Source organism: Suncus etruscus, chromosome 16 (assembly GCF_024139225.1).
Source record: "Suncus etruscus isolate mSunEtr1 chromosome 16, mSunEtr1.pri.cur, whole genome shotgun sequence".
Lineage (NCBI taxonomy): Eukaryota > Metazoa > Chordata > Mammalia > Eulipotyphla > Soricidae > Suncus > Suncus etruscus.
This window is the reverse complement of record NC_064863.1, coordinates 3,552,882-3,624,970: the sequence shown is the minus strand read 5'-3', so window position 1 is coordinate 3,624,970 and position 72,089 is coordinate 3,552,882.

Here is a 72,089-nt window from a genome sequence, read left to right as displayed (position 1 = left end):
TTTGAAAAGTAATTAGCTCCTATTTATAATGAAGAAGGCCTTTTTTGTTTTTTTTTTTCTTCCAATTTTTAATGGGAGTTCAGCTAAAAATCTACCTGTATTCAAACTTGATTTTTCTTCTTCTGATACTCCAATCAACTCACAGCTTGGTGAGACCACATCTGTCAAATTTATGAGCTATATTTTTATATCAATTTATATATAAATACATATGAATGTTTAACTAGTTCTATATATTATTAAACAAATAATATTTTATATATGAAGAGAATGAATTTGGAGAAAAGATAGAGGTATGAGACAGTGGAGAATAATCTAGAATTTCCTAATATTTAAATTGTTCTTTGTTCTATAGTTTACAGCATCTAGAAAGGTATAAATATCCCTTCTTTTATGGAATTGAACTACCTCAGAGGCAGGAGTATGCCTGAGTACAACTGGATGTGTCTTTACTCCAACCAAGTTAATACTTATATAAATTTATAATACATGTTTTGCTGTGGTTTGACAAAACTACAAATTATGAATTAGAAAAAAATTTAGAATATGTTTAGAAGAATTATTAGCCATAAGAATCCTTCTAATCTTTCTGATTTATATTCTTTATTGCTTTTCATTCAGACTGCAGCTCTGAAGACAAGTATTACTGCTACAGCTTTGCTAAAAATAAGGAAATGCAGCTAAAGGGATGACACAGGGGTTTAGGTACTTGTGGTATATGCTAGCTCTGGTTCCATCCCTTGGACTGTGTATGGTCCCCAAACATCGTCGGAGGAATTCCTTGATCAGGAGTAAACCCTGAACACTCTGGGTTCAAAGACAAAACAAAACAGGAAGTTGGGGACTGATGCATAGCTCAATGAGCTGGAGAGAATGTTCTGCATTTAAGAGGCCTAAGTTTGAGCCAGTGTAACAGCAGAGGCAGCAACATCTATTTGGAGCACACTGAGCAGTGCTACTGAATTCCACAGGGTGAGGCCCCTCCCAAAGAAACCTTTAAAAAAAAAAAGCCACAAATTGAAGCAGAAGCAGTGGCGCAAGTGGTAGGGCATTTGCCTTGCATGCGCTGACCTAGGATGGACTGTGGTTCGATCCCTCAGCATTCCATATGGCCCCTAGAACCATGAACAATTTCTGAGCACATAATTAGGAGTAACCCCTGAGCGTCACCAGGTGTGGCCCCAAAACAAAAACAAAACAAAAAAGCCACAAATTTTACTAACTAAATTGATTTTAAAGCTAATGGAAAGTTGGTTGAGAGATGTTAAAGGAGTTTATTATAAGGGGGGGATATACTTCCTAATATTTAATAGATGATAGAACATTTTGTAAAGCTAGATCTCCTGCTGGACACCTTTTGCTTTTTATTACAGGTGTATTGTAATAACAAACAACTTATTTAATTAATAAAGTATTCTACCAGTTTTGGTGAAGGGAAACGTGTTTACATCAGTGAATATGTACATTTCAAATCAGTTCAAACATGCTCAACCAACTTTTTAAAAGAAAGATAGAATTAAAATTTATCCTATTGGAATATTTGGACTATAAAAGGAATGACAATATAATTGTATTTTTCTAAAAAAAAGTTCTTTCTTTTTTATTTTTTTTGCCTTTTTGTCCACATCTAGTCACACTCAGGAATAATTCCTGGATCTGCACTCAGAAATACTCCTGACAGGCTTGGGGGACCACACGGGATGGTGGGGAATTGAACCTAGGTCAGCACATGCAAAGCAAATGCCTTACCCACTCTGCTATGGTTCCAGCCCCAAGAAGTTATTTTCTAACTTGAGTCCCATGAGAAAGCAGAATTAAGTGGCTAGAAAGACTCATACATATAGTGAGTAGCATGTTTGTTATGTACACAGACAAACTGGGTTCAATGGCTGCCATCCTATATATGGTCTCCTGAGCATGCCAGGAATAATTCCTGAACTGAAAGCCAGGTGTGGGCCAAAAACCAAGCCAACTAATCAAAAAAGCAATAAATAAATAAATAAATAAATAAAAGAAGTAGAATTGTGAAAATTAATTTTTGAGTTATAGTCTGTGGCCTTGGGGTTGTTCTTGTTATGACTGAAACCCAACTACAACCATGTTTGTAATCATTGTTGCTTACAACAAGCTGTGATTGCATTCAGGACAATAATGCTGTAATAAATACTATATCATTTTAAGAGAAAGTTTAAATGACTGACAAGTTAGTATTTAGAAAGTAGGTATAGACATTCACAAGATACGATGTTATTTTCTAAGTTCATAATCTTATTATAGAGTGAATTAATATATGAACTTATAATTGATAGATAAGACGATTCAATAACTAGTTTATTTGATGCCTGATTGGGCAGATTCTATGTTGAACTTAGAATCTTAGAGATTAGCTAATACCTTTCACACATTTAATATGAAGAAAGAGAATCAGGTTATTTGCTGAAGATTCTATTTTTGATTAATACTCGCTACTTCTGATATTCAGACTGCAATTCACTTAATCAATAACTCAATTTTCATCAGATTATCATTATCAAAACCTTGCTTACACACAATCTAATATTTTAGTACAATCTCTGATGGAATGTTCTTTAACAGGTAAAACATTTAAGAGCAGGTAGGCCCAGAATTGTAAACATGATTGCAAAGAGAATCCTAAGTCCTAAGCTGACAGAAAGAGAAAATAATAAATGACACCTTTTTCATCTCTAAACTCTCTAATACCACGAAAACACCTTAAAGCCCTCGCCTTGGGTAAAAAATATTTGAAATGCCAAATCCTGTTATCAATTCATCTCTATGTGTGTCGGGAAGGATTACCACAGTTAAGTATATTCTAAGCCTGTTTATACCCAGCATTACTCCCCAAGTTCCAATAAGAGTGCCTATTTTTATTTTTATTTTTGAAGTGACACTAACTTAAGTAGAAAAGAGAGTACGTTTAAGCCATTCTTCAAAGCTCATCTCCAAGAAGCTGTTTTGATGGGGTTTTTTGAAAAGGAAGCAAGCTGCAGCTAAATTAGATAGTCTTACTCGCACGTTCTCTGAATACAGAGAACAACTGAACGTGATGTATTTACAAAGCCTGATCATCAAATTCGCAATTCTGCTTATTTACTGTTACTGTGTCCTAGAGTTGAAACAGAGACGGTCACAGAGGAACACTTTTCTTTGTTTTTATTAATTGTTTTATTTAAATGCCATGGATACAAGGTTGTTCATAATACAGTTGTTTTTTTTTAATTCCACAGACACAAAGTTATTAATGATTGAGTTCCAGTCTTACAATGTAAAACATCCTTCACAAGTGCACATTTCTTACCAATAATGTCCCCAGTTTTCTCCTACCTGCCTAAGGGGCAGATCGTTTTCTTTCCCATTCTCTCTCTCACTCTCACTTCCTCCCCCTTTTAAACATGATGATTTGTAATATTTTTAGTGAGGAGTATCGTGCATATCATATTATCTCCTTTTATCACCCAATTCTTGTCCAGAGTGGATCATTTCCATCTGCCATTGTCATGGTGGTCCCCTCTCCGCTCTAATTGCACTCTTCCCCTATTTCTGGGAAGCTTTGTACCATGAACTGGTCCTCCTGGCCCTTAACTCTATTGTCTTTGATATTATCACCATACTGGCTCCACATCATTAAGGAGCAGAGAGATGCAAATCAAAACAACAACCAGATATCATCTCACACCACAGAGACTGGCACACATCACAAAGAGCAAAAACAAACAGTGCTGGGGCAGGGGAAAAGAGATTCTCATTCACTCCTGGTGGGCATGTAGAATGGTTCCACCTTTGAGAAAACAATATGGATATTCGTCAAAAAATTAAGCTGCCATATGATTCAGCAATACTCTTAGAGATAATCTCGGGACCAAAAAGCACTATGTAAAAAGCCCTCTGCATTCATATGTTCGTTGCAGCACTATTTAGAACAGACAGAATCTGCAAACAACCCAAGTGCCCAAGACCAAATGAGTGGCCAAAGAATCTGTGGTTCATCTACACAATGGAATACTGCAGAGCTGTTAGGAAAAATGAAGTCATGAATTTGCTTATACTTGATTGCATGTAGAGAATTATGTTGATCAAAATGAGTCAGAGGGAAAGGAATAGACATAGAATGAATGATCTCATTCAGTTCTGGGATATAAGGACAGAGGAACATTTTTAATCACCTAATAGCAAATGGGGAAGACTCCTATATTGTATATCATGGTGCATGCAATAAAGTATTTTCACATGGCCAACTCAATAGCACTGCAGAGATAGACTAATGTGCTTTTATGAAGTACTTAATAATAATTTCTAAATAAATAAATAAGTAACTTGAGTTATAGTAACAAATCTCTGAGTCAGACAATATGCTTTTTATTACTTATGGTGGCGCTCCATTTTTAAATATCTTCATTTGGTACAAACTGACTCTTCTAGGATAATGTCTCCAAATAATTGTCAGTAGCATTCCTTACACTCATATGGCGTGCAATATCACCAAATAAAAAACAATGACTATAGTCTTCAGAAGTACCTAAAAAAGAACTGTGGTATATGCCTTTTTTGAGCAAGGACCTAAGTTCAATTCTTGTTAGGCAAAGGTTTGAACACTACTAAGTGGCCACCATACTGCTGGAGAGGATTCCCTCCTCCCCTCAAAAATATAACAAAAACAATATTTTTTGAGAGGTAAAGGGAGGGATTAAGTGAGAAAGATCCTAGGGGCAGTGGTGAAGGAGATATTGGCATTTTGATGGTGGATATGGGTTCTAATAGTATTTGTCTAAAGTATAAATAGTAATACTACTGTAAACCATGTCATAGAAATAATAAATAAGTAAACAATGACTACAGTCTTAAAGAATGTATAAATAACATTTGTGACTTTTTTCTGTAATGTTTGGGCCATATCAAGTTGTGTTCAGAACTAATTCTTTGCTTTGTGCTCAGGTCACACTCTTAGAGATAGTAGGGGAAGGTTGTGCTGGGTATTGAATTGGAATAGGCCATGTACAAGGCAAGAAACTTAACCCCTGGACTGTCTCTTTGGCTTTCGTTTAATGACATTACTTGTAGCATTCTCTGAAACATAAAATTTATATTTTCCAACAATTTTATTTTCAGTTCCTGATTAGTCCTATGATTCAAGCTATTTACATTTTAACGTTTATAACACTTTTTTACATTCCAATATCATATCAAAAGGGTCCTAATTAACTTGAGATCTATCATTTATGATTTCTTGTGGGAGAACATTTTTAGTGCTCTGCTTACTCCTGGCTCTGCATTCAATAATCAATCTTGGAGAACGTAGGGACCCATATGGGGTACCAGGAATTGAAACCAAGTTGACCAAGTGCAAGGCAAATGTCTTACTTGCTATACTATTGCTCGACTCCTGATCATTTTGGGGGGCTGTCCACACCTGGTAGTGCTCAGAGCTTATGCCTGGATTAATGTGCAAGACAAGTGCCGTAAATGCTATACCATGCAATATTTACTTCTGGCCTACCATACTGCTGGAGAAGTTTCCCTCCTCCCCTCAAAAATATAACAAAAACAATATACGTGTCCTATCACTCCAGATCTCTAATGTACCACAAATACATAAAACATTTTTGATGGATGCATTTTGGAGATTCCGCACAGTGTTCAGAGCTTATCCCTGGCTCTGAATTCAGAGATCACTTCCAGGCAGTGCTCAGGGGACCATTTATGGCACTGGGGACTGAAATGAATCAAATTTGTGCAACACAAGAACCTTATCTGCTATACTATCTCTTGAACTATCATCTTTGTACTTGGCCCCAAACTACCTGTGTTTGATGAAGAACTTTGATGAAAACAAAGTCAAAATATTTATATTATGGGGGCCAGAAAGATAGCACATCTGTAGGGCATTTGCCTTGCATGCAGCCTATCCAGGGTGGATGGTGGTTCGAATCCCGGGATCCCATATGGTTCCCCAAGTAAGGAGCAATTTCCGAGTACAGAGTCAGGAGTAACTCCTGAATGCTATCAGGTGTGCCCCCCAAATTTCAATGTATATGTATATATATATATTATTGATTATGCATAGATTGATAAAAAATCTATTGAGTATCATATCAACAAAATTTATACATATTTTTTTTGCTTTGCTTTTTGGGCCACACCCTGTGATGCTTAGGGGTTTCTCATGGCTATGTGCGCAGAAATCGCTCCTGTATCGGCCACATGCAAGGCAAATGCCCTACCTCTGTGCTATAGCGCTGGTCCTCATTTATACATATTTCTAAGAAAAATAAGTTACATTTTACTCTCAACTAATATAAGATAGTTTTTTCTTGCAAAATTCCACCAAAACATTACAAAAATACATTAACAAGAAAATGACAAATGAGCATGATGGAAAAGAACACAATAATCAGCTCTTAAATGTCAATGTGGTAAATAAAGTTTTATAATTTGTCTGAAAAGATAATCTTGTATTTTCATATTTGGTAATGGTATTGTTGGAACAATAAGCTTTAATATGTGCACTTTGGATCACCTTAAGGCAGCTGGTTATTTTCAAAATTGCACATCTTTTGTTCTGACTCTTTTCTGACCTGGGCAGTTAGCCTTAAGACAACTATGTGCTTTCTGGAGCCAGGATATCCTCTTCAGGACTGTCAGACAATTTCGAGTGATTGATGTGCTAGTCTGGTGCTCTGGTATTTTTGCCTTTAGTAAGTCTCCAGAAATTTTACAGCTCATAACGTAAGAATGATAATTAGATATTCTTTTAACTTCATGCACATTTTCTTTGCTTCTTACATACTTCAGGTGAGTTTGATGCTTTTAGCACAGTGAGTTTCTAAAATATTTTATAATGTTTAATATAAATAAAACATATCTTCCTAGAGCAACAATTTAAATAGCGAACTCAGCTAATTGGCTCTTCTATTCAGAAAAGACCTTGCCATGAACTCACTCTACAAGTCATTCATTCCTAGGTCCAGTCCAAAAATTAGAAATAGTCATCCAGCTTGCCTTTACTCCCCACCCCCTGACATTCATTCATTCATTTTCTTTTTGAATATTCCAGCTCTAGATGGATTCTTGGTGAGAACTCTTAATTAACTCAAGATATGCCCCCAATTTTATCATATATTTTGTCTTTCAAAGTCCACACAAGGCAGACTTTACTCTTAAGTTGTCAAGTTTGCTTTATACCCAGAGATTGGTTTTCACATTAAGATAGAGCTCATTGGGGCCAGAGGGATAGCAAGGAGGTAGGTTATTTTCCTTGCATGCAGAAGGATGGTGGTTCAAATCCTGGCATCCCATATGGTCCCCCGAGCCTGCCAGGAGTTATTTCTGAGTATAGAGCCAGGAGTAACCCCTGAGCACAGCTGAGTGTGAACCCCCCCCCAAAAAAAAAGACAGAGCTCATCAACTTCAAGATGCTAATTCTGAACCTCTTGCTTTAGTTCATACTGCACCATGTTTCCAGAATTTCTGACCTTGATTTTTAACCTCATGTATATAATTTTCAGAATTTACATGACCTTCATTTTCAAAATTAGAACTGAGATGTGGAATTCTATATTTTGCTTTCATGCTTGTCCTTATTTGGATTTTTACTCTTTCTCTCTATCTCTATGTCTCTTTCTCCCTCTGTAAACTGCTGAGCCATTATGGTTCCCAGAATCTTATAAGTACCTCAGAATAGTTCCCCTCCTGTGAACACATGTAGCTTGTTTAAACCTAATTTCAAAAGTAAGATCCAGCCCCCAAAATAATAGAATTAGACCCACTAACAAAACTGAAATATAGACAAAAAATTAAAAAAAAAACTTGTCAATTTTAAATTTGTATGCAGGGGCCAGAGCGGTGGCACAGAGTGGTAAGATGTCTGCCTTGCTGGTGCTAGCCTAGGATGGACCATGGTTTGATCCCCCAGCATCCCATATGATCCCCCAAGCCAGGAGCGATTTCTCAGCGCAGAGCTGGGAGTAACCCCTGAGGGTCACCAATGTGGCCTTTTCCCCCAAAACAATAAATAAATAAAAATAACTTTGTATGCCATGAAGTCAGAGTGATACTGCAGCAGCTACGATGTCTGCTTCACATACTTTTGAACCTATTGGATTTCTGGTTCCACTTATTATCCCTTGAACCTCTCAGGAGAGAACCCTGAGCACAGAGATAGGAGCAAGCATTCAGCACTACTGGATGTGGTCCCAATACAAAAACAACTTTCAATTTTTTTCAAGACAAAACTAATTTTAGAAGTTCATACTGAAGTATGAGGTGCAACTACTTTTCAAAAGATAAAAATGTGTATATTCTTACACAAAACTTCAATATAAACAATATATTCTCAGTATACATGTGTAAACATACAGAATAACAAGCTTATCTGATTAAAAAGAATGGGTTAATAATGGTAAACTGAATAGAAAACATACGAGTGTTATATAGCTATCTGTATTCTTTTTTGTTTGTTTGGTTGGTTGGTTTTGGGGCCACACCCGGCAGCACTTAGGGTTTACTACTGTCTCTGTTCTCAGAAATTGCTCTTGGCAGGCTCCGGGGACCCTATGGGATGCTGGAGATCAAACCCGGGTTTGTCGCAGGTAGGCCATGTACAAGGCAAACACCCTACCACTGTGGGATCGCTATGGCCCATCTATCTTATTCTTAAAACTTATTTGTAAGTTTAGATTTTAAAATGAGACTAATAAAATGACCAAAATGTTGTGTTCTCATAACATCATACACTTTTAAAATCACTTCACTTTTTCTGAGTTAATCAGCCCAGGTACCTTAATTATGTCCATCTTAATTATTTGTGTTAAACTCTGGCTGATTAAAGTGGCAGGAGAGCTGCAGAGAAAGAAGCTTGGCAGACTCAGAAAGACCCAAGAAGATGCTCAACAACCCCTGGCCAAAGTGAACCTTTCCCCATGATCTGTCTGGTTTCTTGTGCAAAACTACAAGCTGAGACCTTACACTGAAATAAAATAGTCCCCCCATTTCAATATGCAGTCTGTTATAGTGTGAATGTAGGGGAATTTGTGCAGTAGACAATAATCTCTTTAAGTGTCTGATGGACAGAAGCAGAAAAACTTGGAAAACCGATCATTGAAAAAGCAATTATTTTATAGATCTGCATGCATCCATGCGCTCAGAAAATATTTTATTTCTCTTTACATATCATTAACATTCTGAGTTGAATATTGGCATTTTGTGGAGATGTGTAAAAGTAACTATGTGCTAAACTATATTTTTGTATTCACATACATTAAATGTAAGTATAACAAATGTGATAGTAAGAGCATCAAAGCTTTAAATAGAGTTCATGTGAGCTTATTTGAAGTTTTCGCAGGTAGTGACACGACCAAAATAAACAAACCAAAAGTCGGAAGGGACATCCAAAGAACGTGATGGCGACACTGAAACATCTGGCACTAAGACTGTCAAGTTTGCATATGATCTCAAATGCTTTTTATGGAACAATCAAACGCTAAGCATTCCAGCTGCACTTGTAAACTTTTTACGAACTGAAGTCATATGCATAAACTCAGCTAAATATACTTGACAGAAGGAGGAGCGTGAGGAAACGATGAACTCTTAAATCTGAAGTTTGATTGTACTCCAGCCTTCTGGCAGAGTTATGAACCAGTGTCTGATAAAAGAGCTGAGTAAGCTGCTGGGTCATGTGAGATTTATTTCATTCAAGGAGGTCGAATCGGAAATATGCAGCACTAGCTTAAAGTCATGATTCTGTAGCTATCCTTTGAACCATAGTTTATTCAGGAAAGACAGTTAGATATCATACAACGTCTACATATTTTCGGCTTAGTTTTGGGTCAAGCCTGGCTATGCTCACGGCTTACTCGAGCTGCCATAAGACCCAGAAATTCCACTTTTGGATATCTATCCCTAGGAAAGAAAACATTCATTCAAAAGGATATATGCATGCCACTATTCATTGAAGCACTCAGTACAAGAGTTAGCGGTTGGAATCAATCTAGATGTCCAAAACTAAATGAGAGGATCATGAAGATGTGGTACATAATATAGAAGGGAACACTAGTTGCAAGGAATGGTGTAATCATGCAATTTACTGCAACGTGGATGGAACTGGAAGATACCGTGTTAAATAAAGTAAGCAAAAGAAGAAGGATATAGAGTAGTATCATTTATGTAGTATTTAGAATAACTTCATGAAAGATTGTAGTGGTTTAAATGGGGGTTGTCTAGAATATTCTCAGCTCCAGAGTTTAGTGAGGAAAGGAAAAAATATTGAGTGAAGAAGGAGGAAGACAGACATGTGAAATAACAAGGGACAGGGGACAAGGGAACTCAGCTGCATTGGTAGTGTTAAGAAATGGTAGATCTAAATATGCAAACTATGGAGTTCACAAAAGTGAAACCATAAGACCCAAACTTAAATAACCAAATTAAAAACATGTCTGGTACTGGAAGTGGTGGCATAGGATGGACTCTGGGAATTTTGGTGGAAGGAGGTTAACACTGGTGGTGAATTGGTGCTGAAAAATTGTATGTCTAAAACTCAACTATAAATAATCTTGTATATCACAATGCTTTAAAAGCTAAGAAATGGTAGAGTTAGGCTAGCAAAACTATACTTTTAGAAATTAATTGAACCTTTAAGAACTTCCCATGTTTTGTCTTTTTACCAGTTACAGAACTTTCAGGTTATAACTACAACTATGGTTCTTTAAACTGCACCTCTTCTCACATGTGAAGGATGCCTTAAAGAAGAAAAAGATGAACAGTCTAGATTTCCACATTTTCTGCTTCCTTAATTACTGCAGGAAGGGCTAATTAAAGAAATGCTATATTAAACATTTTAATAGGTTTCAAATAAAGTAGTGATCATTGCTACAATGTGTAATCATGAATGCAAGGAAAAGGTGCAATGAAATAGGATATTAAATCTTAAATCAGACAGAGCAAAATAAAAGTTCTTAAGGAACCAGGGATGTGGCTCAGCAGTAGGATGCATCCTTCATATGTGTGAAGTTCTGGGCTTGATCTTAGTTTAAATAAATTGATAATTAAAAATAAAAATGTTAACGTCTTTCTGCTCTGTGAATCAAGATTATAATTGTATATACATAACTTGTCAGGTATTAGTATTTATATATTATCATAGTATATAATGCAATAGTACTTTTTGTTATTGTGTTTATTTATTGTTATTGTAATAACAGTGGAACTCGGTTTTAAGAAGAGTGACTAGTCGCCAGAGCGATAGTGCAAGTAAGGCAATTGCTTTGCATGTTTGATTGTCAGGTTTCATCGTCAGCATCCCATATTGTCTCCCAAAGCACCCCAAGGAGTAATGTCTGTGAAATTACTCAGAAGAAGAAATAATATCTAAGCAATGCTAGTTGTTTGAGTAATTCCTGAAAGAAGAACCAGAAGTAATCACTGATTCTCACTGGTTGTGGTTCAAACACACACACACACACACACACACACACACACACACACACACACTGATTATAAATCCCCAATCTAGTTGACAATTTTTTTCAGTATTGTTTCCGTATCAGCATCACTATTAATATTACTTCTTTCACCCTCAAAATAACCTGTGCATGTTATAAGTGAAACCATAAGGATTACAGAGTGCTTAAAAACACAGAGATTTCAGACAAAAATAAGGAAAAGGATATATGAACTACACACGATAAGTATGCAATAATGTTACTGTACATGATCATTACTATAATGTTTGATTCACAAACTGATTTTAGAACAGTTCTATAGATATTAAAGGGAAAGAAAAATTCATGCCTTGAAATTTCAAGCACATCTCTGCAAGGATAGATTATCTCTCTCTAGTCCACAAGTAGTGATGTAGTGCCACTTTTGAAAATAAATGCAGTCTTTCCTCTTTCTTTAGTTTTAAACAAAATATAATTTATGACAATTACAAAGGATTTTTTGTCTTCAAAGTATCAGAGGGGTTTTGTAGCATGCAAAGATAGTTTACAAACCGTTGCCAAATAGATAGTTTTCCTTCTGATTATAATATACATTTAACATTTTACTCTAAATGTTTTATGACAGAAAAGCAAAAATGTAAATTAAAAATTAAAGACAAAATAGCATGATATTTGTCTGAGTGCAGCTATCTCATATAAAATGTTATCTTGTTTTGACTTGCTCCTGAAGGAAGACTTGAAACAATGAGTAAATGAGTATAAGTTCTAAAAAGGCATATTTTAGCTTAGCATAAAGGATTTTTTAAATAGAATTGTCCAACAGAATGGATTGTTTCAGGAAGCGATGATTTACTTTACTGGAGATAGTCAAATTGAGACCGATGAACATATGCCAAGGATGCTGCAAAAACATTTCTGCACTGTGTGGAAGGCTAGCCAACAGTGATGATGTCTGGGGCCGAAGTGATAGCACAAGAGTAGGGCATTTGCCTTTTGCGCAACCATCCCAGGATGCACCCGGACCTGGGTTCGATCCCCGGCATCCCATATAGACCCCCAAGCTTGCCAGAAGTGACTTCTGAGTGCAGTGAGCCAGGAGTAACCACTGACAGCAGCCAGGTGTGTCCCCAAAATGTGAAAAGAATGTAAGAAAGGAAGCAGAAAGGAAAAAAAGAAGAAAGAAAGAAAGAGAGAAAGAGAGAGAGAAAGAAGAAAGGAAGGAAGGAAGGAAGGAAGGAAGGAAGGAAGGAAGGAAGAAAGAAAGAAAGAAAGAAAGAAAGAAGAAGAAAGAAAGAAAGAAAGAAAGAAAGAAAGAAAGAAAGAAAGAAAGAAAAGAAAGAAAGAAAGAAAGAAAGAAAGAAAGAAAGAAAGAAAGAAAGAAAGAAAGAAAGAAAGAAAGAAAGAAAGAAAGAAAGGAAGAAAGGAAGGAGAGGAAAGGAAGGAAGGAAGGGAAGGAAGAAGGAAGGAAGGAAGGAAGGAAGGAAGGAAGGAAGGAAGGAAGGAAGGAAGGAAGGAAGGAAGGAAGGAAGGAAAAGAAGAATGAAGGAAGGAAGGAAGGGAGAGAAAGAAAGAAAGAAAGAAAGAAAGAAAGAAAGAAAGAAAGAAAGAAAGAAAGAAAGAAAGAAAGAAAGAGAGAGAGAGAAAGAAGACGATGTCTTAGGTTCTTTCCAATGCTAAATTTTATAATCTTAAGACATTATAAATATGAATAGCTACTTTAATGATATCAAGTAAGAGACCTTTGGGAAAATACAATAGAATAAAGTACACTTAATAACTTATTTGAATTCTCAGAAAAGCAGATGGTATGAAGCAGCTTTAAAATGAGATAGGAAGGGTCCAGAGTGGTGGCGCAGCAATAGGGCATTTGCCTTGCACGCACTAACCTAGGACTGATCGTGGTTTGATCCCCGGCATCCCATATGGTCCCCCAAGCCAGGAGCAATTTCTGAGTACAGAGCCAGGAGTAACTCCTGTGTATCACTGGGTGTGGCTCAAAACAAACAAAAAATAGATAAGAAAGTCACCATGTTCTAGAAGTATGTGTTTTAATATGCATGTAACTTTTAAAAATTTAAGTCAAATACAACAGTAAAGAAATATTCCCTAATGATTAATTAAGAAAATAATCCATTTGAGGAATTACTAAATTTCTCAAATCAAGAGGCTAAGAAATTTGGGAGAAAGTCAGTACAATAAACAAGGTTTCCCACTGTTATACAGTCTGATGAATAAAAAAATAGAGTTCAGAAACTTTCAGAGGAGGTTGATAGACATCCTTATTAAAAGTTCCAGGATCATTACTTTTTCTTTAAATTACTGTTCTAAAACTTTTATCAACATCGATTTGTTTTGTCTGTGTTTGGACCATGTACAAATAAATCATATAGTATGTACTAAAATAAATCAGAATCTCAAATGGTAACTTGGTTGTCCAAAGCAATGTAAAATGAGAGGTAGGGTGGACATTACTAAACCTGAAATGAAAAATGTGAAGATTAAGCTCTGTTGGCCAACCAGGCCCATAGAAATGGTGACACATTCCTGAATCATTATATTTTTTTTCAGAAATTATATATATACATATATAATATATATATGTTTATGGGCCATACACACTGACATCAGAAGTTTACTCCTGGGCTATGCGTTCAGAAATTGCTCTTGGGCTCAGGAGACCTTATAGGACGCCGAGGATTGAACCGAGGTCTGTCCTGGGTCAACTGCATGCAAGGCAAATGCCCTACTGCTGTGCTAGCACTCACACCCTGAAATATTATTTCAGAAATTATTTTGGTATTAATGTAAAATCTGAAAAACATACCCACCACAAAAATTAAACTAGAAGGAAAAAAATAGACCTATGCTGATCAAATTATTGAAATTATGGTGAATTGATAAAAAATGTCATGAATGATGTCTAGAGTCTAGTGAACTAACTATAACAAAAAACGAATATAAATATAAGAAATAAAAATATAATAACTAAAATTAAAAACTCGGCTGATGAGTTTAATATGTAATGAAGGGAAGGTTCAATGTTCTGGAGGAAATATTGGCAATTGTTTTGATTGGTACTGAAGAAATTATAGCTGTTTTTATAAGACTGGTAAAAAATATACCTGATTAAATTTCAGGAATAGGATAGAAAAATTTGGACAGAAAAATATAGAAGAAACAATGAAGCCTTTACAACGTAATAGGACATATGCACTACAAATCACAGCAATTTAAATAAAGTATAATTTTTGAAAACTAAAAATAAAGGGTAAAAATAATCTGATAAATAAAAAGGAAAAGTACACTATGTACCCAAATATCATGGAAATAAGAGTGAAAATTTGGGGCTGGAGAGATAGCATGGAGGTAGGGGGTGTTTGCCTTTCATGCAGAAGATCATTGGTTCAAATCCTGGCATCCCATATGGTCCCCAAAGCCTGCCAGGAAACAATTTCTGAGCGCAGAGCCAGGAGTAACACCTGAGCGCTGCCGAGTGTGACCCAAAAACCAAAAAAAAAAAAAAGAGTGAAAATGTATATATTAATGAAGATAATAAAAAACCAGACAGCTAAATTACATTCAGAATGCACTACAAATGAAACACCAATCTATGATTTTATATTGGCAAATAAAATTACCAAAAATAAAGATACATATTAGTTAAAAAAATCTACCTTTATTTCCAATAAATCCTCACTATTATACAAAAATTAGCCTGCTGAAAAAAGAAAATGAATAGAAATAAATTACAATTTATGAGAAGTTGGGGGCCAGAGTTGAGAGCACAGCGGTAGGGGCATTTGCTGCACAAGGCTGCCCAGGGGACGACAGTGTGTTTTCTATCCCTAGTGTCCCATAGGGTCCCACAACCAGAAGAGATTTCTGAGAGCATAGCCAGGAGGTAGACTCCTGAGTGTCACCAGGGTTGTTGCCCCTCCCCCCAAAAAACCCAAAATATATGAGAAATACTCAAAACCTTCATTTTCAAAATTCAACAAAGAGGGAAAATTTAGGTAAATGTAAATGAGTAATAATTTTTGTGAGCAGTAATTATGTTGGGTTTGGAGGATAAAACACTACTGAAACGAAAATGATCAAAGACAATTACACAAAGTATGGTAATATGTAGAGCTAGAATATGTTTCTAAGAATTTTTCAATAGTGTTGAATGTATTAAATTCAGTTAGGGCTATTGAAAATTCAGGATGATGTTGTCTTCTTTAGGATATCTAAAAATATATAGTAAATGAATGTGCAGCTAAATGACAAAGGAATGGAATAATGAAAGAAGTTGACTTAGAGAAAATTCTTTTCTCTAAGGATAAATATCAAATTGAATTAAAAAAGCAATAATTTTTGTGTGGATTTTGGGCCACACTCGATGATGCCTCAGGGGTTACTTCTGGCTATGAGTTCAGAAAACCATTCATAGTTTGGGGGAACCATTTGGGATGCCAAGAATCAAACCGAGGTTCATCCTGGATCAACCATGTGCATGACAAACACCCTATAGCTACACGATCGCTCTGGTCCCAAAAGCAACAATATTTTTCAGAGAATTTTTGATTGCTGGCTTCAGATTTGATACTGTGGTTTGGTCTGTTCAAGGATTTTATTCGAGTATTTTGAGGTAATGCTTTTCTAAACATGTACCAATTTTTATTTTTTTAATTTGTTAAAATAGCATTGGTACTTATTTCTTTTTAGATTGATGGGCATATAGTTTATTGGCATACAATTGCTCATAAGTCTCTCTTCTAATCATTTGTATTTCTATGGTATCTTGTGATATATCCTTTCATTTCTAATTCATTTGCTTTACATCTACTTCTTTGTAAGCTAGCTAATGTTTTGAGGATTTATCTTTTCTATCATTATGGCCCACACCAATAGGTGCTCAGACTTATTTCTGGCTCTGTGCTCATATGGTGTGGCTCTGGGGAACTTATGGTGTACAATCTTGCCCCTTGTCTTATCATTTTGAAGAATCAACAGAAAATTACTTTCAAAAATAATTTTAGGAAACTGGACAATCACATGTAAAGTAATAAATCCCAATTACTCTTTAATACTATACGGAGGGTCAGACCCATCAGCACAAAAGCCAGGAGTAACCCCCTCAGACACCACTATGTATGGCTTACTTCAAAAAAATAAAACTTCTATGAGTTCTGAATCACTAAAATACATAGAATAAAGTTTAGATATGTTGCATTGTATTAGTGTTAGTGATATTTATAGATATTATAAATTATAAATTTATAGATATTATTAATTAAAAATCCATTTCAGGATCAATAAGGTTAATGAAGAAAAAGTTAGCATTTGAGACTACTTCAAATAAAGTCTTCTGTACAGCAAAAGAAAAAATTAGTTGAACAAAGAAATAGAATATAGTAAATGGGAAATGAAACTTCATGCTGTATGTCTAATAAGGGATTAATACCCATGTTATATAGTATACTCATGCAATTAAATGAATCAATACAATTTTGTAAATAGGAAAATAAAAATAGATTTTGCTCCAAAGAAAACATAAATGCATGGTCATATCATTTTATTAGAGAAATAAAATCAAAACCACAAGGGAATATCATTTCCCTTGAGAAAATAGAGGTTTTGAAATCTGAGTTTTTCACTCATTTGATATTTTTTGTGCATGTAATGAGCATCATAGTTTCCAATCATTTGAATTGGCTATCTTTTTTTAGTTTTGTTTTGGGCCACAACTGTCAATGCTCAGACTCTGTACTTATGGATAACTCATGGCAGGGCACTTGGGGGAACCAAATGGGCAGTCACATTAAAGCAAGTCAGAGAAAACACTCTTCCCAGTGTACTATTTGTCTGTCTCAATATAGTTTCTTAAAAAGAAATTTTTCTTTTCTTTTTATTTTCAAGGAAAAATATCAGAAAAGAAAGTTGATAACTCACAAAACAAACAGGGACATTAAGCTAGATAATTTGCTATTCTACCCAGAGTTATAATAAAAATTGAGGTCATTTAGTCTTGCAATTCAATATATAATTTTATGGGCACACTCCACTCTATGCATGTTTTCCTCCTGGCTCTGCACTCAGGGTTCAGTCTTGGTGGACCAGGTGGACTTAGATCAGAGGACCATACGTGGTTCCAGGTAACATGCAAGGCAAGCCCTGTGCCCAGTAAACTATTCATTGGTCCCTTTACTTTATTTTTTAATGATTTTTATTGGACCAATGTGGAATTACAAGTCTTTCAGATTATATTTAAGGTGGCATAGTGACCAACGAATTAGGGCTTTCCACCACCAGTGTTGACCCTCCCTCCACCCGTTCCCAGCATGCCTCCTACACCTCCACTCTTAGCCCCCCAGGGACTACTAGTACAACATGTCCCTTTTGTGTATAGGCTTGTTGTAGGTTGGATCTCTTTGATTCTATTGTTGTTGACTTTGGGTTGGGTATTTAGGTCTGATCATTTTATTTCCACTCAATATTCGTGACAGTGCTTGTCCCTGGTACCACCCACTATTTTCTTTCTTTCTTCATCTTTTTTTCTCAATTAATGAAGTAGAACAAGGTAATTCATTTTCGTTATGGTTCTGTTAAAAAAAAAGTGGGAGTAACCGCTGTCTAGAAGCTATAAATATAAATATAAAAAGAAGAAAGACAAAGAAAGAAAAGGAAAAAGAAAAAGAAAAACGAAAAACAAGACAAAACAACAACAAACAAATAAAGAAGAGGGGCTTGTGTGGTGAGGTTTTTTTTTTTTCCCATAGGCACAGTAAGTATTGAGGAAATAGTAAGGAAATTCCCTGTAGCCTAAGAGATACAGGATTTCTTCATTCTTGAAGATAATGTTCAAAGAATCAACTACAGGCTCTGGACATGTTCATATGACAAACTTCCCCGGTCTTTTTATGGGTGCCAGGAAACATTCTGCTTGGTTGTGGTTGTCAAAAAACCAATCCTCTGTAATTGGAGATCTTGGTTTTAGTTTTTGCACACATCTCCTGGCCCAATAAGGTGCCATCAAGCTCCCAACGCAAAAAGGATCCCTCTCAGTTCCACATCTTTTGCCACAGCAAGAAGCTGCAACCATCAGCTCCTACTGACATCACTCTATTGCGGCCCTTTTTCTCCACAACACCCTCCTCACTTATGGACTGTTGCATGTTAGCGGATTCAACTCCAGAGAAGGACCACCCGCTTAAGACATTACCTATCCCTGACTAATGCAAACCATTTCTCAGACTAAATAAGACCACACAATGAAAATGTGGTCTTGGATCTCACAACACCCCCCAGATTATCTCAAAAGACTTAATGGGAATAAATATATATAATATATTATAATATATAATTATAATATATATATATATATATATATATATATTTCTTTGTATGTTTCAATTTTCTTTTTTTTTTTTTGGTTTTTTTGGGCCACACCTTGTGACGCTCAGGGGTTACTCCTCGGCTATGCACTCAGGAAGTTGCTCCTGGCTTCTTGGGGGACCCATATGGGACGCCGGGGGATCGAACCGCGGTCCCGTCCTAGGCGTAGCGCAGCAAGGCAGGCACCTTACATCCAGCGCCACCGGGCCCCGGCCCCCATGTTTCAATTTCTTAATAGTTTATACCTCTTAGTGTATTTATTTCCAAATGTAAAGGTAGCCTCCTCCATCCTTCTCCCCCCAACCTTTTTTTTTTTCTTTTTTTTTTTTTGCTTGTTTGGTTCTGCTTAGTATGGAAACTCAAGTAGAAAAGTCTTGAGCTTGGGGTAATAGATTAAGTAAAACCAGGGGGACAGAGATTGTAGAGTCTGTAATTTTTATCCCCAAGTGCACCACCAATATAATAGTGGTATTTTTCTTTTATACATAAAGCACACTAAAATTGGGGGAAATATTATGTATAGAAATAAGCTCTTATCTACTAGGATAAGGAACCATAACTTTTAGAATACAGGGGTACCTCCCATACTAAACATTTGCCATGGGGATTTGACTTAGACTTTATGTGATTCAATTGGACATCAACTGTCTGATCCTGAACCCCAGATCCCAACCTTAGAAACTGATATAGTTCCATGTGACAGCACCAGGAATCAATTCCCCCCAGGGAAGTCCTTAATACCACTCTTGCTCCAACTTGCACCAGGTTAGTTGCATACAACATCTTGACAATGAGAAAACAGCAATAACTGGACTCTAAAGGCAGGTTACCCCTATCTCAACACCTAATGGTAAGATGAAATCAGAAGACACCACAATCCTTTGATTTGTGCAAAAACCACGATCATTCAAGAAGGACTACCACAACTAGGACTGAATAAAACTCTGGAACCATAAAGAAAGGACTCTATCCCTTTATTTTTATTTAAAAATTTTATTGTAGTTTAGGTAATATGGTTATAAATAATGTTTAAATCTACCTGTATCTAATATACAGTTATTCTATGCTATTATCACCAAAATGCCATGACCTTCCATAATTGTCCCTATAATACCTCTGGTTCAATTTTTATTTTCCCTATTCTACCTGTTTTGGTTTTTTGCTTGTTTGTTTTTGTTTTTTTGGGCCACACCCAGTGATGCTTAAGGGTTACCTCCTTGTCTATGTGTTCAGAAATCGCTCCTGGCTTGGGGGGACCATATGGGACGCTGGGGGATCCAACTGCAGTCTGTCCTAGGCTACTGAGGGCAAGGCAGACATCTTATCGCTAGTGCAACTGCTTAGGCTCCCTATTCTACTGTTTTTAAAATAATTTATTTATTTATTTAAGCACTCACAGTTATGAATATATTTGGTAGTTGGATTTCAAACATCAACTTTATACACTTCTCACTAGTACCTAATACCAATGTTCTCTTCCATATCCCCTTGTCTTGAGAAAGGCATTCTATTTATCTTTCTCACCAGTCATTATCAGGTTGTTTGTTAGCGTAGTTAATTCTCTAACTACACTCATCACTCTTTGTGGTTAGCTAAACCCATCAAAAAAATGGGTGTGAAGAAATGAATAGACATTTCCTCAAAAACATAATATAGATGGCCAAAAGGCACATGAAAAATGCTTCACAATCACTGAATCATAAGAGAGCTTCAAATAAAACAACAATGAGGGTACCATCTCATGTCATAGAGACTGGCACACATCATAAAGAACAAGAACAAATCAGTGATGGTGGGAATGTTGGAGAGAAAAGGAACTCTTATTTCACTGCTGGTGGGAAATGCCATCTAGTTCAGCCTTGATGGAAAACAATATGGAGATTCCTCAAAAATGGGAAAGTGAGCTTCCATATGATCCAGCAATACCGCTCTAGGGATATATCCTAGGGGAATTCACAAAAACACAACCACAAAATGATCTTTCACACCTATATTTATTGCAGTGCTATTTCAATAGACAGAATCTGGAAACAACTCAGATGCCCTTTAACAGATAAATAGTTAAAGAAATTGTAGTACCTATACACAATGGAATATTACGCAGCAGTCAGGAGAGATGAAGTCATGAAATTTTGCTATATGGAGATGGACATGGAAACTATTATGCTGAGTGAAATAAGTGAGAGGGAGAAAGATATAGTCTCATTCAATTTATGAGGTTTTAGAAAAATAAAAGACATTTATTGTAATAATATCCAGAGAGGCAAATAGAGATGAGGGCAAAAAGGGACAGGCTCCATGACATGACGCTCACCACACAAGGAGTTGGTGAGTTCAGTTAGGGAAATAATTACACTAACAACTATCAATGGACAATGTTAATGAGTGAGAGAAGTAGAATGCCTGTCTCAAAAATGGGCAAGGCGCAGGGGCGAGGAGGGAGATGGTAGGCATTGATGGTAGGGAATGTTGCAGCTGGTCAAGGGAAGGGGGCCCTTGTTCTCTTACTGACTGAAAACTAAATACAAACATGTTTAAAACCATGGTGCTTAATAAAGACATTATCAACTACAAGCAAAAAAGAGAACTCAGGACCTCCCCTTCCACACCATGCACAAAAGTCAAATCAAAATGAATTAAAAGACCTTGATAATCAGATCTGAGACCATACAGCATATAGAAGAAAATATAGAGGAAATGCGTATCTTAGATATTAACCCCTTATGTGATGTGTGTTGGGTGATGAGTATTTTCTCCTTCTTCTGTGGGCAGTCTTAGTATCCTAGTGGACTGGTTTCCTTTGAGGTGTAGAAGACTTCTCAGTTTAATGTAGTCCCATTTGTCTAACTTGGCTTCCACTTGCTAGGGCAGGTAGAGTTTCATCCTTTGAAGATGCCTTTAGTAACTGTCACATAGAAACAATGTGATGCCCTCTCCCCAAAGTGTACTCTTTATCTTACATCAGGATGATCTCATTTTATGAAAATTCATTTATAAGTAAGGATTAATATTCTAAAGTTATTTCATTATTAAATTGCATTAACAAAACTGAGAAATTATTTTCAATCACTAATTAAAAACTATATGCAGCTATCAAGTTAATTCAAGAACTGCTTTACTTTAACATGAAGATTCTGCTCTTTTGAATTTCATTTTCTTCACTTAGATTTCTTACTTAAATTTCATAGTTAAATAAATTGGGAAAGTACTTGAATTTTTACACAATCCCTCAGTATTTTTCTATAAACTTCGGACTACTTAACATCTAAGGTGATTCAGTTTCATTCAGCTGCAAATGAGAATGACAAAAGATCTCCAACCCGTAGTATTTTGAGGGCTATTGAGCTAATAAAAAACAAACAAACAAACAAAACCCCCCAAACAACTGCTATTATTATATAAGTGACCAGATATTGGAGTCTATTTTTCCTAGTTTGCCATTATCTCTAATTCCTGGTGTATGAATGTCATCCTGTCTGTTTTATACAGTGATGAAATTCCTAAGTAAACTAACAATTAAAGAAATTATAATAGGTAAATATCATGTTCAGGAGTTAGAAGTTTCTGATCTGCAGAAAATTTTGTTCTTTTTAATTAGTTTATGTATGTGATATAATCCTGATCTGAATGCCAGTATTATTTTTGGCTGATAATGACACATTTATTCTAAATTTGCCAATTCTTAGTTCACAATTCTAAAATTGTCATTTCAAAGGGCTAAAAGAGCCAAAATAATTTTGAAGACAAATTTGGAAGATTTATTCTAAGTATCAAAGCTACTGAATTAACAGCTACTGAATTCAGATAGCATAGCACAAGAATAAAAATACACAAATCATAAACAAATTTCAAAAAAGAAAATGGGATAGTAGGTTATATATACTAAATTTATGAGAAAGATAATACTGATAACTACTGGAGAAAGACCTTCCAATCAGTTCTGATAGCTCAATTTTAAATACTCTTATAGGGAAATAAGAAAATATGAATCCCCCTCCCCCTTACTTTCTCCATGAATAAAAATCAATTCCTAGGTGACTGTATATGTAAATGTATAACGAAAACAATAATGCTTCTGGATGACAGCATAATAGTCCTTAAACCTAGAGATTAGAAGGCATTAACCACAAAGCAAAAAGTAAATTGCCTTATAATAAATTAACAAATTCCATTAAAAGAATACCTCTATAGAAAAAGTATAAAATGGATGAATGTATTTTCAATATATATATATATGCAAAGATCTTAGATCTAGACTATGTAAATAATTCTTATGGACCTTTTTCCTGCTGTGCCAGCCTAGGAACACCATGGACCATAATCCCTCCAGGACCCACACCCGGTAAGATGTCCCCCACCCAATGAATGTAGGACCGATTCCTGCCATGTGATTTGGTACCCAGAGCCTTAAAAAGGACGACGACCGTGCTCTCTGCCTTTTTCCTGCTGAGCCAGCCTAGAGACACCAAGGACCATAATCTCTCCAGGACCCACACCCAATGAATGTGGGGCCGATTTCTGCCATGTGATTGGGCACCCAGAGACTTAAAAAGGATGGCAGCCATGCTCTCTGCCTTTTTCCTGCTGAGCCAGCCTAGAGACACCAAAGACACCAAGGTCCCTCCAGGACCCATACCTGAGAAGCGCAGCCTCTCCGCTCTGCAGCCGTGCTTATCTTTTAACCCCTGAATTCCATTTCTCCACATTGTAAGAAGCAATCTACAGCCTTACCAATGGAGAAATTTTACAGAAAACCCCTTATTTAAAGAAATTAAGATGGCTGCTCTGATAATCAAAAAGTAGGAAACAGCTAGGTATCCTCTCAAATTAAAAGTTTAGAGTAAAATTATGGAAGATGTTCAGGGAGTTCAAAAAAAAGCACCGATAGACTTGACTGAAGCACAATTAAGCTTCAAGAGGATTTGACAACTGAAATTAGAAATTTTCACACTGAAATAACAGGTCTGAAAAACTGAGCTTATGCAACTCTTGACAGGCATAGGGTTTGGGGGACCCCATGCCAGAAGCTTTCTCCCTAGCCTGTGAAGTGCTGGGTGGCTTGGCAGGCCCCCAGCCATCCCCCTTTATATCCCCTGACTCCAGGCCTTCCCTGGGTGCCAGCTCAGATGGCCAGAAGTGGGTTCAGGTGGACTCTTAGGGGTCCTCAGGCTTCCCCCCTCCCTCCGTACTCCAGGGGGGGGAGGTGCATGGGGAGGAGGGTGGCCAGATATCTGGCTTCAGGTTTCCTCTTTGATTCTGGAGAGCAGCTCTTGCCAGGTATGGGGTTTGGGGAGGCCCCATGCCGAATGCCCTCTTCCTAGCCTGGGGAGAGCTGGGAGGTTTGGCAAGCCCCCATCTGTCCCCCTCTTTTTCCCCTGGACTCCAGGCCCTCCCTGGGTGCCAGCTCAGATGGCCAGAAGTGGGTTCAGGTCCTCAGGCTTCCCCCTTCCTTCGTACCTCAGCGGGGAGGTGCATGCTGAGGAGGTTGGGCAGATATCTGGCTTCAGATTTCCTCTTTGATTCTGGAGGCCAGCTCTTGCCAGGTATGAGGTTTGGGGAGGCTCCATGCCAGAGGTCTTCTCCCTATCCTGTGGAGTGCTGAGAGGCTTGGCAGACCCCCAGCCGTCCCCCTCTTTTTCCCTTGGACTCCAGGCCCTCTCTGGTGCTGGCTCAGATAGCCAGAAGTGGGTTCACGTGGATTTTTAAGGGTCCTCAGGCTTCCCCCCTCTCTCCGTACTCCAGGGGGGAGGTGCATGGGGAATAGGTTGGACAGATATCTGGCTTCTGGTTTTCTCTTTGATTCTGGAGGCCAGCTCTTGCCAAGTATGGGGTTTGGAAAGGCCCCATGCCGGAGGCTTTCTCCCTGGCCTGGGGAGTACTGGAAGGCTTGGCAGGCCTCCAGCTGCCCCCTTCTTTTTCCCCTGACTCCAGGCCCTCCCTGGGTGCCAGCTTAGATGGCCAGAATGGGTTCAGGTGGATTCTTAGGGGTCCTCAGGCTTCCCTCCTCCTTTCGTACTCCAGGGGGGAGGTGCATGAGGAGGAGGGCAGGCAGATATCTGACTTCTGGTTTTCCATTTGATTCTGGAGGCCAGCTCTTCCCAGGTATGGGGTTTGGGCTTGCCAGAGGCCTTCTTCCTAGCCTGGGGAGTGATGAGATGCTTGGCAGGCCTCCATCTGTCCCTCTCTTTTTCCCCTGGACTCCAGGCCTTCCCTGGGCACCGATCCAGGTGAGCTCTATAGGGTTCATTGGGCTTTCCTTCACCTCTCCCTACAGTAATGAAAATGTGCTTTGGGAGGAGAGCGGGTCGTTCTAGCACTGGTTTATGTTGGAACAATCACTGGAAATTTTTTCCCTTGGTCTCCTATTGATAGTATTGTATGCATATAGTTTATATATGCATAATATCCATCTTTTATTGTGACCTTGACACTGCCCTACTAAGCTCATTTCTAATCTTTTACTGCCTCAGTCCCAATCCTTATTTCCCCCCATCTTTCCATGTAGGTGCAGCTCATGACATGAAGCTCACCACATAGAGTGATGAATGCAGTTAGAGAAATAACTACACTGAAAACTATCATAACAATGTGAATGAATGAGGGAAATAGAAAGCCTGTCTTGAGTACAGGTGTGGGTGGGGTGGGGAGGAGGGAGATCTGGGAAATTGGTGGTGGGAATCTTGCACTGGTGAAGGGGGGTATTCTTTACATGACTGTTATCATACAATTACAATCATATTTGTAATCATGGTGTTTAAATAAAGATAATTTAAAAAAAGAATACTTATGGATTCATAAAAAGCGCAGAAAGTCCAATTTAAGAAGAAGAAAAAGGCACTTAATTGCACATTTTAAAATTATAAAATTATCAATTAATAATTTAACATTACTCAATATAAGTAGTAATTACAGAAATACAAATAAAACTATTACAAGAAAACAATACATGCATTTGAACAGAAAATAATTGAAAGGACCACAAGGTAGACACTGCTGGCATGGGTGAAAAGAAATACTACTTCCTTAAATATCTGTCAATATTTACTAAATTTGAGCATATGTAGATAATACCTTTATGAAATATATTATGCATCTATAATGCTGATTTTCTAAAAATCTTTGCACGAAAATGTGAGAAAGCATTAAATTTTTGTACTAAGATATTTAATAGCTAAACAATATTATATTCATCCTTCATTACAAGAACTATAAAATACAACTCTTCTTTGACAAATACAAAAAACATGTGTTAAAGTTAACCTGGCTCTATTTAAGAATACCCAAATACTAAGCCACAAACATAACTCTTAAGTCATAGTTTTAGTTTTAATTTCTTTTAAAATTAGCAAAGTTCCCTAACCTTTTGGCCTGCTGCTATGCTGATCCAGGTGAGCTTTGTCTTTGGTGGACTTTACTTGAGAATAATTCAGCTTGAGAGGGCAAAGCCCACCCCTTCTGGCTGATCCCCACAACCTCAACACATGACTTGTGCCATATAAATGGGCTCTAACTTAAGCTCCTGAAGCATGTAGCAGCATATAAGAAGTCATGCAGCAGATTTGTTCAAGAACATTCTGGCTCATAGTTATTCTCCCTTGTCATTTAGTAAAGGCAGGTAGTCAAAACAAAAGCAATCTAGCTGTTCCAAGGCGTCTAAGTATAAAGATTCATCTTGCACATCAGAACACTAGAAAACATAAAGGGAAAAACATACATTAAACATACCAAGCTCAAGGAGTGAAGACAATATTATCAAAGATGCAAACACAGCACTAGTAATTCCTTAGACAAAGTTTTTAGTGACACTATAATGATTATATAGCATAGGTCCAAGAAACAATAGAATTGGTAAATAAAGCAATATACAAGAATGTATGAGTCAAGAGCCAGCGAAATAATACAGAGAGTAGGGCACTTGACTTACATAAAGTTTATCTTAATTCAATCTCCCTCAGCAACCTACATAGTAAAGTCCTCTAAGCACAGCCAGAAATGGTTCTTGAGTACAGGAATAAGCTCTGGCCCAAAAATAAACCAAACAAATAAACGACTTATGAGTCAAAATCTAAAAATTACTATTTAAACGATTAATAGACATTTCAAAGATATGTGGACGATCTGCTGTCACATATGCCCTCACCCCTGATTTCTAGAGTTGATTTGGCTAATTTGGCTTGCTAGTTTGGTATTCCCTTCCTCCTCAACACTGTAAGTGTTTCCCTCCAAAATCTACTTATTTGGTCAAGAGGACAATCTTCATGGAATAGAAACACACTATTCTTCAGTCAAGAGTATACAAGTAGTTGTGCTACCTTACTAGAAACTACAGACAAGCTTTGAGTAGCAGAACAATAGAAGCTGAACAAAAGATCAAGGATCTCAAAGATGAAAAGGAGGAAACTGCGATAAGACTGAAGGTAGAACATAGTGTGAACAGAAATCAATAGCAAACCAGAGAACTAGGGATGAGTTCAAGAAGAAAACAACATAAAAACCTTTGAAAATCTCTGGAGAACAGGAAGGCACATGTGATGAAGAAACAACAGTCACTGATGAATTTACTGGAGTTGTGGATTAACAATCATCTGAGCTCCAAGAGTCCCAAAGAGTTCCTAGGAAAAAATAAAACTCAACTAGGAAAATGCCAGGACATATTACACTCAAAAGAACAAAATTGATAGAGGACAGAATACTGGAGGCAGGAACTGAGATATAAAAGAAAGTCTTGCATGCTGGAAGGGATGGTGGTTTGAATCCTGGGCATCCATATGGTCCCCCGAGCCTGCCAGGAGTGGATTTCTGAGCATAGAGCCAGGACTGGCCCCTGAGTATTGTGGGTGTGACCCAAAAACAAACTAACAAACAAAAACGAAAGCCCATTAGATGAACAGCAGGACCTACCAAATAAAACTCTGAGAGCCAGAAGGACGATAGAGGGATATAGTGCAAAAACAACTCCACAAAATGAATGCATCGCCAAAAATACTATATCTAACCAGATTTTTCAGATTTGGAGGAACTATACAGAGCTTCATGGACAGGACATTAGCTTAAAGAATTCAAAGCCTCAAAACCAAGTTTAAAAGAACTTATCTAAAGGACAGGGAGGGACAAACTTTCAATATGTGGCCATGAGCATGGTATTTACTAATGGTGCATATTGTTGGCCTCTGCTAGAAAGGTGTGTTTACTTCTAGCCTGTTTAGTGATTTATGCAGTTTCATAATAAAATTAAAGTCGTATTTGTATCAGTTAAAATAACTTAGAAATCAGTCACCACAAATAGACTTTTATTAAATTATTTTCTGATAATTTTATTTGCCATTAGTTTAAGTTTTTTTCTTGGAGCAAGTAATATGAAATAAATTTATTACATTTCTTCCATGAGGGCAGCCTGGGTGGTGGGATGGAATCTCTGGTGGATGGAAGGCAGGGGACGTGTGATTGGATTGGCATTGAAGTGTTGGAAACCTGAAACAACTCTATTATGAACAACTTTGTAAATCACAGTCTCTTAATAAAATTAGGATAGGGTGGAGGATGATGGAGTATGAAACACTGTCTTTGACAATCAAGACTGAGCAGAACGTTTCCTGGCACCATAAACAAAGACCTTGGAGTTTGACAACTAAAATGTTCGAACCCTATAGTTGGTCTCATGACAGTATACTTCAAGGGTAGAGATACCCTGTATCTCTTAGACCAAGAGAATTTCCTTTTGACTTCCTCAATGCTTACTGTGCCTATGGGAAAAAATCAACCAAACAACAACAACAACAACAACAACTTGCCACATCTGGCCCCTCCATTTTTTTCTTTTTCTCTTTTCTTCTTTCAATCCTATTTATATTATAGATTCTAGATAGGAACTCCTGCCTTTTTATTTTTAACACTACCATAGTACATAGAATCATCTTGTTCTGCCTCATATTTCTATATCTTCCTACATATTGAGAAAAAAGAGTAGATGGGTCCCAAGGGCCAAGTGGTCTCAGGAGCATTGAGTGGAAATGAAAAACGGCCAGACCTAAATGCCTGAACTGAAGTCAATGACAGTAGAATCAAGAGACCCAGACTACAACAAGCTATACACAGAAGGTAACTTATACTAGTAGTCCAGGGGACAAAAGGTGGAGACAGGGGAAGCATGCTAGGAACAAGGGTGAAGGGAGGTCAACATTGGTGATGGGAACGGCCCTAATTACCTAAAATACAACAGTGAAAGACTTGTAATTCACATTGGTCTCAATAAAAATTTAAAAAGAAAATATATTACTTGTCTAAAATTCAACCATCAATAACTTTATAAATCTCAGTTACTTAAATATTAAAGGTTTTAAAATTATTTTAATAATAAAAAAGAAAAGTTGAAAGAAAAATATAGTATAATGCAAAAAAACTAGAATACTTTTCAGCTACAAGGGAAGATATCTTGTCTTTCCACATGTTGGATGGTTTATGTTAAACAAAATAAGTCAGAGAGAGGACAAGTACTAAATGGTCTCTCTCAGGTGTGGTATCCAAAGAAATGAAGGATGAGAGAATAAATTAAGTATATAAATAAAGCAAAAATGCGTCCAATACTAAGTGAAGTCATTTTAGAAAATAAAGAGATGTCCATGTTTTATATGGCATTGAATATTTATTGAGTGCCTTCAATGTATTAGAATCTTTTCCATTCCCCCATCACTACCAAAGATCCTTATTCTAGGTGAGGCATACAGAATGAGCCAAGTTAAAGAAGTGAAAATCTACCCCAGTTTAGAATGAGGTGAGTTTTAATGAAGCTCTTTTTCTTTTTTTTTTCTTTAAGGCTAGTCAAGTGAAGCAGTGGGAGTGGAGAAGGAACAAAGAAATCTGTAACTGGCTGTGGTCAATTAATTGTAAACACCACTGCACTTGGACCAGCCAATGAAGCTCTTTTTCAAGGAAACAGCAGATAAGGGATCGAAGTGAACATATAATACTTATAAACAGAGTGGCCAGGAAGACCTGCACAGAGACTGTGCCATGCTAGTGTGATTGGGTGGGCTTAAGGTGGCCAAATCTCAAGTGCAAAGGCCTTCATGCTAAAGAAACTGTCTTTATCATTCAAATTTTGTCCTTTGGATCCAATACTGATTATATGTTTGTTTTATTCTGAAGTTCAAGCTGTGTCAAGAGTTTTGAAACATTATATGTTTTAGTATATAATCTAGCTACTTGGTAAAAACAGAAACCTTGCTGAAGTGGGTTTTCTGAATAAAACATAAATCTTATTATTCAATTAAATTCTAGAGAAGCTTCTTCAGACACATGCACTCTAGCTCCATCTCTGCTGTTGACTTGCTCTGAGACTTTCACCTTTGATTTCCTGACTTTCCTCATCTATAAAATAAGAGAAGATGGTTGATTGGCAAATCTTTTTTTTCTTCTTTTGATTTGGGACCACATCTGGTGGTGCTCAGGGGTAAGACAGGGATCAGTCCTGACAGATTCAGGGGAACATATTGGGTGGTAGGGATTGAACTTGGTCTGGCCATGTGCAAGTCAAGGGCCCCAAATCTATCTCTTGTTCGGCGAATGCAAGAGTTTATATGACTTAAAGCTGAACATCTCTTGTCTGACACTGGAGTATAGTAAACAGTGAAACATACTGCCACATGGACTACTTCATATTTCACTTCAGTCTCTGACTAAAGAAGGTCATGGTCCTCCAGAGAAAATGGCCTGTTGTTCCAGCTCTCCCTTGTTTATTTTAAACTCTTCAATAACAAGACTGTTCTCATCAGTTCATTCACCTCACTGTTACATGAATCATTAAAACTTCCATGCACGGGGGTGAAGTCAAGGAAAACAGTAAGTGAGCGTATAAAGAGTTCCACTGTGAATAGGCAGAGGTTGTCACATTTGGACAGAAATATTCCCAGCTAATTTGCAAGCAGCTGCCCTTTTTATTGTAGAGCTAGGTGACAAGATTGAAAGAGACTTCAAGGAACAAATATTCAATTTCTTGAACCCTAGGCACTGCTTATTTTTCCTTGCCCTGAATGCCATACATCCCAATCGTTTCATATATTTTGCATAGACTAGAGCCAGTAGATTATAAACTCCTTGAGGACAGGAACTTTTCTTGATCTATCTTTGTAACTCAGTGGCATAGCTCAATATATATACTCAGTGCATACAGGTAGGCTGAATAACATGAATAATTTTCTTCTGCCTTATATGTATTCTTTTTGAATTCTTTGTGGGATCCTATTATTTCTTGCTTCCAGGCCTCAAAAAGCTATTTCTTGCTTCCCCCATCCCTCCACTGACAGGCAGCATTTTCTTCTTTCTACTTTTCTCAACAGGCAACACTGTACATAACCAGATTTAAAAATAATCTAGGTTCTCTCTCATGTTCTCTCTCCATGTGTGTCCCTCACTTCTCTCAAAGTCTATCCTCACTCTCCTTTCTCTCACTTTCCTTAGCTCCCTCCTGTCCACTTTCTCCCCACACACTACCTCCCTTTATATACTTTCCCTCCCTTTCTCTTATCTTTCCCTCTCTCTTTCTCCTCCTGTTGCCTTCACCCTCATCTCCTCTCTTTTTTGCTTTGTCTACATTAATTTAGAGATTATGACTCTACCATCTATGCATAAGTTGGGTTCTATTCCCACTAGACTTTAAATCCCACGATGCAGAAAATGTCTATTACATTCCTTGTAATAACCCGTCATCTGTTATATCATATGGTACTTGGCACAGAAGAGATTCTACAAAAGTGTTTGTTGAATGACTGTTAAGAAAAGAAGATATCCTAGGATATGCCTGATCAAATGGAAATGAAAAACATAATAGGAGAAAGTAGGTTTAAAATTAGTCATCAATCAAAAAACCATTTGATAGTAGTGATACAAGATGCTAAAACTTTAAACTTAAGAGTCCTTCAGTTTAAAATTATAATATTATTATTTTTCTATAAATTGCTCCACATAGATTAAAAAGCAAAATATTATCAGCCTAACCAAAGTTATTGCCTTACATCTCAATAAAATGTCTGAGAAAGTGTGTTAGTGGTTATTAAGAAGCACTTTAAGCTATAGTAAGATACAGTATCATGATTATAGCACATCACACTAAACTACATGATTGCAAGGTACATTAGTTATTATTTACAGTCATAATTTAATGATTGATAAGATTATAGGATATAGGTGAATTCTGGTAACTATTATTTTATAAAATGTAGAGAAATTATCTTTTAGTACGGGAGGCACACCAGCTTCCTAGAGAATAAAAGACCTCTGCATTTTCCAGAAACATCCGCAAGCAACCCAGTTGTAATTTTATTTCAGCTCAGTTATACAATTCAAATTCCCTAAATTTAGATTTGTGACTTCTCCAACAAAATGCATCTTCTTTGGGGGTTATTAAATCAATTAACCTAGCAAAGGGAAGGTTAAAGGGATATCTGCAGGCTGTATTCTCATAGCATGAAAGAGAACAGGAAGAAGCCTGAATGAGCTGCTGGCAGGATCAAGGAAAAGCTTACATGAGCAGATGATCAGCTCAGTTCTTGCGAAAATTTGGCAAAGAAATGCACTGTGGTTTCTTCAGATGACAGCATCATAATTCATTTAGCTCTCCTCTACCTTTTCAGAAGAAAGGCTAAAACCCCACAGGAAATGTGAGCACAGACATTTTCTACCCAGGATCAAAAACTGACTATTTTTCCAGAAATTGAAAACAATATAACTAAAACAGTAAATACACAGTAATGTGCTGAAAGAAATAGGCTGCTGAATTGGCTGGTGACACAATCCATCATTTCTATTTTAACTTCTGATGGCTAGAAAGGTAAAAGAAATGCAGTAAATATTATTTATTTGGATTGGCAGACGTCCATGCAAATATAATGCAACCCAAATATACGTTAAAGAATCCCTTTATGTTAATTTACAGATTATGCCCCAAAGATTTAGACTAAGCGTTGTGCCTTTAGTGGCATGTTTGATTACACATTTGTAGCTGATTTCCAGGCAGTTAGTAGTTAGCTTAAGGGCCATCAAGAAGGCATAATTTCTTTTCTTTCCACAAAATGCTAAGGCTTCTTTATCATTCTATATTCAGCCATGAACTCAGCTGCAGAAGCCAAACGTAAAGATTTTATGGGCCAATCTATCATGCGAATTCGTGAACAAGAATAGAAGTCTACTCGTGCAGGCGCTAAGGATGATTTCCATTTTTATGAATGAAAAAGAACCTTGCATACACGTTGTTTGTTTAAAGTTTTAAATAGAGAAAAAAGGCAAAACACAATGGGCGCTTTTTGTTTTAGATGTCGAGATCATGGAAGAGGGGCGAAGTAAGGAATCTGGCTCACGGGGTTCCCAAGACAGTAGTTTTTCCTTTGCATTAAGTGCATAAATGAGATTTATGCCCACTGACCTAATCTTAGATACCAAAATGTACAGCAGGAACAGCTTTCTGGAAAACTTAATTTAAAATGATGGTGCTAACAAAAGCACTTTGGGAAGCAGACAACATAAGCCAGCATACACACACAGGCATTTAAGAGATAACTTGAGAACGAAAACCTGGTTATTTACATAAAGCTTTGCAGTTCATTCAAATCCACAGGTTTGGCTTTTTCTTTTTGCTACCTAGGTATTTATTCATTTTTGAAATTAGTGCACAGCTCCAGACAGTTGATGCACCTCACTCAAGTTCACTTAATATCATGTGTGCGTGGATTTGACCTTGTAGGAGGCTTAGATTTAGGTCTAAATGGTTAGCCCTAAGAGTTCCTTTCCTAAATTTGTAAAGCACTTACCTTACTAAATACTAACTAAATTAGCACCTTGGAGAGAATAAAGGGTTTGAGCAGCTGTATTTATAGAACTTATTTTTCTTTTCTTATTGTTCTGGGGTCTCACCTAGTGGTTGGTAATACTCCTTGCTTCGTGTTCAGGGTTCATTCCTGGCCTCTTTGGTGGATCATATAGAGTGCAGATATTCAAATCCAGGTCAGCAGAATCCTGCTGGATTCTCTCTCTGGCCCCAGCACTTTCTTCAATGAATAAATACATAATGCTTCTAATACACTAGTAATCACTTGGCAAATTTCCTGAACACAATGCTTTTTGACCCTATAAAGAGTCAACATACACACAAAACCAACAACAACAACAAAAGATAAAAATGAAATGAAACCTAAAATATAGATATCAAATCAACACTATTGATATTGTCATATAAGAAAGAATTTCTGGGAAAACTGTAATCCTGCAAAAAAAATTCACACTAAAATATATTCCTTTCTTTATCATTAGATTTCAGTAAGTGGATTATGAAGACTAGGTAATCATATAGCAACAAATGTGTTTCAAATTATTTCAAGGCCAGAGAAATAGAGTACAGCAGATAGAACACTTGTCATGAACATAACTGACCTGAGCTTAAGTCTGCATCCATACGGTCCCCTGAACCCTGTTGTTCTCATATGCATCATATAAATAAAACCAAATGTTTTTAAAAGAGTAACATAAAAGTATTTCAAGTAAGAAGCAGGATTCAAAAGAACTGCATAGCCCACTTGAACATTCCTTGCTAAGTTCCTACATCTTCATTTTAAGTTTCTGCCCTTACGTAAGCCATTCCAAAGGTAATCTAAAAGAACTTGCGTCAAGGTGAGATCTTTGGGAGATAAATCCCAGGAAAAAGTGAAGATGCAAGGGAGGAAGACAGGAGGAAAAGAAAAACAAATGGTTCTATGGGGCAGCTAATAATGTGGTGGGCAACTTCCGCTCGATTTATCTGAGGACTCAGAAAAATTCTAGAATGTGACCCAGAATTGCTCATCTCAAGGACTCTACCCTGGCGCATTTATCATATACTTAATTTTCCATGAGATAAAGGTGTGGGAGGTGATAGTTAAGTCCCTCAATTCCCTCCACCTTCTTTGCTTTGTTTGCCAAGGAAGCTTCCTTGGCTTCAGTGAAAACCTCGAGGCAGAAGAATGGAAAATGCACAGACTGAGGTTTCCGTAGAATACTGTCAGCGTGCCCAGAATGGTTTGGCACCACTGTAGCTAGGATCAGAGGTGGGACAACAGCGATTCGCAAGGCTGCAGAAAACTGAGCCTCGGCTATGAGGTTCTCCCCAAAAACCTATCCCTTTGAGTCGGTTCCCAACATAGTAGACTTCAAATATCTTAGATTTTTACTTAAACTGCAGGCAATTATCATTATTTTATTTTCTAAATTTTACAGAAGTTCTAATTTATAGAAAAAACTTAATAGGGACAATATGATTCTATCCAAATGTAATTCTTTTTGCTGAATGTAATGTTTATTTCAGAAGAAATTAGCGGTGAAACTACACATTTGTAGTTAAAGAGAAAAAAATAATGGATGGCTGTGAGAGAAAGAAAAGGCATCGCTTAAATAGTTGCTTACAACAACTAATTTTCACTTTTTTTTTTTTTTGCAATACTGGTTCAATTAGATAGAAAATTAATGTAATTTGTGGGGCTGGAGATATGGCGCAATCGTAAAGCATCTCTGCCTTGCTCTGCCTTGCCCTCATTAGCCTAGGACAGGGGCGCGGTTTGAGTCCCCCAGCGTCCCACATATTCCCCCAAGCCAGGAGCAATGTTGGGCGCATAGCCAGGAATAACCCCTGAGCGTCATCGGGTATGGCCCCAAAACAGACAAAAAATTATGTAACTTGATAATGAAAGATCAATCTGGTTTATATCAAGTTTATATCATTTTTCCATTGGCTCTTTTGGCATCATGGGTAGAAAGGGGTCATTTCAAAACTGCACTCTTTAAGAGGTCGCCTATCATGGTGGTTTACATTTGTTCAGGACTTAACGTTGGATCCTGTTCAGTTCTGCTCTACAATGTACCAGCTGTACAAAATGGTGACCATGTTGGTACTTGGTAATCTAGAACCGGTAATTGATTCTTTAGAGTTAGTTTGTATTGTGTGCTGTCCTCAGAAAAGTGTCCCATCTTGAAACAACTGCCCAATCATGTTATTCATATCGTTGGTGTTCTGCAAAGTAAAAGGAAGATAAATTCCCTTCAGAGAGCAAGTCTAAGAGTGAGTGTGCATTCATGTACAATGCACACCACAGTCCAATGAAGTAGAGAAAAGAAATGGAGTAAAAGCTACTGCTTTTTTAGAAGTCCAACAATTTCCAGATGGGAGGTGGGGCATAGTTTAGTCTTCTGTGAGAGAGGTTTTTAGCCTCATTATAGTTCACCTCACACGAGCAGTTATCCAAAACAGCTTTGGCTGAGGATGCCAAATGCTTAGAAAAAAGATTAGTGAGCAGAATAAGAAATGAGTGAATCAGGAAGCGATTTTTAAAAAAACCTGAAAGGGACAACTAAATGCTATTTCTATTTACTGAAGACAAATTTAAAAGTAAGAATCGTAGTCCATTAATAGGAAGTACCATGTCTGAGATGGCAACCTGGGGGAACTTGGCAACATATTGTGCCCGAGAATCAGTGTAGAAAGAGGCTCTACTGTCAATACAGATATATTCAATGAATTTCAGTCATATAAAATTGCCGCATTTTACAAGAAGAAAAATTGCTCAAAGAAAAGACACTAAAGATAGAAAAGACAAAATAAATACATGTATTCATTGTTTAAATTAAAAATTCCAGGAGGTAAAAAGATTGGTCATGAAGGGGCAAGGCCAGTATTAGAAAGTTTTATTAGGCACCATTAGGAATATAATGAAATACTTTAATGCATAAACTAAGAACATTGTACACTAACATTATAGGACATAGTTAGATAAATTAACAAGCTAAAAGCATCGAAAATACTTATAAGATACTAAATTTGTGATACTCAGTCTGGCTTAAGGCATGTTATTGCACATGGTACATTGACTCTAAATTACTGTAGGGAATCTCATGGAACTAAAAAATAAGTAACTTGTCCATTTTTAGAGTGCTTCTTAATTTAATTTTGTATTTTTGAAAATGAAATAGAGGAAACAACATAAATAGCTAGAGCGAAGCTAGAGCAAATGAACAGCGGGAGAGGGCATTTGCCTCACAAGCTCCTTCCTGATCAGGCTTCAATCCCCAGTAATTAATTAATGGCTCCCTGAGGTACCGCCTGATGTGGCCCCAAAAGGAAACAAAACAAAATCAAAGCAAACAAAGAGAACACTTGTTGGAACACATGACTTGCATGTGGGGGGAGGCCTATTTTATTCTTTGGCAACTGCCTCGTTCCAAGTACCATCCAGAGCATTTCCTGAGCACTGCTGGGTGTGATCTCTTCCTTAAAATTGAAATAGGAGCCAGAGCAGTAATAGCTCAGGCACGGAGGGTGTTTTGCCTTGCCTGTGGCCAACCAGGTTCAATCCCTGGCATCCCATATGACCCACCTCCCCACCCTCCAACCCCACCACCGAGCATGCCAGGAAGGATTTTCTGAGCTCAGAGCTAGGAGTAACCTCTGAGTGCTGCCTAGGTGTCGCCCCAAAACAAAACAAAAGAAATAAAGAATACTTAATTGAGAGACCTGTAATTTTAGCTTTCAGATGTTTAAAAGATAAAAAATTGTGTAAAATTACCTAATAAAACAACTTTCATTAAGTACGTTTCATCAGGGTATTCTAACAGTTTGGTTTATTATAGGTAGATACAATATAGTATTTTTGTGTTAAAAAAATAAAAGTATGTTCATTTCTAGTTTTTTTGAGATTATTTCTTGGTGCTTTTTAATCTTATTATAATATAAAAACATAGTTATAAAAAAATATCTTATATAAAACTAACCTGTGAGTTTTGGGAGGGAGGACACCCAGCGACACTTAGGAGTTACTCCTGACTCTGTGCTCAAACATCACTCCTAGAAGGCTTGGGGGACTGTATGGGCTGCCTGGAATAGAACCTGGGTCCAGCCAGGTACAAGGCAAATGCCCCAACCATCGTGCTATTGTTCCAGCCCATATCCGACAATTTTAGAAAAGTCAAAGGTGACTACTTCATTCTTGTGCATCATGTCTGTATTCAATAATGTTAAAGAGATTCAATATATTTATAGGGTTACCTGGATTCTTTTTCTTTGAATAGTCAAGTAAAAAGCACAACTCATTTTAGTATTCCCATCACTCAGCTTTACCACTATCCAGATTAAGGCTAATTGTTTCTGTCTATACTTTCACCCACCTTTATTTTCACATGATTGTGTTGAAGAAAATTCTAGATAGCATAGCATTTAATTTGTATATATTTTAGCAAGTGAAGATAAAAAACTTCTTTTTTTTTATATATTTCTACTAGGTCACCATAATTTTACAACACTTTTAATAGTAGTGCTTCAGACATTTCAAAATTTCAATAGCATATCTTCTATCTGTCAGCATCCCTCTACTAATGTCTCCAGGTCCTCTCCCTTTCCTTTCCTCTTCATACTTATCTTGGAAAACTCAGTTCTGTACACCTACTTTCAGGGCTATTACTGTTAGTCTTTAAAAAGTTATAATAACTTCATTTAAGTTTCCCACATGAGAGACGATATTCTGCCTTGAATTCAGTCTGTATGATGATAGTTTCATCAACATAGAAGCTAGTTGAAAATTTTCATTTTATTTCTTACAGTTGAAAAATATTCCATTGTGTATATACAACACAATTCCTTTACCCATCAATCTACTCTTGGGCACTTGGGTTGTTTCTAGAGCTTGACGACTGTGAATAGTATCATAAGGAGTGTAGGAGAACAAATATATTTGTGATTGAGATATTGTTTTGGGTTCTTGGGTGTGGGTGCCAAGAAGGGGGTCATATGAAAGCTCAAACTTCAAAACAATCCCTTTCACAGTGGTGTCCCTCCCCATTCCTAAATTAAGTACCTAACAAATAACCTAACAAAGATAAAAGGCTATTCTATAAATTACTATAAAAAGGATTAGAAAAAGACACAGACCTTTGGGTCTATTGCAAAATTACTTTAAAATCTGAAGAATATCATATTTATTTTTTTTTTCATTTTAATCATTGTGATTTACAAAGTTATTCATAGTTGGGTTTTAGACATACAATGTTTCAGGACCAAGCCAACTTCCTTCCACCTACATTCCCAGAGTCCATTTGAAGCTACCACAACCACCACCACCCAACCTGCCACCATAACAGGCAACTTTTTGTTTTGTTTTGTTTTTGGTCATACCCGGCAGCACTCAGGGATTACTCCTGGCTTTATGCCCAGAAGTCCTCCTGGCAGGCTCAGGGGACCATATGGGATGCTGGGATTTGAACCAACAGACCTTCTGTATGCAAGGCAAATGCTTCACCTCCATGCTCTCTCTCCGGCCCCATCACCTTCTTAAGTTTGGTTGTTAAAAGTTTGGATCTCATGGTATTTCATCGTTGTTGGCTCTGGCTTGGATATTTAGTTCTGTCCTTTCTCACACCCATCAATACACCTGAGATCTCTAGCCCTGTCCTCCATCATTTCAGATGTGTCTTTTACCTTCTCCACCTCAATTTCTTTCCTTCTCCTCACTATATTCTGGAGGCCTTGGGTGTTTATCAACAACCCCCACTGAAGCCATTGCATGTCTCCATGCAGTTATTCTAAATACAAAATATAAGTGTGTATTTATTTATCCTTCTTCTTCTGGCTTACTTCATTGAACATATCCGAGTTCCATTCATGTCACAGTAAATTGCACAATTGTATCATTCCTTACAACCACCAGTGTCAATCTCCTTTCACCAATGTTCCCAGAGTCCATCCTATGCCACCACCCTTTATGAAAAGACTTAATTTAAAAGGAATATGTTTTCTATGATTGATATGGACCAATGATTTATTACAAATAATATGATCAAATCATATCAAATGATTCAATGATCAAACATGCAGCTATAAAATACACATTTGATAAGTGTTCTAAGAAAAATAAATTTAGGGTCTAGGACAGTATATACAGGGGGCAAGATACCTGTCTTGTGTTCACTGATCCTTGTACAATCTCTGACTTCATCATACTCTCAGGTCAGGATTTGTGCGTGGGAATAACGCCAGGAATAATCCCTGAACACTGCTGGGAGTAGGCCAAATGCCCATCTTAACCCTAACAAAAGTTAGTGCTGTTGTGCAGCATCCTTATGAAAATCTATCACTAATATAAGTTGGTATTTTCTTCTAATTATGGTGGTCATTTTCTTCTTAAAAGAAAAATGAAATATTGACATTCTAAAATGCTATAATTCTATAATTATTAATGATGATAATAGCCAAATTCTTTTTTTTGATCTTTTTTTTCATTTTTTTTATTTAAACATCTTGATCACATATATGGTTGTGATAGGTTTCGGTCATGTAAAGAACACCTCCATCACCAGTGCAACATTCCCACCACCAATGTCCCAAATCTCCCTCCATCCCACCCACCCCCACCTGTACTCCAGACAAAACTTTCTAGTTTCCTCATTCATTCACATGATTATGGTAGTTCTCTGTGTAGTTATTTCTATAACTGCACTCACCACTCTTTGTGGTGAGCTTCACGAAGTGAGCTGGAAGTTCCAGCCCTCCTCTCATTGTCTCTGAGGATATTGCAAAAAAATGATTTTTAATTTTTCTTAAAACCATAGATGAGTGAGACCATTCTGTATCTCTTTCTCTCTCATCTCTCTGACTTATTTCACTCAGCATGATAGATTTCATGTACATCCATGTATAGGAAAATTTTCATGACTTCATCTCTCCTGACAGCTGCATAATATTCCATTGTGTATATGTACCACATTTCTTTAGCCATTTGTCTGTTGAAGGGCATCTGGGTTGTTTCCAGAGCCTGGGATAATAGCCAAATTCTTATATTTTAAATTGACCTACATTTTTTGGTTTAACACCTCATAATTTACTTTTCTTCAGATATATATTGTCCACAAATACTTTACATTTTTCCAAAGACATATTTAAAAAATTCTGTCTCATTTTTATTTATTTTTTAAAAAAGTTTTATTTTTTAAAACAATTGTGATCAACAAATCCTTCATAGTTGAATTTGAGATCTACAATGAGTCAGGGGCCCCTCCCACCACCAGTGTCAACCTCCCTCCACCGTGGACCCAGAGTGCATCCTATACCACCACTCTTTTCCCCCTGGCCTGCCAATATAACAGGCCTCTGTAAGTTTAGATTGTTAATTTTAGGCCCCTTGATGATTCTATTATCATTGACTTTGGCTTCGTGATTTAGTTCTGTCCTTATTTTATTTTCCTGCCAATGCATCCGAGACCACTTGGCCCATGGTCCCAGCCTTTCTTGATTCTTTATTCTTAGTTGGTTGGGTTTGTTTTGTTTTTGGGCCACACTTCGTTCACACCTCAGGAGTTACTCCTGGCTTTGTGCCTCAGAAATCACATCTTGGCTTAGGGAACCATATGGGATATTTGGGGATCAAGCTGCAGTCCATCCTAGGCTAGCGCGTGCAAGGCAATGCCTTACATTTTGTGCCACTGCTCTGCCCCCCGCCCCCCTTCTTTTTAGTTTTGTAAGAAAAATGCCGGACTATGCGGTAAAAATAATCTGTGTCCCACAGTTGTGTGGAAAAGGCGGGAGATCCAATTTAAAAGATAAAAAATATCCAATTAAAAATGTATGTGTGTCAGGTTTTTATTTTGTTTGTTGGTTTTTTTTTTGTTTGTTTTGCATAGGAACAGCAAAATATGGGGGAAATAGAAAGGAGAAATCCTTGTCCTATAAAGACCTATAAGACCAACAACAGGCTCCAGGCATACTAAGTTGTCTAACCCCGGAGTCTTTCTCTGTGGTCCTAGTAAAAGCTTTTCACAATCATGTTGTCATGGTCAGGTTTCTGTAGAGATCCTGGTTTCTTTTTTTACAGATCCTATGACAGGGATCATCTGGTTCCATTTTGTAGAATAAAAAAAATCCACCTGTTGGGTGAGACGCCCAGGCACAGTGTTTCTAGCCCTTTAGGTGGATGGTTTTGATGAAGCAGGTTAGTGGCGGAGAAATAATACACAGTAGTCAGAAAAGATATTCACTGGAATCAGCTCGCTTTATTCCTCACAGCGTTTTTATGCCACGCGCTTTTTCTATCTGTCATATGCTCTCACTGCCCTGTGCTGTCTATGTGCCCTGTGCTTTTTCTCTGAAGCTCTTTCTCTAGCCCCCAGGGGCCAGACTCTTTTTCTTTATTATCCAGGACCCCACCCAAAGGGTGGGGGTATTTGTAATCCAAGTGGGCTTTTGTGTATCAGAAGAAGAGGTTAGAGGAAAGGAAGTTAGGGGAAAGAGTTCACCATGTATCATCTCACCATTAGATGGCAATGCAGGGAGCCCTGCCCTGGAAGCAAGTGGTAGCTGTTGCCAATACATCAGGGTGTTATATGAACACTTTGGAGCAAGTTGATGCCAGAGTAGCATTAGGGGCCATCCCTGGTAGAAGACCGAATTTTTGGTGCTGGTTCCATAGATGGGATCCAAGGTTCAGGGGCCAGTATCTCATCTTCTGGAATCTAAGCCTACTCATATGACAAAGTGTTTAGGGTATAAGGCCCCACTGTCTTTTGAGTTTAATATAGTATAGTAACATTGCATTGTGGAACTTGGGCGACCAACCTATATCTCAAAGTGGATAGAAAGATCAAGGAGTTATTATAAACAGTAAAAAAAAGACATTAAAACTTTTTATAGTAAGCACTGTAGTGGTAGTCCATGCTTTCAAAATGCATTCTGCACCAATTTCTGTGGATAAAATGCATTAGAACATTATTATGGGCATCTATGTAGAGTAGATGATTGGACAACTGCTCAATCTAAACAGTTGTATACGATGCTGAAGGTCTTTTTCGAAGTATAGAAGAGGATATGAGTTCTTCTCCTCTTCCACTCAGTAACTTCTCTTTCCTTACCATATTCTGGCTAATGGGTTTCAGGACAACTACCAATTAGACCACTATGTTGCTTAATACAACTATTCTAAGTACCAACATATGTGACATCATTCTGTATTTATCCTTCTTCTTTTAGCTTACTTTAACATATTTTCTAGTTACAACCATGTTGCTGCAGATTGCATGGTTTGTATCCTTTCTGACTGCTATGTAGTATTTCATATATATATATATATATATATATATATATATATATATATATATATATATATATATATATATAAAATCTTCATGATCCAATGATCTGTTGTTGGAAATCTAGGTTGATTCCAAGTCTTAGCTATTGTACTGTAATGAATAGTGGTGTGCATACATTCTTTTGGATGAATGTTTTTCTATTATGGGGATAGATATCCCAAATAGGAATTTCTTTTTTTTTTTTTTTTTTTTTTTTGGTTTTTGGGCCATACCCGGCGATGCTCAGGGGTTACTCCTGGTTGTCTGCTCAGAAATGGCTCCTGGCAGGCACGGGGGACCATATGGGACACCCGGGATTCGAACCAACCACCTTCGGTCCTGGATCGGCTGCTTGCAAGGCAAATGCCACTGTGGCTATCTCTCTGGGCCCCCAAAGAGGAATTTCTGAATCAAATGGCACCTCAATTTTGAGTTTAGAGAGAACCCTCCATACAAGTTCCATAGAGGTTGTATTAGGCAGCAATCCCACCAGCAATGGAGGAGGAGTTCCTTTCTCACATCCATGTCAACAGAGATTGTTTCCTGGTATTTTTGATATGTGCCATCCTTACTGGTGTAATCTGATATCTATTGTTGTCTTGATTTGGATTTCCCTAAGAATAAGTGATTGAACATTTTTTCATGTGTCTGTTGGTCATCTGTTGATCCTCCTCAGAAAAGTGCCTGTTCATTTCCCCTCCCCATCTTCTGATGAGGTTTTTGAGTTTTGTGGAGTTAACTTTGTGAGTACTTTGTGTATCCTAGAAATCAACCCTTTATCTGATATGTTACGTGCAAGAATTCTCTCCCAATCAGTTGCCTTTTAATTTTAGTTCATGTTTATTTTGCCATACACTTTTTAATTTGATGTAGTCCATGTATTAAAGTTTGATGCTATAACTCTTGCCATTGACATCTTATTATTGAGGATTTCTTTGAGGTTCAAGACTTGAAGTGTTCTGCCTATGTTTTTCTCAATGAACTTTATGGAACCGGGTCTAATCTCAAGACCTTTAATTCACTTTGCATTGAGTTTTGTGTAAGGTGTGAGATATGAATCAATATTTAATTTCTTACACATAGTTATCCAATTATTCCAACACCATTTGTTGAAGAGACTGTCTTTGTTTCATTTCATATTTTTGGCTCCTTTGTCAAAGATAAGTTGACCATATGCTTGGGGGTTTTATCACTGAATATATACTATTCTGACCCATTGGTCTGAAAACCTGTCTTTGTTCCAATACCATGCTGTTTTGATCTCTATGGAATAATGTTGGTTATTATGATAGCTGTTACTATCTTGAGGAAGATTTCATTCACAATTGTTTTCCATTCTTTTACTTTGAGTCTGTGTCTATCCTGAAAATAAAATTTAAGTGTGTTTCCTGCAGGCAGCAGATGTCTGAGTTTTGTTCCTGATGGAACCAACTTCTTTGTGTGTTTGATGGGAGAGTTTAGTTCCATTGACATTCAAGGTAACTATTGACAGAAAGCTGTTTTGCCAGGTTGTGTAGGGTTGTTGCTGTTACAATTGGGGATTTGGTTTGTGTAATTGCTCTTTAGAAGTTTGTTTATGGTTGATTTGGTTAGCGCAAATATTGCAAGTTCTTTTTTGTCTGAGAATATTTTTAATTCTCCCTCCAATGTAAATACCAGTTTTGCTGGGTAGTGGATTCTAGGTTGAAAATTTCTTTCTTTCATTAATTTGAATGTCATTCTACTCTTTCCTTGCCTTAATTGTTTCAAATAGAAGATCTTGTTCTATTGTTATGTTGTTTCCTTTATACTTGAGGTTTTTCTTCTCTCTTTAAAAAGTACATGTCTGTCTTTGTTTTTGCCTTTGGATTACTAAGTAGCTTGTTGTTCTGTTAGGGTCTATTTTGTTTGGCACTCTTTGCATCTTGAATTTGTAGAGAAATCTCTTTCCTAAGGGTAGAGGAGTTCTCTGCTATTATCTCTCTCACTATTTTTTGTTCTCCTTTTCTGTTTTCTTCCCCTTCTGGTATTCTTATAATACAGAGAATATTTCTTTTGTCTTTTCTCACTAAGTATTTTACATTTTCTTTTAGTGTTTTTTCCCTCATTTTAAACTTTATTTATTAATTGATTGATTGGTCTTTGGGCCACATCCGGCAGTACTCAGTGGTCATTCCTGGCTCTACACTCAGAAATCACCCTGGCAGACTGGGCGACCATATGGGATGTTGGGAATCAAACTGGGTTCCTCCAGGGTTGGCCACATGCAAAGCAAACACCCTTCTGCTGTGCTATCTCTCTGGTCCCCTTCTTTCAGTATTTTGTCTCTCCAATTTTCCTGGACTTCTTTATCATTGCTGGTTTATAATTTGTCTTCAAGTTTGTCTATGTGATTCTCCACCTGTGTAATTTTTCTATTATGGCTTGCTAACATTTTTTTTAGCTCCTTCAGTTCCATTTGTATGGATTATCTCATCTTCTGAAAGAATTCTTCTTTCAGTTGGTTGAATTGTACATCTACAGATTTCTTAATTTTGCAAATTAGTGAGTTTTCCTTAGCTTCCCCACTGATCTTTGTATGTAGTGGTTTGGAATGCTAGAATATCAGGTATTTAAGAAAGTGATATACTGAATTGTTTGTATGAACTATGGCTCAAGATATATCTTTTTTTTGTTTTGTTTTGGTTTTTTTGGGCCACACCAGTGGTGCTCAGGGGTTACTCCTGGCTGTCTGCTCAGAAATACCTCCTGGCAGGCACGGGGGACCATATGGGACACCGGGATTCGAACCAACCACCTTTGGTCTTGGATCGGCTGCTTGCAAAGCAAACGCCACTGTGCTATCTCTCCGGGCCCCCAAGATATATCTTGATCTAAGTGAAATGACTTTGTGTGGACTTACTAGCATCTGCATGGTTTGGGAAAGAAGGACTGATAGCAAAGGGGGTTTTCAGTAATGGCACTGGAACACAGAAGGAATCTGAGGAAGGGTCTCTAAAGGACACCCTTTTTGAGCTTGAGCTTGGAAGAGTGGATTAGAACCAGAGTTTTCCTACTGCCGAGAGACACTTAGCTGTCTCCAGAAGGCATCAGTAATGGCATGGGGACCCATAAAGAGAAAAGACCTAAGAAGACAGTCCCATTTGCATTTGGTGGAAGGGATCGAGATGTGAGGATTCCTATTGTTTCCCAGATACAAATCTGACCAGTCCCGAGGGGTAGGCAAACAGTGATGGCATTGGAACCCAGTAGGAGATTTTGGAAGGCTGCAGAGGAGGCCCTATTCATGCTTGGTGGAGGGGATTAGGACAAAAATTATGTCTCACTTTTAATAAATTGTAAAGGACAACTATAAAATGGACATCTAAAAATATTCTTTTGTTTACTAACAAAAATTCTGCGTTTGAAACTGGTCTTATTTTACACATTTCTTTGAATCCTATTTTCCGATACAATAATTTTACAATCCACATTTTTACCAAAGCATATTTTGTCTTTATAATTTAAAAGTATGAAATAGGTAATTATCAATCTTGCATACTCCATACAACGTTTTCCATGGGTGTATGTTGTCATAGAGTCTATGTATTATATTTTAGCTATTACTGTTAAAAAGAAAAAGGTAAGGGTGCTATGTTTCAAATCCGTATGATATGCCTGGTTAGACAGTCTTTTCTACAATAGTGTTGAATATCCTCCTCCTCATTGACATCATTATAGAAATAATTCTATTCTTTTAATTACAATGGTATTAGTAAACTGGAAGAAAGAAACTAGAAAATTATAGCATGAATATTGAATATCCAGTTCTGGAAAAACACCTGGCTGTGCTCAGGGTTTACTCTTGGTTCTGTGCTCAACTATCACTACTGGCAATGGTTGGAGGACCATATGTGGCACTGAGGACTGGATCCAGTTTAGTGTCATGTAAGGGAAAAGCTTTACTCTCTGTACTATCTCTTTGGTTCAAGACATTAATATTGAAATTATATATTATTGGTGCAGTTTAAGAGAATTAAAATATAATATATAAGATAATATATATAATTCTTTTTGTAAGCTAGTTCTAGTCTTTATCAGTGATAAGATTTCTTTCTGCAAATACTTGATAGAAATATAATGGAAGAAAATCATGATTATTTATGGAACAATTCCTAAATTTCAGGGATTATAAATATTCTCAATTTGTAAAAGAACTTGTGACAAGAGGTTAAAAAGTTGCTTAGGATCACAAACCCTGAAGTGGAAGCAATTTGATTGACCTTTTTTTTTTTTTCGGTATACATAAAAATGTGTCTATAAATTATTTAGAAATCTTACTAAACTGTAGATTTATCTCCACAATAATAGTAATTTTTCTTCTGTAAGGAAAGAATTCTTCCATGATTGTTTTATTTTTTACTTTTTTTTAAACTTTATTTATTGATTTATTGGTTGGTTGGTGGGCTACACCCAGAGGTGCTCAGGGGTTACTTCTGGCTCTGCATTCAGAAATTGCCCCTGGCAGGCTGGGGGACCATACGGGATGCCGGGAATTAAACTGGGTCCCTCCTTGGTCAGCCACATGCAAGGCAAACACCTACTGCTGTGCTATCTCCCTGGCTCCAAGATTATTTTCTTGACTTCAACACTAGTTGGTTAGTTTAAGGTATCCTTGTCTTCTGAGATCCCTATGTACAGAATCTTCATTTTACATTAGTTATGATTGCCATTTATATTGCAGATTATTTTTCTTTTTTAGATTTTGTGCTTAGACATTTCTCATGGATTTGCACTTAAGAATTAGTCTTGGCAGGCTCGGGGGACCATATGGAAAACTGTAGATCAAACCCAGGTTGACTGCATGTAAGGCAAACACCCTATACACCATATTACCAGTCTAGCCTCCAGATCAGTGTTTTTGGTGTCTCTTACTACCTCTTAATTGATGAGTTTATTTACCTATTGCAGACATAAAATTAGACATGAATCCTTGTAATAGTTTGGTTTGGTCGTGATGTAGTTTTCGTTTCATCTGTAAATGGATATACTTCCATATTTTTGTGAATGTATAAATATATTCATAACATAAGTTTATAATTTCTCTATTTTCTTTTTTTACAGTGTTTAGGTAAATAGATGCTTTTCTTTTTTTCCTTAAACAACTTTATTACATACATGATTGTGTTTGGATTTCAGTCATGTAAAGGACACCACCCATCACCAGTGCAACATTCCCATCAACAATGTCCTAAATCTCCCTCCTCCTCACCCAACCCCCGCGTGTACTCTAGATGGGCTTTCTATTTCCCTCGTACATTCTCATTATTAGGATAGTTTAAAACGTAGTTATTTCTCTAACTAAACTCATCCCTGTTTGTGGTGAGCTTCATGAGGTGAGCTGTAAATTCCAGCTCTTTTCTCTTTTGTGTCTGAAAGTTATTATTGCAAGAATGTCTTTCATTTTCTTAAAACCCATAGATGAGTGAAACCATTCTGCGTCTTTCTCTCTCTCTCTCTCTCTCTCTCTCTCTCTCTCTCTCTCTGACTTATTTCACTCAGCATAATAGATTCCATGTACATCCATGTATAGGAAAATTTCATGACTTCATCTCTCCTGACAGCTGCATGATATTCCATTGTGTATATGTACCACAGTATTTTTGTGTTCCTAGGGTATATTCCCAGGAGTGGTATAGCTGGGTCATATGGGAGCTCGATTTCCAGTTTTTGGAGGAATCTCCATATTGCTTTCCATAAAGGTTGAACTAGATGGCATTCCCACCAGCAGTGGATAAGAGTTCCTTTCTCTCCACATCCCCCGCCAACACTGCTTGTTCTCATTCTTTGTGATGTGTGCCAATCTCTGGGGTGTGAGGTGGTACCTCATAGTTGTTTTGATTTGCATCTCCCTGAGGATTAGAGATATGGAGCATTTTCTCATGTGTCTTTTGGCCATTTGTATTTCTTCTTTGTCAAAGTGTCCATTTCTTCTTCCCTTTTTTTGATGGGATGAAACCTACTTGATCGTAGTGGATGATCTTCTTAATGAGGTATTGAATCCTATTTTCCAGGATTTTGTTGAGGATCTTTGCATCTGTATTCATCAGCGATATTGGTCTGTAATTTTCTTTTTTGGTAGCATCTCTGTCTGGTTTAGGTATCAAGGTGATGGTGGCTTCATAAAAGCTATTTGGAAGTGTTCCTGTTTTTTTCGATTTCATGAAAGTGTCTTGCCAGGATTGGTAGAAGTTCTTCTTGAAAGGTTTGAAAGAATTCATTACTAAATCCATATGGACCTGGGCTTTCGTTTTTGGGCAGACATTTGATTACTGTCTTAATTTCCTCAATGGTGATGGGTGTGTTTAAATATGCTACATCCTCTTCATTCAACCGTGGAAGATTATAAGAGTCCAAAATTTTATCCATTTCTTCCAGGTTTTCATTTTTAGTGGCATAGGATTTCTCAAAGTAGTTTCTGATTATCCTTTGGATCTCTACCATATAGGTAGTGATCTCTCCTTTTTCATTCCTAATACGAGTTATCAAGTTTCTCTCTCTCTCTCTCTCTCTCTCTCTCTCTCTCTCTCTCTCTCTCACTCTTTCTTTGTTAGTTTTGCCAATGGTCTATCAATCTTGTTTATTTTTTTAAAGAACCAACTTCTGCTTTCGTTGATCTTTTGGATTGTTTTTCGGGTTTCCACTCATTGATTTCTGCTCTCAGCTTTGTTATTTCCTTCTGCCTTCCTATTTTTGGGTCCTTTTGTTGAATACTTTCTAATTCTATCAGCTGCGTCAATAAGCTATTCAGGTATGCCCCTTCTTCTTTCCTGATGTGTGCTTGCAAAGCTATAAATTTTCCTCTCAGTACTGCTTTTGCTGTGTCTCATAGGTTCTGATAGTTTGTGTCTCCATTGTCATTTGTTTTTAGGAAGGTTTTGATTTCCTCTTTGATTTCATCTCAGAACCACTGGTTATGAGTATTAGGCTGTTTAACTTCCAGATATTAAAAGTTTTTCTTCTCTGACTCTTTGTCATTCACATATAATTTCAGGGCCTTGTGGTCAGTGAAGGTAGCCTGAAAAATTTCTTTCCTCTTGAGATTATGGAGGTATGTTTTATGTGTTAGCATGTAGTCCATTCTGGAGAATGTCCCATGTACATTAGAGAAGAATGTGTATCCAGGCTTCTGGGGGTGGAGTGTCCTGTATATATCTACTAGGCCTCTTTCTTCCATTTCTCTTTTCAGGTCTAGTATATTCTTGGTGGGTTTCAGTCTGGCTGACCTGTCAAGTGTTGACAATGCCATGTTGAGGTCTCCCACAATTATTGTGTTGTTATTGATATTATTTTTCAGATTTGTCAACAATTTTATTAAATACTTTGCTGGCCCCTCATTCGGTGCATATATGTTTAGGAGAGTGATTTTTTCCTGCTGTATGTATCCCTTAATTAATACAAAATGTCCATCTTTGTCCCTTACAACTTTCCTAAGTATAAAGTTTGCATCAACTCCAGCTTTTATGCTTGGATGATTTTCCTCCAGCCTTTTATTTTGAGTCTATGTTTGTTCTGACTATTCAGGTGCATTTCTTGTAGGCAGCAGAAGGTTGGATTGAGTTTTTTGATCCATTTAGCCACTCTGTGTCTCTTAACTGGTGCATTTAGTCCATTGACATTGATAGAAAGAATTGTCCTGGGAGTTAGTGCCATATTTATATTGAAATTTGGTGTGTCTCTTGGTCAGTCTTGTCTTAAAGTAGGCCATTCAGTTTTTCTTTTAAGAATGGTTTTGAGTCTGTAAAGTTTCTGTTTGTCTGTGAAACCATGTATTTGGTGTGTCTCTTGGTCAGTCTTGTCTTAAAGTAGGCCATTCAGTTTTTCTTTTAAGAATGGTTTTGAGTCTGTAAAGTTTCTGTTTGTCTGTGAAACCATGTATTGTCCTTCAAACCTGAAAGTGGGTTTTGCTGATGCGGTATTCTAGGCAAAGCATCTATTTCATTGAGTTTTGTCACTATGTCCCACCACTGCCTTCTGGCCTTGAGTGTTTCCGGTGACAGGTCTACAGTAAATCTCAAGGATGTTCCCTTGAATGTAATTTCTCTTTTCGATCTTGCTGCTTTCAGAATTCTGTCTCTATTTGTAGGATTCATCATTGTGACTATGATGAGTCTTGGGGTGTTTTTTTTTGGGGTCTCTTTTAGTTGGTACTCTTCGAGCTTGCAGGATTTGATCACATGTATTCTTTAGCTCTGGTAGTTTCTATTTAATGATGTTCTTGACTGTTGATTCTTTCTGGAGATTTTCTTCCTGGGTCTCTGGGACTCCAATGATTCTTAAGTTGTTTCTGTTGAGTTTATCATAGACTTCTATTTTCATCTGTTCCCATTCTTTGAGTAATTTTTCCATTGTTTGATCATTTGCTTTAAGGCTTTTTTCCAATTTCTTCTGCTGTATGGAATTGTTATTCATCTCATCTTCCAGTGTACTAATTCTATCCTCAGCTGCTGTTAACCCTTGGAAAAACTCAACCATGTTTTTCTTCAATTCACCTACTGAGTTTTTCAGACCTATTATTTGACCTGAAATTTCAGTTTGTAGTTTTCTGATTTCTGTCTTCATATTCTCTTGATTTTTATTAGTGTTGTCTTCTATACTTTCTTTGAGTTCTTTGAACATCTTCCATATTGTGACTCTAAACTCCTTATCTGAGAGACTGACTAGTTGATTGGTCATGTTCAATTCATCAGAGTTGCCATCGTTATTCTCTCTGGCGCTGGCCTGCGTTGTTTCCCCATTGTCACACTTGTATTGTGGGTTTTTCTATGTGTTGTAGTTGTATTATTGGCTAAATGATGTGAACGGCCATGAAGCAAAGTGGATCTGCTCCTCTGGCTCCACCCTTTCTGGACTTGTAAACTCACCTCCAGGGAAGGCTCCAGAGAAGGCAAGCCATCCACAGATAAATCACACACAGAATGAAATCAGGCCAAAGATGGAGCATAGCACAGAAGAGAGGCAGATGGGGGTGCTGGCATCTGAGTTCCAGCAGAGTTCAGCAGCTTCCCCTTTCTGAGCATGTAAGCTCACCTCCAGGGCAGGCTCCAGGGAAGGTGAGCCATCCGCAGATGAGCCCCACACACAGCATGAAATCAGGCCGAAAATGGAACACAGCACAGAAGACAGGCAGATAGGGGTGCTGGCATCTGAGTTCCAGAAGAGTTCAGCGGCTTCCCCTTTCTGGGCGTGTAAGCTCACCTCCACCTCTATTTTCTAATATACTTATTTTATTATATTCAAGGAGCTATTGTCATTAGCTATTTATTTCCTTGATTTGATTTTTTAAAAAATAAATTTATCTTTAACACCATGATTTAGAGTTATTACAGGGTAATAGTTAATAAGTTATTTCTGGCATCCATGTTCCAACACAATTCCACCACCAGTCTGTAACTCTGTCTCCACCAGTGTCCCCAGTTTTCCAAACTCCTTCAAGTTTGTCCCTTGACAGATAAGAGTGATTTACTTAATATTGCCTGGTACAACTAAAAGGTAATAAAATTGTTGAAAAAAAATCACAAAATGAAATTTGTGAAAATAGTCAGGTCTCATAGGTCATTGTCTGAGGGTTTGCAAAGCTGCTTATTGCTAGTTGAACATTCTGTTGTTGGTCTTGTTTATTAAGTTTATGCGACTTCTTTGATAATTTATATCTAATTTGGTATATTCCTATAGGGATGTCAATATTAAAAGTATGGTGGTGTCATGGTTCTAAGTATGTAGCTGTGGTGCAGGATTTTGAAAACAGTATAGCTGGGCCAATGAGCTCATTTGGAAGAAGGTATGGGCATGGTTTCCAGGACTTCTGAAAGTACAGATGTAAAGAGAGAGGTGGTCCACCCTGGCTCTAAGGAGTCCCTAAATATGTTAATCACCACGTTAGCATATTTGGAGTTTTTAGTGTGCAAGTATCTCTGCAGAGAAAAGCAGTGTGTAAAGCAGTGAAGCTAGGCCTTTGATGTGGCAACGGTTGTTGGGTGTGTCTGTATGTGCAACTGCATAGACTTCATCAGGCCTTGGGACTTACCCTTTCCTTCTCCCCAGGGCACCAATGCAATCAGCTGCAAGACGATGAATTTCCTCAACTGCGTTTGCCACTCTTTCAACCATTAGTGTTCGATACATTTTTGACATGTTTCTGCCAGAGCTTATTGTTTATGAATTTTTAATTTTAGAAACATTCCTGGTCCCAAGATCATAATATTTACATTGTTATATTAATTTTCTTTATCTTAAACACCACAGTTTACAGAGTTGCTCATAATATAGTTATTTCTGGCATTCAATATTCCAGCATGATTCCCACTTTACCAGAATCACATACCCTCCCATTTCCCAAACTCCTTTAAGCCTGCCCCTTAGCAAGTAATAATTTACTTAATATTGCCTAGTACAACTAAATGGTAATGGAATCGTTGAAAAATAAACTTCATCAAAAGAAAATTTGGGAAAAGAGTCATATTTTACATTGGGTTGATCATGTTATTGTCTTAAGGTTTACCAAGATGTTCATTGCTTTTTGATTTGTTTGTTGGGCTTTTGTGACTTCTATGATAATTTCACATCTAATTTGGTGTACTCTTACTGGGATGTCATTATTAAAATTTTGGAGGTCTCATGGTTCTAAGAATGTGCCTGCATGATTCAAGACATATGGCACAAGCAGTGGTTCATGGATGTGAATGCCAGAACAGAGGTGCAGAGGATGGAGGGGGAGGCAGTTTGCCCTTGTTTTAAAGTCTCTGAAGATGTCAGTCACAGACCACAAAACTGGTATTCCTAGAGTTTTGGGTGATTAGGTATTTCTGCAGAGATTAGAGGGAAAACAGTGAAGCTGGGCAGTGGCACAGTGACAGTTGTAGGATGGGTCTGTACGTACAGCTGTCAGGCCTTTAGAAGTGCCAAGGACTTGCTTTGTGCTCCTGAGGGACCCCAAAACAATACCAGCTATGAGGCTGAAATATCCACGAATTTTGCTTCTAGTTTTGCTTCTCTTCCTGGGTCCACCAGGAGTGGCCCCTGAGCACAGACCCACGAGTAAGCCCTGACACTGCTGGGTGTAGACCCCCTCCTAAAGGAAGTTCTTACTTGTTAGTCAATAAAAATCAACTTGAAAAAAACCTAGAAATGTTTGGAGAAAGTAAAATCCAAGTATTATGACAGGTAGAGTTTTCTTAGAAGTTCCTTAATACAGAACTTTGAATATATTATTCCATTTTTTTTTCTTGTTTGTAGAGTTGGAGAAACGTGTTGTAAATTTTATTTCCATTGTATTTGAGGTATAGCTTCTATCCTGCTGGTTTAACTACTCTATATTTGGCTGTTGCCATTTTGATTATACTGTGTTTTGGTATTATTGTTTGTTTATTTTGTGTGGCACTCTTTGATTCTCCTTTATATATGTACAAGTTTCTCCCTGGGTAAGTTGTAAGTTATCTGAACCACTAAGTTATTTTCCCTCTTTGTCTTTCTGCTCTCTTTTGGGGATTCTATAACTAGGAGTTGTTCCTCTTGCTTATTGCTCATTAAATATCTTAAATGTTCTTCATTCTTCTATGTGACTTCTTTTTTCATTTTTTTTTTTTTTGTGTGTGTGTGTGCCAAACTCAGCAGTGTTTAGGGCTTAATCTGCACTCAAGTTCACTCTTGACAGAACTCGGTGTAGTATATAGAGAACTTTGTCTTCTCTTGGGCTTTTGTGCCATTTGTTGAGGTAAATTTTTCATGCCCCTCCTACATTACTTTTGATGCTTCGTGGAAGATAATTGTGCAACTCTGAGTTTTAGATGATCTATGGTACTCTAAATGGCATCGTCAATACTAAAGACTATGCCTCTCTAATTTTTAAGTTTTTTTTTTCCCTTCAGAGTCACATCTGGTAGTGCTCTAGGCTTAATCCTGGCTCTACACTCAGGTATCACTCCTGGCAGATTCAGGGGACCATCTGTGTTGCTGGGGATTGAATCAAGGTCAACCATATGTAAGGCAAACACGCTATGGACGGTGATATTATTCAGCTCTGACTCTACTGATTTCTGGCAGCCACACGATTTTGATGATTTATTAAATGTTTTTAAGACCAAATTGCTGCCTCTGATTCGAATTTGTGTGAACTTGAATATCAACAGGGCACGTAAACACTTGAGCCCCCTTGCTGCTAGAGCAGCAAGGTCTATCTGGCCTGTCTGGCCTAGTATTTACAGTTGCTGGTTCCTGCAGTTGATGCTGTGTCACAGTCCACCAGGTCTGGGCAGTGACTAGAGATTGTGGGTATGTGTCCAACAACAGCTGTTCTTCAAGCTGACTTTCATAGCTCCAGGGAACAGTTTGCATTTGCCAATCCCAGTTTGGGGGTGGTAGTCCAAACCAGTCGGATGGGTGAGTCTCACTTCCAACACTTGTGCAGTCTTGGATGGCAGCTTCTAAGCTTCCAATTGTATCTGGGGGGTGGGTATTCTAGCTCACAGTGATGGCTCAGGGAAAACCGCACATGTCTGTGCTGGGTACTGCTAGCTTCTAATCTCTTTCTGACTTGGTGAGTGTAGACATAAAACTGAATCTTTTGGGGCCTTTAGGATGTGGTATTCTTAAATTAGGTCGGAGACTGTGTCTGGCACATGACTTTCTGGGGCGCTTTCTGGATTCTGAAAAGGCTGAGGTTAGAAGCCCGTATACTGCATTGAGGCTGAGGCTGAGACAGTGAGTGACCTTGTTTGGCAGTGCTCCCCTTAGGCCGACTGTTACCAGCTAGTGCCAAATTATCAGGTGGGGTTTATCAAATACCAAGACTCTATAACTCCTTTGTTCCAATACAAAGCTGAGTTTTGTTGTGTGGGACAGTGTTGTTTTAGCTCAGGCATCGATCACCTCCAGATAGGGCCAAGATAACAAGCTCATTGCATGTGATTCTCCTTGGAACCAACAGCGCTTTGTTTAGGTCTTAGCAAGTACAGGTAGAAGAGGACGTTGTCTTTGTCCGTTGTGTTCCTTCTTTCACACATTGTTTGTTCTGCTCTAGACTGGCCTTTTCAGCTTGCCAATTTCCTTTCTCTTTGTCTTTGCTTCTCTTCTCTCCTCTTAAAAGATTCTCCTTCACTCTAGATTTTCTCGTGCATTTTCTCAGTGATATCTCTTCCAGATTTTCATGTGTGCTTTGTGTTCATATCACAGCTGTGCTCTCAGAAATTTTTTTTTTCTGGTCATCTTGGCATTTCCTCCTCTGCAATATATTTTTGTTTTGTTTTGTTTTGTTTTGGGGCCACACCCGTTGACACTCAGGGGTTATATGCTCAGAAATTGACCTGTCTTGGGGGGACCATATGGGATGCTGGGGGATCAAACGGTGGTCTGTCCTAGGCTAGACCACTGTTCTGGTCATCCTCTGCAATTTTTTAAGCAAATATTTTTAAATGTAAAATTATAAATGTGAAATGTAAATGTTTTTAAATGTAAAAATGAACAGGTACTCGTTTTAAGAAGTCATAAATTACATATACACAGTTAATGCTTCTTTGTGTTTTTCCCTTTTATGTTACTTTACCTAAAAAAATCAGTAATATCAGTCTGGTACACCCACCTCTTACTATACTCATGTAAATATAAATACATAAGTGTCCTGTCATTATCACCATTTTTTTTTCAGATAAACAGGATTGTATCCTAGAAGTAACTCTTCACTTTGAACCATAACTTTGTTATGGCTATAAATTCAGTTCAGATTAGCTCAATTAGTGATATGTGCTACTGAAATCATGATTCTAGGAATGATTATCTGTAATAACTTCTCTTTAAAGCTTTAAATAGAATTACTCTGTAATTTGCCATATTTAACTTAATTTCACATAGCCCTAGTAGTTTCTAAGTCTGAGTATTTGTTGCTGCAGAAAAAAATAAGAAGCACAGAGAAATGTATATGTCATAAAATTTTTCAAGATATTTAATTATATTCTTTTAAAGAAGATAAAATCTAGGAGGCAAGAATGGATGAGACATTGCATATTACAACTTTATAAGTGTGAACTTTTACAATTATAATATATAATTTCCTGTGAAATTATTTCAACGAAAATTAAATAATATTCTTTAGTATTTGAAATACTGTACTAGTAAAGTGGGACAACTTTCTGTGAAACACAAGCTTATAAATGTAATGGCTATGATACAATTAATGTGAAATATTATCTCCCATAACATTGTTTGAAAAATCTAGAACAACTTCCCAAGGAAGAAAGAGTTTCTGAATAGTTAAAAGTAAAAGTCTTGGTTCTTCTGTTAAAGGTTATGCATTTTAATATGATCTTTTGGTTGATTTATGTAAAGCTTTGTATTTTTCATTTTCTCAAGCCCGTCATTGTAGTGATATATGGTATATTTTAGCATCAAGTTTGCCGTAAGCAATAAAGTCAGGGCCCCAGAAGAAATTTTAATATATTTCCCCATTTTTAACCTGGGGCTTTCCATTATTCAGTTATTTTGTTTGGGATTCCATGTTTTAGTTGATATACTTTTTATACTCACATTAATAATTTAAGATTTTAAGTCAAAGGTAAATTTGCATATATTAATTATTCATTATAAGAGTGTAAGGGTCATCCATATAACCTAAAAAATCTTAGGATAACTTAAAATTTACACTAACAACATCTAAAAATGTATTTTATGAGAGTTTGCTTAGAGCATTTTTTTTTCTCTAACAAGCTACAGAAAAATGAATAAACAGGAAAGTAACCTTCTTTTATGGTTTCTTCACTAAATGGTATGCAACGTGAAAGGGAAGCCTAAGTCTAGAAAGGTTTTGGTTTAGCGTTTGCAGGACTGGGCATAGAACCTAGGGCTTGTGATCTACCACCCAGAGCCATAAAAATCACAGATCCATAAAAAATTTTTATGGAGGATGCCGTATGAATATAACACAAATTTATTAAATTAAGTTAAAAAGTTCTTATTTCCTAGAATGATTCCACTCATATTTGGGATAAAAACAAACAACAGTATGATGATACTATCCCCAAACAATAGAGACAAAGAGGGCTGGTCCAAGGTAGGAAGTTTGTTACACAAGGTAGAGAACTACAGTTAGGTAGGGCAGAGAAGATAATTACAATAATGATGTGATAATTATAGTTGGAAATGATCATTCTGGACAAGAATGGTGCTGAAAGGAAGTAAAAGTGATGCCCTTTCAGTAACAGTATTGCCAACCTTTAGGATTGAGTAGAGAATTGTAACTCCACCCTGGATTTAGGTGTAGCTACCTGAGACCCACCCATTTCTGGGAGGGGTGTTGGGAACCAGATATTATGTGTGACCTTACCTGCAAGACCCCGCCCATTCCTGGGAGGGGTCTTGGAAAAGGTAGATAAGCCTTTGAGTCAGGGGATTAGGGGTTCTGCCCTGCTGGGTTCTCTGGCTTTTGGGCTTTTGCCTCTTTTGGTCTTTGACCAGCATGGAGGTCAAAGGAAGATGGCTGAAAGGAGTTAAGATGCAGGGCTAGCTAACAATGGGTGAGTGCTTAAAAGGTTATGTTGTAGGCCACACACATGTGGTGGATAGGGTATGAATAAAGCTGATGCTTCCTGATGCCTGCCTGTGAGTGAGTTCAATACCCGTCGCTTTCCTGGACCCCAGACCCGCCGGTTGATGGGGGATGAAGCCACGTGGCCGAAGCCTAAGGACAAAGGCCTCCATCCACCTCCATCCTTCACCATCCATCGCCATCCAGGTCCATCTCTAATTATTTAATTCAACAGAGAATCATCTACATAAAGGCAGAAGTTAACGTGTAGGAAAAAGACAAATAGAGAATAACTTATTCTAAAAGGAATCATAAAAAGAATTTCAGGCATATGTATATGTTGAAAGTAAAATGTAGAGAAGCTACTGAAAAGAAGAAATCTCGAGTAGAATTAAAGTCAGAATAACCACTGTAAGGCAGCCAATCTTTTTTCAGAACTAGGATGAGGATAATCATGACTGAGAAAATATACAACTTGCCTTATATGAAAGTAAATTAAATTATGCTAAATTACACATCTTTGATAGATGGAGTTCCAGGAATCTTTGGAAATTTATTGAATAAATATATTGAGTTCAATGCATCAATTCATTGATACACTGTATGGACCAATGTGTCTATCAGTAGAGTTGTACAACTGAAACTTTACTTGATATTATTTGTTTGAATTCAATGTGTTTACAGTTTAATTGTCAATGTAGTTTTGCTGATTTTATATACAACTCTGATGCTAGATGCTGATAGTGAGAAAGTGTGTATGTATGTATGGGGTAGAATTTATGAGAATTCTGCTAAAATCTGTCATGAGTCACAAGCTACAAAAAATGAAATCAGTTTAAAAGAAGGTAATAATAAAAAAGCATTTTTAATCAGTTATATAGCAAGAAGAGTTAACTATGCTTTTCCTGACCATACAATAATGATGAAACAATTTACTCAAAACAAAATTAAATCACTGATAACATCTAGTTTTACACATTACACTGGTAAAATTAAATGCTTCCTTTTTTATCTCCATTCTTATTATCTCTGCACAATATTATTCGAAGAGATGGCAACAAGAAGGAGAGGACAAAAACAAAGGAATGTGATAAAAGCAAAGAAATGGTACAGAAATAAGAGTGAGAGATGGGCAAAAAGGAAAGCAAGGGGCACAATAACACAGAGGTGTCAGAGACATGGTCTGTCAACAGAAGTTAGGAGAAAATAATATATTCTTGTAATATTCATGAGCAAGCAATCACGTTCTTAATAAAGATACACTGATATCTTCTTTTTTGGGAATAGGGGCCATACCGGGTAGTGATCAGGGCTTATATCGCCTAGGAATCCTCCTGCCTGGGTTCAGGGGATGATATGGATACTGGGGATGATATGGATACTGGGGATGAAGCCTAGGTCAATAGAGCAAGGCAATCACCGTACCTGTTATCCTGCTATCCTGTCTCTCCAGGATTTATTTATTTCCATACCCAGCAGCACCCAAAGGTTACTCCTGGCTCTGTGCTCAGAAATTAGTCCTTGCAGGCTTGGGGGACATTATGGGATACTGGAAATCAAACCTGGGTCGGCCATGTGCAAGGCAAACATCCTACCTCCTGTGGCTGTGCTGTCACTCTGGCCCAAGACATGTATTTCTAAGGAATGAAAGTTTGAAAAAAACCTGGACATAATAATTCAGAAAACACCATGTAATTTGTCTTACATATAAACAGTACATAGTAAAAATATTCAAAATCACTTTTCAAGAATTATATATATTAGACCTTCTGTAGGTGTCCGGCTCTGAGGGTACCTAAAAAAATAAAGAAAAAAGGAAAAAGAAAAAAAAACATATTTATTAAATGCTGGTGAATATCTCTTCTTAGAGAAATAGCATTCCTCTCTGCAATGAACTAAATGGACTATAAAGACCAATGAAATGTCAAAAGAGCAAGGTGAATAATGAACTATATTTAATTAGGGCAGAATATATAACAGATATCTCATCAGAGAATCAACGTTTCATTTTTCCAGAAAGTAAGGGGTTCATTACATCCAGTAAATCTCAACTTCATACTACAACTTCATTCTTTTGATAGTTTCTTATCAACAGTATTTTTTCTAGCACAATTCAGTATTCTACTTTCAGTCTGATCTTTAATGTTTTGTTTTGTTTTTTTTTTTTTTGCTAGAAAAATAATAAGTTTTCTGCTCTTAGAAGTTTTCCCCTAGAAATTCCCTGAGATTTCTAGGGTTATATTACATTATCTTTATTATTATAAATTCACATACTGTGGGTATGTCTCAAGGCTTGGTGACAGACTATTAAAGATGCAGATTTTTCTTTTGCACACTCATTTCTCAATTTTCGTTATCATTTCTATGGTGATAAATACAAAACAACATCAAGAACATACTTTTCTTTTTTTTGAACTCTAGCATCCAGAATTTATTATTGTGTTATTATTATTATGCTTTTAGATTTTTTATTGACATACTTTTCTTCTTTAAAAAGTTATATTAGAGTCTAGGTGAAAGGGTCACTGTAATATTCAAGGTGCTGTTATAGATTCAAAAAGATAACACCCATCTCGACCACCCCAAACACAAATGTGCCCATGATTATACCATCCCTATATCTACTCTGGTCTAATAGTGCAGCCCTCCCTTCCTTGCCTCAATTAGTTGTCAAGTTTAAGTTAGGGCTTTGGTGCTTACTGAAGAACCAGTTTAATTAAAATAATTTAATCAGATTTTGCCTGTTCTACCAGACATTTTCAAATTAAGATTCTGCTATATTTTGCTAATGTACATAAAATAGAAGTTTATCACATAGTTTTCTTTTCCATCTTTACTTTTATTTGAAAAAGTTCTATTTCCTTTTTTTCTTTGAACTTTGCATAATGAAAGTATATTTCATTCTCAAACTTTCTCCTTAACGCTATTCACAGTATATGCTTATCAAATTATTTAATAGTTGGTTATATGATATGTTATATTGGACAATGATGCATGAGTGAGTCATTTTCAACAATTTCTTCATAAATATTTTGCATAATTAGAGCTCTAATATTTTAATATAAAATTTAAGATATCTTGTTGAATAAGGGTCTAAGTCACTAAAAATATTTTTAATCACCATTTGTTATAAGATCATATATACAGAAACAAAGTGTATGTCTTATTCTTGAAACTACTGTAAAATTTAGCTTTACTTGCCTTATTTTCCAAGTGCAAATCTAAGAATCGTAGGTATGCCACAGGAGCAAATGCGTCAGCTGAATGTATAACAACTTCAGATGAATCCCTGAAATATAAAATTCAAAAGCACTTATCTACAGCATATGTTGTAAATTACTTTTGCTGATGACTAAAGAGACCAAAATTCCTCATCTTCTAGGTAACTCCTTTGGGATACAATATGTAGTGATTAACAAAGCTTATTTAGTAATTCACTATATAATTGAGAAAGAATCAAGAACCCTATTCTTTCAAGAAAAAGGCATGAGGCTTCCTTTCATCTTTGTGAGGACACATAGTTCAATTTCCAGGTGCTTTCTAAGATTGAACAGTATTAAGTTTTAGAACATCTATTCAGTTTTACTCTCACAAATTTTCTTGACATAGTCTTATCATCACAAAACAGAACTTTATATTCATTATTCTTCTAATTTTGAAGAGGTAATTCATTCAATGTTACACAAAATCTTAATCATTCACAAAACAATGTTAGTGATGGTTTTAAGCTCTACTTGAACTTTTCATATCACAATATCACTGCTGTTAAAATTGACTGACACAGTAATTCTGACCATCATCTAAAATGGTATCAAATACTAGCTGGTACCATATACATGTAAATGATCTCAACTTGTATCAGTGACATACTGTAAAACATACATAAGATTATGTGTGAAATTCTGATAAATATATTATTTATTGAAACAATAACATTTTGCATTTCAACAAAAAATTCAAAAAAAGTTTGACATATCTTTAATGCCTCTGGAATTTATTCCATATATTAATAAACTCAATAGCTTTTAACCAATATAGTACATAAAAAGAAGTACTTTTGGGGGTTTTATTTTGTTTATTTTTGTATGGGAGCCAATCCCACATCCAGCTGTGTTCAGGGCTTACTCCTGGCTCTGCACTCAGGGATTCATTCCTGTTGGTACTCAAGAGAATATATGTGTTGCCTGCAATTGATCTCAGGTCTGCCATGTGCAAGGTCAATGTTGTAGCATTGCTCTGGTCCTTAAATATAAATGCTTATTTTATTTGACTTTTTGTTCATAAGGTAAAATATTTTTAAAATATACTTTTATAATGTAAATTTACTTGGTGACAAGAGGGGAGAAAACTCAAAATACTTGGTTCTAAAATGTTTTATTGTCATGGGCAAATCTGTTTCTGTTCTGTTGAACTGAATAATCAGAGATAGAGAAAACAAGTTTAACATTAAAAATTAACTACCTTTGCTAATATATATATATATATATATATATATATATATATATATATATATATGCCTTACAGGGATATATCCCACCTTGAAAATATGTTACGCGGACCCAACTTAGACCTCAGGTGATTAGACACCATCCATCCAGCCTTGAATCCTGGAACCAGACATAAAATCGACACAGTTCTTCACAACAGCTACAGGAAACACATCCCATCCGAGATATCCTTAATACTGCTGGGCCACCAACAAGTGCCAGCTCTAATATGATATCCTGACAACAAAGAAAATGGGAACAATTTGACCTAAGAACAGGTTATTCTACCTCACCAGCTAATGATAAGACAAAATCAGAAGACTTGTCAACCTTCGGTCGGTCCAAAAGCCAAGATCGTGATTTACAGATGACTGGCTACTAGAACCATGACTGGACTGAATATATCTTGAGACCAATAAAAAAGCCCTAGTCTAGGGTTTGAACTATGACCCGCACAACAACTATGATACCCAGTTGCAAAGGTCCGGCAGAGACAATTGCAATGGAATGGGGCTTCTAGAAACACAATGAAAGACGCTATCCTAAGCTCCATCCTAGGATCAGTGCAAAGACCAAGACCACCAACCATAGAAGATGGATTAAAATGACACTGAGGGAACAGAACTTCTAGAACCGCAAAGAAAGACTTCATCATAAGTCCCACTTATGGACCTGTACAGATACTGAGATCTCTAGATACAGAGGTCTTATCTCATCACCCAGGATGGAGCAGAAGTTTTCCAAACACCACGAAAGCACCACCGGTAGAGTAAATGAACCTGAATGGAGTCTATAGTTAATCCCGTGACAATATACCCAAGGGTGGAGAAACCCCATAGCGCTTAGGCCAAGTGAATTCCTTTTCGAATGACCCCAATATTTACTGTGCCAGTGCAGGAGAAAAAAAAAAAAGGCAAAAAGCACAAAACATTTTTTATTTTTTATATATTATATTTTTTCTTCATTTATTATTATTACTATTTTTATTTTTATTTACCTATCTACTTTTTGTCGATTTCTTTGTTTTGGTGTGGTTATTGAAGTTGTTGTCCCCATTTATATTTATATTGTTTTTTCTTTTCTTTTCTTTCTTTAGGTGCTCTGCCATGTTTTTTAACTCAAGGCCATGGCTTTTTTTTGTGGTGCCTATCGTTATCACTGGAGTGCTCACTGGATATTTGGCACTTCTTTTTGTACTGTTGGGGTGTTTCACCTTCTTTTTCTGCCCATTTTCGGCGTATTAGACTTTTATCCCAGTTTATTACTTTTCTCTTCTTCAAATAAAACGACATAACTTGAACTATGTAGTCCTTCCTCCCAGTTAGAGGGGGAAATAAGGGAGGCACCAAGACCAAGACTACTAAGTAGTAAGCTAGGTACAGAGGGGACCACATATTCTCGAAGCCCCGGGGGTGAGGGAGGAGGTAGGACGAACACAGAGGTGTAGGGAGGACAAATCGGTGATGGGAACACCCCTGATTTTATGTAAATATGTACCTATAATATTATGGTCAACAATATGTAAGCCACTACGATCAAAATAAAAATTATATTAAAAAAAAACCAACAACAATAAGGTACCATCTTACACCACAGAGACCGGAACACATCACAAAGAACAAGAACAATAAGTGCTGGCTGGGATGTGGAGAGAAAGGAACTCTCATTCATTCATTGCTGGTAGAATGCCATCTAGTCCAGCTCTTATGGAAAACAATATAGAGATTCCTCAAAAGACTGGAAATTGAGCTCCCATATGATCCAGCTATATCACTCCTAGGGATATACCCTAAGAACACAAAAGCAATACAAAAATGCCTTCCTCCCACCTATATTTATCTTGTTCAGCCTCATAAATTGAGGGGAAAAAATGGATGGTACTAAAGCCAAACAGTCGTATGAACATTGAGTAGACATAAAAAAAATGATTAGACTTAAACACCAAATCCAAAGCCAACAACAACAGAATCGATACCCAATTTACAACAAGTTAGACACAGAGGGGACCACTTATACTAGCAGCCCAGGGGGCAAAGAAGGGGAATATGGGATGTATGCTGGAAACAGGGGTGGAAGGAGGACAACATTGGTGGCGGGAATGTCGCTGATTCAATGTCACTATGTACCTAAAATATTATTGTGAAAGATTTGTAATTCACTTTGGTCACAATAAAAATTATTAAAAAAATTTTAAAAAAGTACACTGACAGAATGAAAAATAATAGAGTCATTATGGAGGCAGAATTGTTAGAATGACACACGGTTATAATGTACATCAACTAAGATGCTTCCAGTAAAGCAAAGAGGAAAAACGTAAGAGACAAAGAGATCTTGCCAGGGATCGAACCCAGGTCCATCCTAGACAGTCGCATGCAAGGCAAATGCCCTACTGCTGTGCTATAGCTCCGAGTCCCTCTTTCTTTATTTTATTCTGCATGCACCCAGTTTTATTTTTTTTAAGTCTAGTGGTTTAATTTCTCCATTTACTTCAGAGTTCCTAGGTAGGATCAAATCGTGGCTCCTCAATCAGATTCAAATTGAAAGCCTTATCAACCACCACACATATTAAGTTGCAATCTCTCTGTTCCTGAATCCAGCTTTGGAACCTGACTACGTTCTTCAATTAAATCTGCTCTAGGCAGCTGGTTTTTATATCCTTCATAACAGTTTGCACCAAAACTAGATTAATCTGAAAGAATACGTTAGAGATTACATATAGGTATATATCAGTAAATATAAATATATTATATCAGTAGAAAGCGTTACCGCTTTCCATATCCTGCTTGATGTTTATAGAAGGTGGATAGAAATAGCTCACTTAATTTAGTTTTGAAATTAAAAAAGGAAGATTGTTGGGGCTGGAGCTGTGGTGCAAGTGGTAGGGCATTTGCCTAGGACAGACTGAGGTTTGATTCCCCGACATCCCATATGGTTCCCCAAGATAGGCGCAATTTCTGAGCGCATAGCAACGAGTAACCCATGAGTGTCACCGGGTGTGGCCCTCAAAAAGGAAAAAAAACCCAGCAAGATTGTTATCTAGAGAAAATAAACACATTCTGAACACTTAATGAAGAGTAAAATGATTTTCATAGATTCTATTAAGTCTATAATCATAACTAATACCATTTCACTTATTTAAACAAAACTGTCAGAAGGACAGATCTCAAATGAATAGTTTTCACACAGAATAACACTACCATGGTTTCTTTCTGTTTCATAAACTTCACCAGAAATTCAGCTTTCAAATATTCTGGTTTCTGCAAACTCCATAAACTTCTCTGAAGCTAAATTTAGGATCTACTGGAATATTAGGGCCACCCCAAAATTTAAGACCAACTGTAACACAGAAAACATGTTTTTTAGTGGGCTGTGTTTCTTCTTTACACATGCTAACATAAAAACCAGCCTAGTCACCATCTCTTAAACATTGAGACTTTCTAAGGCAGATCAATCTATATCCACACCTATAACAACTGGGAACAATTGAGAAAGATTTAGATTTTTTTTATTGATGTCAAATTCCTTAGATAGGAAATCAGGCCATACTCATTCATTTTAAAATAATAATTAAAGTAATAATAATAATAAAACCCCATCATTTCTCAGCACTCAGTCATGAGTGTTGGCATCTACTCAACTGAAAAGCAACTGACACAGATATTATTAATGGGATAACTGTCTACTTATCCATACAGATATCTCTAATATCATTTCTGGGATATTATTTCCTTGATATTCTCAGACAATCCAAGTTTTCTCTCTTAATTGTTTTGTTTTGTTTTGGAGCCACACCCAGTCGTGCTCAGGGCTTACTCCTGGTGGGCTCAGGATGTGTCGGGAATGGGACCTGGGTCAGGCATATACTAGGCAAGCAACCTATCAAATCACAACAAAGAATATTCTTAATGTTCTAATTAGGTTAGTGATTAACTGACAAGTGAATGAGAACGAAAAGACAGTGGCTTCTCTGTGTTCTCAAGGTACATCCCATATGCTAGCACTTACCACTTATTGTTGATTTGCCTGTCTCTTCAGTTAAAGGAAGACCTCCTACAGAGGATGGTCGCAGCTTGCAGAGTTCTACCCACATAATTTGCCTCAGTAAATAATTACTCAGTTGAGCAGTATGGCTCATTCTGGCACTAGAGGCTTCTTATATACCTCCCCTGATACCTCTGTCTTTCATAGCATGACTAATTCTTCTCATGCCCTTGTCTCAATCAGATTTAGGCTTTCTTGTATACAAAATGATGAAGTAAAAAAGATTCAGCTTTTAGGCATGAAGAAGATTGTAATCAGATTAAAAGATTCTGATTACATAATGAAAAGCAGTCCATCTCTTAAAATTCTAGGCTGTTCCTCAAAACTTCTGGATTACTCAGATTTTCACAGAAACAGATAAAGTGTTTACTATTCTCTAGCATCTTCCCCTAATTATGCATATTAGTGAGTAAATATGTTGTAAGATTCTGGTAATAATTTTGCCATAGCATGAAATGCATTTCTTGAACAGTCAACAGCCAAATAGATTTCCATAGGAGTAATATCTAATACATACTTCTCTCATGATGTTATAATGATCATAACTGGAAGAAAAAGCTCTCATCTGTCTGTTTACTCTTCATTCATCTGAATCGTCCTTTTATTAGCATGTTTAAGATAATTTATCATAACTATAATGGATGTGTCTTAATATACTTAATATACTTCTCTGAAGACAGAAACTACATTTATAATGTCCAATGCCTTAGACACAATATTTAACAAATATATGCGAAATGATTAAAATGGAAAAAGTTAAAAGAACATTAAACAGTGGGTGAATGTAGAGATGGTTCTGGTGTCTGTCATCAATTCTCGGTTAATCTTGTTTGTGGTTCAATGTGAGGACCTGAGGATTTGGTGCTGCAAGCCAGAGTATCATCTTGGCATATCTTGGGACATCTTGGCAGTGCTTGGAGAACTCTAGGACCGCATTCAATGTTTGGTGGATCATGTGGTACTGAGGAACCAGCTGGGTTTGGTCACACTGAAGGCACATGCCTTGAATTCTGTATCATTTTTCTAGGTCCCAGAGTCTCATCTGTTAATGCTGAAAATACTGAAACTGTCCATTGAATGCAGGATTCTAATGTTTAATCAGATTATATTCCTCAAAATAATTTTGACAATCTTTTCCACAATAAATGAAAGAGCTAATAAAAAGCAGATAAACTGCTCTTTTAGCATATGCAAAGCACTATATAAATTAGTGCATGGATAATAATGTAATAAACTGAAGAAAGTTCCTGTTTCTCACTATACTATTTTTTTCACAATTTATGGCAAAGAAGTCACACTGCTTGCCATAAACTAAATTCTTTGAAAAACTGTTGATATGTAAAAACAACTCTAAATAACTGAGGAGAAATGTTTAGCATTACCATTCTAAGTTCTTAAAGCCAGGAAAAAAAGAAAGAGGATGGTGTTAATGGAACCCACAGGCTACTGATGTGGCAGTTTATCAAATGTAGTTGTAATGAAAGATAAATAATACAGGCAATTCACACTTCATGAAAGGATAAAAGTGTCAGTGTGTAGGTACCAGTTTTACTGCAGGCCATAATCAGCAAGTAAACGAAAGTGCAATGTCTACAAAGTTTATAGCCTTCTATGAAGGCCTCATCCTGTCAGGTATTGATTTAGGTATTCAGACAAGTTCACGGGTATTAAACAAATTGAGTGTTTGTGAACTTGGAGGACATGTTCAGTTTCTCCAACAAAACTTGCCTCCGGCTTAATGCTAAGTGGCTCCCATCAGTTAAATTTAAGAAAATAGGAGATAATACTGAGATATCTTACACAATTATTTTCTTCTTAAATAGAGGACAATCCAAAGTGAATGTTTCGTACTCGCCACCTTCTCCACACACATGGACACCGTACTTCTTAGAAAGCTGAAACAGGAAGAGAAATTAAACAGGAAGTTTAAATTGGGTAAAACAGTCCCTTAACTTTATTTTGTTCTTTAATACTAAACACTTGCCACTTACAGGAAAGTACGTTTATATTTCTACTTAAAACATGCATACGAGAAATTCTATTAAAGTTTACCAAGGGAATGGGAGACAAACATTTTTGTAGAGAATGAGAAATCTTGAGATTACTTACTATAAATTTTAGGAATGTCACTAGATTTGAGTTCAAAGGAAGACTACAGAGGAAAGGCACTGATTCATGATGCGGTAAGTGAGAATCTACAAAGTCAACTGGTGCTTCTCCCCTGTCAGTTGATCTACATGTGGAAGGAATGGAAAATATGTTGTCTTTATATGTTGTGCCTCAAAGACATAGAAAGAAGCTCATGAAATAAAGTAGAAATATAAGGAAAGTCATAGATAGGTTATTTTGTTTGAAGTTATTATTATTAGTAAAATTTCAAGGGTTTTGAGAAATATTAAAATACTAAATTTTCATACAATTGCACATGCAGGCATTAGGTAGGAGTAACTTGAACATATATGTGATATTTAAGCTGGAAGCCAAAATACTTAAAAAGTAATTATAAAAAGCACATATCACAGGTGCATTCGACAGAAACTATATTATTTGAAGAATTCTGATAATGGGAATAAAATATTCTTTATATGGCTGGTAGAAGGCTGGCACCAGGAATGGAGTATATTCATTGGCTAATCTAGAGATTATTTCAGCAGCTCTTGATCAAGGATTCATCACAAGGATTCCAATTCCTTCATGCTGAATTTAATAGTTTTGTGCAGACAAATGACCTCTGCACAAGGTCCTCACAAGCCAGAGAAAGAGTGACCCCACTGATATTCTCTTATACCCAGCAGCTGAACTATGCCTAACTCTTCAGTTTTACCTTCACAGTGACACATTTATTTATTTGCTTATTTTGTGGTCATACTTTATGCTATAATGATGTAGCCTTAAAAATTAAAAACCTGTGAGATTTTCATTGTTACCTCAAAGGATCAGTTATGATGTAATCAATAGTGTAGAGCCAAATAGAGCAAGGAAGATGTGGGAAAGAATTTATAAATGTACACTAGATAAAGTTTTACCATGTGGGAGCACAGAAGTATTATTAAGGAAAATCATGAAAATCTTAAAAGGAGCAGATAACAAGAACAAAGGACCATATTGAACTAAATAAAAGTTAACTTTGGGGGCCCAAGCGATAGCGCAGTGGTAGGGCGTTTGCCTTGCACTCAGGAAATTATTTATATTTTATACATGGAAAACTAACATAAATGGACATTATTGGTAAAGGGTAGAGTAATGGATTCATGCTTGGTTAAGGAGATAACTTGCTACATGTTACCCCAGACTGTCTCCCACATCTGAATGAATTATGAAGAGGACTCTTGTCTACCATCCTGCCACCAGCTGCGATTCTCATGTTTAAGCATTTCTTTTTGGCAGGAAAATCATTACTTTTGCAAAAATCCTCATACATAAAATTATTAACACTGACATACTGATACACTAAAGCATTAGTATATTAGTTAAGTTGACTTATTACAGTCGAGTCATGGTGTGCCTAACAGGTGACTTGGAACTGAGGCAAATAAAAAGATTCCTCTAGTTAATCCCTATCCCCAATTTTTTGTACCCATACTTACAAATCCAAAGCTTGTATTTTCCCCTGCTTTCTGAGGGGTTCATAAGATTTGAAAAAAAGAGTTGAAAAAGAATGTAATGCGATCTTCTATCTCACTTAATGAGGTTAATCACATTATTCATAAAGATAAGAAGATATAAGAATTCCTTTAGATTTTAATTGTCTTAGGCAATAATATCAAAGATAGAGTCTTAGATAATAAGTTAAAAAAACCCACTCTCAATATTAAAAGAAGAGTTTGACAGATGACTTGTTCTGCTTTTATATTAAAATCATTTTGCTTTGGGTAATTCAGTTAATTGATTAAATCGCTTTAATGAGCATATGAAAGAATGAAAAGGAAAAGAGGGAGGCAAGCAAAACCTTGCTTTGGTCATTTGAAGATGTGAATTGTGTTATGTAATTTGTGAGTGAGGTGAGAAACATATTGCTAAATGTGCAGACATTTATTAAATACTAAGTTTATGTTCTTTGTATACACACAGATTAGACTTTACTGAATCCGGAAAAAAATATACTCAGATTGCTTCTCACAGTTTTTTATATGACAACCGGGGAAAAGTATTTAAATTCAAAATTAACTAATATATATTATATTCAAACTTCCTGTTAGATGAATTTTTGCTGTGAAGCTACTTTTCAAATCCAGGAACACTAACCTCAGGTATATTCGAGAGTAAATGATGTCTTTGTTCTTTCCTCTCTCCCTTCTGCGGCTTATTTAAATATATGATAAATTGCCACTCCTTATACCTTGAATTCATTTTGAAGTAAAAATAAGTTTCTTTGGGGAAAAAAGGGAAAGAAAGGAAGATGAATGCAAGAGAGGAGAATGGGGTTGGGAATAGTGACACAAGAGATAACACAGTAGGCAGACTGCTTGCATTGCAGGCGACCAAACCAGGTTTGATCCCCACTATCTTATTAAGTCTCCTGAGTACAACCAAGAGTGATCTCCGAGTATAGAGCTAGGGATACCAGAGTGCTGTACCACTGAGAGAGAGAAGAGAAAGAAAAAGAGAAAGAGAAAGAGAGAGAGAGAACATGAGTAGTGCTCATATTCTTTTCCCTATTTTTCCATCCTAGTTTTTTCAACTCTTGATTGTATATGATTCTAGCTGCCAAACCTTCTAGCCAATCCTTGACTTGTTTTTAATATTGTGAGTTATATACTTTTAAGTACAATGATGTTATTAGATTCCTATATGAAAGATCCACGCTTCATATAAAATAATTCATATTCTTAACCAGTAGCATGTCATTTCAAATTCAATACTGATGAAAAATATCCTATGAGATTTTTTCAATTCTATCATTTACTCTCATTTTTTTTTTATCAACTCACCAGGTAGAAAAAGCTTGGTAGTTTGATCAACTTATGAAAGCTGTATAAAAGATGCTTTACAATTGCCCAAGAACATAGAATGTTATCTTTCTCCAGAGAGAAATAGAGGAAAATCAGCTCAGTAATTCAGTGTAGAGTCGAAGAC